The following is a 72,089-nucleotide window of genomic DNA, read 5'->3' as shown; positions in this document are numbered from 1 at the left end:
CAACACATTGGTTAATGTGATTAATTATTTACTCAATTGAGACCTACTATAATTTATTCATCTTATCACCATGGTATTTTATTTCCATAATATAAATATCGATCACATCAATTTAATAAATACAGTCTTATTAGTTGCTAAACTCCCTATTTAATTTCTCGGTCTTCACAAGTAAGACCCATGAACTTTTACAAGCAAAATTAGATTCGATGTTTTTAGACTACTTATTGCAAGTGAAAAATGAAACAGAGCCTGTAACTATTGCTGATAAAATAAAACTTCCAACCACAATGAAAATTTCATTCATAGATGATATGACCTCTTTGAATGCTTTGATAGATATTGTATTCCTAAACATTAATGAATATCCAAACAACTTGGACATTATGATAAATCGAGCTATATATACTAACAGCCAAAAATGATTGTGTTGATGAAATAAATAATTTGCTCACAAATCGATTTCCAGGAGAAATTACCCGATATTGTAGTTTTGACAAAACTATAGATAAATTTGAACAAGGCCTTTTGGAAGATTTCTTAAATAGCTTAACACCCAATGGACTTCCTTGACCCTCATGAATTATTCCTCAAAACCCAGTTGTCCTATCATATTACTTAGAAACATTGATCCTTCCAAAGGATTGTGAAATGGAACAAGATTAGTTTGCCATCGAGTAATTTCCTTTTTATTCTCTTCTTTATATTCATTGTTTCTTCAATATTCTTAAATTTATCTATAAGGTTTCTTTTCCTTATAGTACCCCATTCTCTTTCATATTTATAATGTTTCATATTATTTTTAAAATTGTAACGGGTAATATAACTCATCCATTTTTTTTTTCTCACTACAAAAATTGAAGTAATTTGTGACCAATGTTTAGTGGCCTTTCAGGGTGCCTAAAAGGCCACTAAACATTAGTGACATATGATTAGTGGCCTTTTTAGAAGGCCATAAATCAGTCAGTCAATATTTCTGACTTTGTGGCGTGTCATTGGCTGACACGCCACTAATTATGGTATTTTTTTAAAAAAAAAAACATAAAAATCCTGGAATCCAAAACCTGTAATCCGAAATTTTGTATTGGTTTACTACAATTCTATCAATCCATAATCAGCACAATTGCAACAATTTGAATTTTTATCAACAATCACAACTACAAAAAAAAAAATTATTCCAAAAGTTTCACTAAACATATATATATGACATAGATTCATAATACTCAAACTAAAACTTACAACAAACAAAATATACAATATTATCAATCTTTGTCCGTGCTAAACAAAATATGTCATAAATTCATAACAATCAAAACAAAGGTTTCAATAAAGAAAATATATAATCAATCTTTGTCATAGATTGATAACAAAACCAGAACAAAAAAAGGCAAGTACATATTTGCCAACTAAAATAAACCTAAATGTTACCCAATATCAATCTTCAGCAAGATTTTCATGATCGGGTAACTGCATAGCATTTTTCGTAGGATCTGCGAATGATAAAACAAATATAGTATGTTAGCAAACAATATGATCAAATTATATAAAGTCCTAAGCATTTAACAAAGTGTGAATTTAAACAGACGTAATCATACCACGAAAAAAAAATCCATTAATTATTACCTGATTTGCTATCAACAGATGACACATTCATATGATGTGCAGAATTTTAGTCTGGCACTATGTTATCATGAGAGACTCCAGGCACGGATACTGATTGGCGCCACAATGACTCCATTTGGCTAAAACGGGACATAATCTGAGATTGTGCTGCCAACACCTCATCCATTTGTAACTTGTGTCGTGCCCGCTCATCCTCAAGTACTCTCTCGATCTCAGAAGCTTGTCTTGCCCTCTCAGCCTCGAGTGCTCTCTCCATCTCAGAAGCGTGTCGTGCCCGCTCAACCTCGAGTGTTCTCTCCATCTCAGAAGCAAACATTTCTTGCGGAAAGACGGCTTGCCCTTGATTTTGTGAATGCGGGTGTGATGGTGTATGGTAAGAGCGTATGGACCCTCGCACAGGCCAAATATTTGGCCCTACCAGCCTAACTCTGCTGGCGTACTCCGGCTTGTTGCCAAGCGCCTGGGCATACGCATCGTCATGTCTCCAACGTACCGTTCCTTGTGTTACACTTGACGAATCGGCAGAGTCGGTTGGCATTAGCATCACCATCCTTTCCTGCATGTAGTATTAAATGCTGGTGCGTCAAAATAATGTGCATCGTAAATAAATAATCACACATATAAGTAAAACAATATATGAAAGGTGAATAACATACACATCTCTCTTTTACTATATCATTTGGATAGCTTCCATCATTTTTCGTGTGAGTTTTTATGTACGCTTGTGCTCGCGTAGGAGGAGTGCCATCCTTGACAGTCTGCCAAAAGAATAAAACATTATAACACATGTTTATCTATATAAAATGTTTACATTTATATGTATGGAATAAATTGGTGCACATACTTCTTTGTGTGACAACCTCGCATAGCTTTTGGTCCCCATGCAATGAGGAGTATTTTGCAATGCTCGTAATTGCTTCATATGGTCAGCATACTCCTACACAATTAACATTCTTATTATGTAAACACTAACACAACTAAATGAAATTAATGAAACTACACAAAATAGTAATATAATTCATGACTAATTAACCTGATACTCTTCGTCACACCATTTATTCAACAACGCATCCACGTCCTCGGGGCGGTAGTTGGAGAGTCTTCTTGCTCCTACTCTTGCTCGTACCGTCTCAGAAGTATCACCCCGTTTAATGCCTAATTTAACTTTTGTGTTATGTCTCCAATTCTTGAGCTTTACACCCATATCCCGAAACGTATCTTGTTTTACTTTTTGTAAATCATAACTTTGTGGGATGTAAAAGTCCACCTACACAAGTTGGAAGTTGATAAATAAAAATTAAAAAAAATTAAAAAAAAAAGTTTGACGGTACGTAAAAGTCCACTTACCATCAGGGCTTCCCATATAGCCTCATTTGTACGAGCCGGTACATGCACTCAATCGTCCAGTAAATGCACATAGTTTCTGCTCCTTATTAGCTTCCCGGTTTGCCGTCTAAATTTATTAGCGCTAAATCCTACGGGTTGCCAGCCTGAATTATAATCCATCACGACACTCTTTCCCGCGGGGATCTCCCATGCCTTGTGCGGGTCCGTAATGGTCATAACTTCAAAACAAGTGCTGCCATCCGGATTAGTACCTATAACATTAATAGATATTGATGTTAATTATTTTAAAATGAATATAAAATGCAAAACAATAAATATGTATATATCCTTTAAATTTATAAAAATATGTACTTACTTATCGTCCGGATCTTATTCACGTCCAGCACTTGTGTAGCAAGCTCATCCTCAGGCTGTGCATCATCCAGGCCCTTCGGAGCTTGTGTCTCACTATAGTCTGAAAGATTTATCTCGGTATCATGAGAACCCGACATGTTGTAGTCGAATAGCCGCGCCACGTGACCAGGGGAACACGCCTCTAACTGGCTCACCGTCTGCTGCATATGAGGTAGATAATCAAATGTATTATCTTGGATGTTGTACTGGTATCCTTAGTGATCATCTGCGAATATTGGTCTATACCCTGCCTCTGTGTGCGTAGGGTCACTAGATCTCAATCCTTGGCCCTTATTCCGCTTCATAACACTTGGGATTCTATAACTCATTGTACCCTGCAAAATACATCACGTATTTATACATTATATATCAACCATATGCACCACAGTATTTAAATGAGTCACATATTTAACAATCACCAATCAATGTAGAAATAAATATTTTAAAATTTCAAATAGATTTTTTTTTTTGACACATACACTGGGATCGGATCTAAGTCAGGTCGGATGTGATCGAAGTCATCTCGTAGATCATGGTCATTATTACTGGTCAATAGGAGCGGCTTGCACTCGTGGTAGTTAACACATGTATCATTATGCCCTTCATCACCAACATCGTATACGTTCCTAGGTTTAGTTCTTACAGTGCAAGCCCAACCTGGGTCCTGTTCATCTTCAACGTAAAAAACTTGGTCAACTTGTGTAGTTAGCACGTACGGCTCATCAGTGATCAACTTTGTCGTGTGTACAAGTTTTTTGAGATTGACAAGCACTAGCACATACTCATTCACCTTGTACCCTATGTCCCTCGTGGTGTCCGCCCAATCACATTTGAACAAAACGTACTTGGTCCTATCGTAGTACTCGACCTCAATTATTTCTGTTAACTTCCCGTAGTACATTTCGCCATCAACAGTCGGCACACACATACTGCTATTCTGAGTCCTCTTTCCCGCATCATGTGCTCGAGTGTGAAACAGTTTGCCATTTACAACATATCTATTATATCTTATAGCTGTCTCTTTCGGCCCTCTACAATGCATCACCAATTTGTCACCTATTTCCTTCCTACCTCGATCGACCTACGAGTATATTATGTACAATGTAAAACGCACAAAGTTAGTTTGGTTAGTTTATATGATGTATAAGTTCAACATTTAATAATTAAACATGATGATAATTCGTACATATTCACGGTACCAATCGCAGAATTGTTCATGATGTTGGGCTTCTAACTGATCATTCGTAGTTCGCCCCCTATTATATGATCGCCTAAGTGTATCCATGTGCATCCAACAATTGGAAATTAGTCACATTATTATTCACCCTAAGGCTATAACATAATTGAACATACATATTTATGTAACACAACTTACGCTCAGAGCTGAAGGAACTCGTCAGAGTTCTTCGTAATATATCGATGAATCTGTGTCAATGTGATACGGTCGAGGATGACTCGTGTTCCCGCCCCCTTTGAACCATCGGGATTTCTTTGGATTTTGTTGTGAAATGTTGGTACGTTATCTAGATACCCGAGCAAAATGTCATCAACTCGGTCGCTATATAGCCTTCCGCAATGCAGCCCTCAGGAGCTGCTTTATTGCGTACACTAGATTTAAACCCCCCAAGGCTCCTACATAGGAACATCATTCAAGTAGTGCTAGTTAGCAATTATATTCTAATATCGTAAAAATTAAAATAATTATTAAGCATGCACAAATTTTACCTCTCTGCTGGATCTTTATGTTTGACAAAATAAAATACGAACACTTTACAATTCCTTAAAAGAGATTACTCCAAAGACTAGAGAATGTAAGCTCAAAGGGGTTGTCGCTGAGAAGATAATGACACGCACTGCAATCCACAGTTACAGCCCTAATAAATATCATAGGCTTATCTAAATTAAAAGTTTTGGAAGACATTGTCAATTGTGTGAGCAGTCAAATCACTTGATTACCTTTAGGGAGTAACCAAGTCTTACAAATAATGGTTATAAAAACAAATCAATCATTTTAGAATATTTAATGAAATTGAAGATTTGGATTATTTTTTTTTAAAAAAAAAAAAATTGTTAAAATGGTGTGTTTTTGATCCATTTCGGCCAAGTAATGGACCTTAGAACGTGTTTTAGAGTTGGGTAGTATTTTACGTTTTAGGCCCAAATAAGGGTATCTTGGGTCCAAGCGAACTATTCTTAGTCTTTTTCCCAATAAGAATAAAGCTAGAATTAAAACTAGAAAATTATTTCAAGTTACAGGCTTGATTTCCCTTGTAAAAAGTGTTAAAATTGAGCATCATTTACATGCCACGGTTGTGTTTGGATTTTGTTTAAGCATTTGTTGATTGCCAGTGAAGTAAGTACTATATATAAAGATGATGTTTAGTAGTTTAGAGCATATTTCGGCAAGAATTATTATAATTATTTTTTATTTATTTTTTAAAAATATGTTGGGATTTTTTTAAAATTCAAATTCTACTAAGATTTTATCTAACTTTATATTTTTTATTTTTTTAAAAAATTGTTTCAGGTTTTCTAAACTATTTAAACATAATTTCAAAAAAAAGTTCTCGGTATTCGTAGTTTTAAATATAATACAAAAAAAAATCGCACACCCAAACGAGCCCTTAATTTACTTTCATAAATAACATTATTTAGTTTACAGATAATGCCCTTCAGAGCACCAGTCCACCATTAGTTTCAATAACTACATAGAAATGTTATATACCATATTTTTATTTTACAATTATTTCACAATATTGATGTGACAGTCTTAATCAATCCTTAATTTTTTTTAACAATTATTGATTCAAGGGTTAGTTGGAACTTTCACATTAACATTATGAAATAGTTGTAAAATAAAAATATATTTTTTAGCATTATTCTAAGTACACATATATTCTGAGATATCTCACCACGATGACCAAAAAAATTCAAACACACTCCAGGTCTCCATACGTAATCTTGGAGTCCTTCATGTCTCAACCATACAACATGAGTAATGCTAAAAAAAAGACTCATGTCCTCCTTAAACCCTTTCAAAATTGATGTGACTTTTATATAAACAAAATAAACAGCAAAAGTTGCCATCAGCACCAATTACAAGATCCTTCTGTCTCACATGCAAACGTCTTGTCGTTACACAATTTGAAATCACCCAACAAATGCTCAGGAAAAAAGAAGAAGAAATCACCAACACATTGGTTATATGAGTCAACTATTGAATCCCTGAAAAAAAGAAGAAGAAGAAGATTGAAATCATGAAATCCTTCTTATAATGTGACATTAAGAAACTTGATAATTAATCATGTATTAATTGTACGCTAGCTATTTGTGCATGTGTTGAAGGAAGATGAGATCTGCAGGGAGTAGCTAGGGACTTCTTAATTACCTCATAATTGTGAATTTGAGCTCATAGATGAAATCTTGAGAATTTTTTCATACGATTTTTAAAAGATAATTTCAAACAACTTGAATGAAGGTAGGTGAAAAGATGGCAAAATTCAAAACACTCTGCAACAAGTTAATAAACGGGATCATCAGGGATAGCTTCTTTGAAACAATTGGTAAAGGCAAAATAAATGCAATGGTCCCGTTGAAGTTGTTCCGTCCTTTCTTCAATTTCTTCACATTTTTCAAGTCGGTTTCGAGGCAAATATGTAATGGGCTATGAACAATATTATCACTAGCTTGCACCTCAATGAGAATCAGCATAATTAACTCCATTATCACTATAATAATTTCCATACATTTCCTAATTAACCATCAAGTTTCCCTCACTCTAGAAATCTATTGGTCGGAAAATTAATTAACCAACAACAATTTAATAAATTTTGGTAAAAATACAATTTAGCCTCCCAAACTACCACAATTTCTTCGGATGACCCCTCAAACTATCAAAGCTTGTACTCTGGCCCCCCAAACTACCAAAACCTTTGAAAAATGCCAATTTTGGAGAAATATCCCTATAATACCCTTGCCATGTGTCATTTTTCAATTAAAAAATAATGAAACAAATTCAAAAAAATTCAAAAAAATTCAAAAAAATTCAAAATTAAAAAAATTAAAAACTAATTTTTTATTTTATTTTTAAATATTACGATTGACCAGAGAACATACTGCTTCTTGCCAGCATCGTAGTTGGGCACGATGCATGCACTACAAAAAATTGAGGATTTAGTAACGTGCAAATTTTCGTGGGTTACTAACATTAGTAACGTGCTAACAAGTCGCAGGTTACTAAAAACTTTAGTAACCTGCTAATTTTAACACGTTACTATTTAGTAACGTGCGAAAATCTGCATGTTATTAAATTTGATACGTTACTAAAGTAGTAACCCTAAAATTTAGCACGTTACTAAATTAGTAACGTGCGAAAATTTGCACGTTACTAAATATTATGTCAATATAATTTTTTAAAAAATAATAAAAATTTAAATAATTAGTAGCGTGACTAATTTTGCACGTTACTAAATATTATGTCAATATAATTTTTTTAAAAATAATAAAAATTTAAATAATTAGTAGCCTGACTAATTTTGCACGTTACTAAGTTGGTATGATTTTTTTTAAAAAAATAATTTTAAATTTTAAATAATCAATGACGTGTCAAATTTAACACCTCACTAAATAATAATGATCTATCATGATCTACCATAATTGATCGGGAGATCTATCAATCCTATTGATCTACCATGATTGATCAGATGATTTATCATGATCGATCGGATGATCTATCGATCCTATTAATCAATCATGATCGATTGGATGATCTACCATGATTGATCGGATGATCTATCGGATGATCTACCATGATTGATCATATGATCCATCGATCCTATTGATCTATCATAATAGATCGGATGATCTATCGATCTTATTGATCTATCATAATGGATCGGATGATCTATCGGTCCTATTGATCTATCATGATAGATCGGATGATCTACCATGATTGGTCAGAAGATCTATCGATCCTATTGATCTATCATAATTGATCGGATGATTTATCATGATTGATCGGATGATCTATCATGATTGATCAGATGATTTATCATGAATCATGATTGATCGAATGATCTACCATGATTGATCGGATGATCTATCAATCCTATTGATATATCATGATCGATCGGATGATCTATCGATCCTATTGATCTATCATGATGGATCAGATTATTTATCGATCATGTTAATCTATCATGATCGATCGGATGATCTATCAGATGATCTACCATGATTGATCATATGATCTATCGATCCTGTTGATCTATCATGATCGATCGGATAATCTATCGATCCTATTGATCTATCATGATCGATTGATCCTATTAATCTATCATGATCGATCGAATGATCTATCGATCCTATTGATCTATCATGATCGATCGGATGATCTACCATGATTGGCCGAAAGATCTATCGATCCTAATGATCTATCATGATTGATCGGATGATTTATCATGATCAATCTGATGATTTATCATGATCAATCGGATGATCTATCATGATTTTATCATGAATCATGATCGATCGGATGATCTACCATGATTGATCGGATGACCTATCGATCCTATTGATCTATTATGATCGATCCTATTGATCTATCATGATCGATCGAATGATCTATCGATCCTATTGATCTATCATGATCAATTGGATGATCTACCATGATTGATCGGATGATCTATTGATCTATCATGATTGATCTGATGATTTATCATGATTGATCGGATGATCTATCATGATTGATCAGATGATTTATCATGAATCGTGATAGATCGGATGATCTACCATGATTGATCGAATGATCTATCGATCCTATTGATCTATTATGATCGATCTTATTGATCTATCATGATCGATCGAATGATCTATCGATCCTATTGATCTATCATTATCGATTAGATGATCTACCATGATTGATCGGATGATCTATTGATCTATCATGATTGATCGGATGATTTATCATGATTGATCTATCATGATCGATCGGATGATCTACCATGATTGATCGGATGATCTACCATGATTGATCGGATGATCTATTGATCCTATTGAACTATCATGATCGATTGGATGATTTACCATGATCGATCCGATGATCTATCGATCCTATTGATCTATCATGATCGAATGTTCGATATAAGAGCATTCACAACGATCTAATTAGTCTGATTGATCCTAATAAGTACTAGTCTGATCGATCATGACAGGATCATAGGATTGATAGAATATCTATCATTAATTAATGACGTGTCAAAAGTAAAATGCCACTAGTTCTTTCATTTTTTTTTATTTTTTTATTTTTTGTTTTCTTCCTTCTCTCGTTACAAAAACGAATCCAAATTAAGCATTTTAAAAAAAAAAATTAACTAAAAATTAAACAAATTAGAAAAGCTAAAAAAAACCAATTTTTGGAAAAAGAAACTAAAACAAAAAAAAAATGAAAATTAAAGAATTATCCATTTTTATAAATATATTTACATATATAAAAATAAATAGAAATTAAATTTTTTAATGACATGTTAATTTAGCACGTTACTAAATTAATAACGTGTTAATTTTACTACATCACTAAATAATTAATTACTAATATACTTATTTTAATTAAAATGCATTTAGTAACGTGCCAAATGTGGCACGTTACTAATGCAATGAAAATGTTTGCTATCCGCCCTGGACAGGAGTTTGTCCCGCGCGCGCCACACCCCAAATGTCAAACATTTATTTTTTCTTTTAAAACACCTCTCTCTCTCACTCTCGCACACACCATTTATTTTTTTTTCTTTTAAAACACCTCTCTCTCACTCTCGCACACACCACAAAAAAAAAATAGCAAAGCATTTTCTCTCTTCCACACACAAATCCACAAGGAGAAAGGCAAAGCCCAGACACAGCGAAGCCCCTGGATCTAAGTTTCTGATTCTCCTAAACGTCGTTTTTTAGAGAGCTCGTTTATTCTTTTTGATGGCTGGAAATTTCTGGTACAATCGGTATAGTTTTCTTCCTCCGATTCGCTTTTGTCATAAATCCTTTTTTTTTTTTTGGTATATTTAATGATTTTTTTTCTTTTCTTTTTTGGTTCTGAGTTTTGTTTATTTTTGTTTGATTTAAGTTTTGTGTTTTGGTTGGGTTTGCTGGGTTAGACTTTTGGTTGGTATGGATCTATTGGTCTTTATGAGCTCCTGTTTTTTTTGGGTAATTTTGTTGAGTTTCTGATTATGATTTTGGGTTGGATTTGATGGCTTTGATTTTTAGATTCTTGAATATATTTTTCTCTCGAATTATATATGGGTATTTACGAGGTCTGGAAAATGGTTGGTTTTGGATTATGGTTGGTTTTTGGTTTGTTGTGGGTTTATCAAAACTGGAGGTGGCGTTGAAGAACACGCTCTTTTTTATTCATTTTCATTTCTCCCTATTTTTCTTTACGCTTTTCTTCTTACGTTTTCTCATTTTCTTCTTACAATTTCACCAAGAGGAGCAGAAATCCGGAATAGGAATGGATGGCGGTGGTTTTGTGTCCAGTGTCTTGGGTCTTTGGATGGGTCTCCGGTGGGTTTTTTTTTTTGTTTTTTTTTTTTTTTAATAATTTTAGTAACGTGTGAACACACGTTACTATAATTTCTTTAAAAAAATTTCTGTATTAGATTAGTAACGCGTTTTTTTATTTATATATAATTTTTATTAAATAATTTTAGTAACGTGTAAAAGTGTTGGACGTTATTAAAGTTAGTAACGTGTTAATTTTGATATATTACAAATTTAGTAACGTGCAAAAATTTACATGTTACTAAAATTAGTGACGTGCAACACTTTTGTGCGTTTCTAAATATTTAGTAACGTGCAAAATTTTGTGCATTACTAAATAGTAACGTGGTGACAATTTTCACGTTACTAAAATGATATTACTAACTGAGGGATTAGGAACGTGAGAATCACGCTACTGATTTCACGTTATTATAGTTTACTAACGTGCAAAAGGCTTTTGCACGTTAGTAAACTCAGGTTACTAAAATCAAGAATTTTTGTAGTGATGCCTGCAGCTCGGCGAACTCATCCGCGCCTGTCCGAACACGAACATGACTTATTTCCTATCCTTTATGTCTATGATATTGATCTTTCGAAGGTTATAAATGATTCCGATCTGAATTTTGTTTTGTTACAAACGACGAGCATCTATCATTGTTGTGGAAGACCTCGATCGGTTTCTAACGGAGAAATCAACAACCGTGAGCTTGTTCGTCGATGGACATATCCATTTTCCTCTTTGTGATTTTTTGGCATTCAAAACGTTGACCAATAACTACCTGGGGCTCAAGGATCACAAGTTTTTCTCTCAATTGAATTTTTTTCAGAGTGGGACGAGCTTGAGCCCTGTCAAGATCAGTGAACTAATGATTGAGAATTGGAACTCGTCGAGCCGATCTATAAAATCGGTCATCACGGTATTGCAAACGGACAGTGATCAAAGGGGTGTCGGAAAGATCAGGTCGTGGTTGAGAAATAACGCCACCCCAAACACCCATCTTTTTTTAAAAATAAAAAAATATAAATATAAGAAATAAAATTTTAGTTTATTTTTTTATTTTTTTATTATTTTAATTTTTTTTGAATTTTTTTAATTGAAAAATGATACGTGACAAGGGTATTATGAGGATATTTCGTCAAAATGGGCATTTTTCAAAGATTTTGGTAGTTTGGGAGGTCATCCAAAGAAATGGTGATGGTGATAGTTTGAAGAATTAAATTGTATTTTTTTTCCACACATAGTGATTGAGGGCATATGCTTGCGTCTAAGGGATCTAATGTGATGCATCTATACACCATACAATGAATCTAGGGCGCCTAAGGTAATTATTTAATGTATTACCTAATATAAAACCTTTAGGCCCTTTACCTGAATTACGGGCAAGGCGGCCATAAACCATTCAAACATATTGTGAAATTTCATAAAACATATGATCATGTAGCTAAAGCACATGTCACAATTGGGGAGCCCATAATAATAGGGGTATATACATATGAAGGTGAGTATGGTTCAACATCTCACCTTATGATAAATACATTTAAAATTCGAAACCAAAATATGAATATTAGAATTGCAATTGTAAAGGATGACAAACTGAATCATGTTTCACACACAAATAACACGCATGTGGCTCGAGCGAGTGTGCAACATACTACAACGATGCTTACGTGCGAAGTGCAAAGTACACTTATATATATAGTTCATGATCAGCAGCTCACCCTAGTAAGATTCACATTAATTCCAAGAGAAAATGTTTCACATGCAGCAAGTGAGCCAACAATTTTAAAAGAAATTGGAGAAGATCGAGTAATTATGTACTGTTGAAAATATTATTAAGGTCTTCCGGATTGACATTAGAAATCTGAAAGTTACAAAAATTGTCCACTCTTTTATCTTTCCCTAGCTAGCCCACATGGATAAACATTGAATACAATCAGCCCATGTCAAATGCCAAAAGAAGAGCCAAAACAATTTAAATGGGTCTAAAAAAAAAGAATGGCACAATTTCTGCAGGTCGGAGTGACACAAGAAATGAGTCAAATATCAACACTTGGGAAGATCTGCTGGCGGAGGACCACCCAAGCCATCTTCAAAGTTCAAACCCCGAGTAAATACATAAAAAAATGAGGTGACTTTGAAATTTATCATTGGGGGTATGATTGATGAAATGATGATTTTGATCAAATAATGATTTTAAGAGCCATCTCATTTTTTTGATAGACATTTGATGAACACTTAATGTACATGTAGAATTACTCTCAAACCCCGGCCCAGCCGGTGTGAATCTCCAGGTGGCAATGCATATTGACTACAATGTAATATCCTTATTTCTACTACTGCAACGTAGCCACTAAAACTAAAGACAACAACTAAACAACTAAAAGATACGTCCTCCAAACTTCTTCTTCAACGTAACATATTCTTACAATACTTTTAGCTCGTCAACTACCACATGAACTCCACACTTCTTCACTTCAGCATGTACCCAATGTTCGCAGATCACCTCAATTTCATCTCCACTTTCCATCACCAATTCATTAAATATGAGTCCACTTTCCAGCTCATATTTATGTCTTATGAGTGGCGTCAGATATAGAATGAAATGATCTTCTTCTTTTATTCTTGGAAAAATAGAGGAGTCCAGACCATCAAAAGGGGGTATACGAGATACCGAAAGCAATTTCATGCAGCCTCTAGTTTTATTTCGGATTTCCACGCCAAGAGAGTAACAATAAGTCCAGAAATCAGAGGTTGCATTAAAAGAATAAACAACACAAAGAAGCAACCGAAGGAATTGACCCTTTGAAATTGAAGGTACATGGAAGGATATCGAATACCCAATTCCCTTGTGGCTGAACCAATTTGGAACCTCACTACCAGGGAGGCAAATGAAACGAGACTCATCATCCCCCATGGTTAACGGACACTGTTAAAAAAAAAATGTTCAGAACATAAAAAATGAGAGAGAGAGAGAGAGAGAGAGAGAGAGAGAGAGAGAGAGAGAGAGAGAGAGAGAGAGAGAGAGAGAGAGAGAGAGAGAGAGAGAGAGAGAGAGAGAGAGGGAGAGAGAGAGAGAGAGAGAGAGAGAGAGGAACCTGGAGATGACTCCTAAAATTATATGCTTGATTGTGAATAGAAGAAATTTCCCAATTCTCCAAGCCTTGAATCTCCGTCAATTTGTGGCAATTACGAAGGTAAAAATATAGTCCTCTCTTGTGGTTTGGCGAAACTGATAGTCGTTCCATTGATGTACAATCCCTTGCATCCAACATACCTACACTTGAGAAGAGTCCGGAAATTGATTGAAGAGTCGTACACTCATGTAACTTGAAATTGTACAATTTCGGAAGGCGGCCGATGCAATCAGGTAGGTTACGAAAATTGTTTCTTGATAAATCTAAAGACTGGAGTGAAGACAAACTCTCAAAATCAACAGGAAACATATCTTCAGACAAATTGCGCCCAGAGAGACTTAATTTTGTCAAAGAACGTAATCCAGAAACGGACGGTGGTAGAAAACATACTGGGTTCAAGCTTTTTGGTGACATCAATGATGAGAGAAGTGACAACCAAGATTTTGAGGATTGTTCTTTACGTCCAGATAATGATGCAATCTCAAGATTCTTCAAAAGACCAAAGGAGGATGGTAATTGCTTAATAGCAATTCCATCTGCAAGCAGCTCTGTTAAAGCAATCATACTCCCTACTTTTTCCGGTAACTTGTCAACTTGTAAGCAGCCAGACAAATCAAGAGTTTTGAGAGATCTTAAGTTAGAAATGCTACTTGGAAGATTCATAAGACTCTTGCATCCATTTAGATTCAGGAAAACAAGGTTTTTCAAACATCCAATGGACGCGTGAATCTCAACCAAACTTGTGCAACCTTCAAGTATTAGTGTCTCCAGTTGTGGCATTTCAAAGAAGTTTGGTGATTTGGTGAGATATTTGGAATGGCTAAGATTAAGGATCTTCAACTTGTTGAGTATCTGTGAAAAAAAACAAAATAGAGAATAAATAAAAAAATGAAAAGTTCTTGTTAATTAAACATTTAACATTAATAGAGAGAAAGAGAGAGAGCAAAAAGTTTTGTAAGATTTGTTATACTTTGTTCTTCTTCCAAACTTGTTTGAGATCACTATACTGCATGTCAAGAATAACAAGGTTTTCTAGATGAAAATTTTGTGGTAGAAATTTCAAATGGCACTTATGCCACCAAAGCCATCTTAGCTTTTCAGAGAGATGCTCATAAGATCCTTTGAGATGAACACCATCGATTTGGAGCAATCTCAAACTCTTCATATTGGTAAATGCTTTAGTTTTGATCAAGCATACATCTTCAAATGCTTTTAAGATCAGACCTTCAACTGTTTCAGTTCCCTAGCAAAATAGACAATTGGATTAGCAATGCACATGCTCATTGTCAATCTTTGTAAAGTGATTGGAAGAATGTAATTGTATTATCTGAATGAATGTACTTAATACAAGAATGAAGAGAAATTACATATATATTGACACAGAACTCAAGCTAAACTAAATCCTAACTGTAGACTAAGCTGTGATAACTAGATGACTAAGATAACAGAATAACTAAACTAAATAACAACTCAGCTATACAAAGAGTGGAGAAAAAAAAGAGCTTTATATCCTTGATACTCATCTTGCATAAAACTAGAACAACTTTGACCTTAGAATAGGCGTATATACTCTCATTGTAATTTTCTTTTTCTTTTTCTTCTTTTCTTTTTTTTTTTTTTTAAAAAAAATCTGAATTGATTCAGACATTATTTGAATTATTTGAAACATGCTTGCATACCTTTTAAATATTGTTAAGTATTAGTTCTTAACTTAATTTAGAAAATATTTTGGTTTAAAATCATTCAATTATAACTATGATGTATGATTCGTAGAAAGGCAAAATGCTCATATATATATATATATATATATATATATATAACTTTGTAAACATGTATGTTTCGCAGAAAGACATATGTTATGTGCCTGTGTATGTAAATTTCTTTATATGTATAAATGCATATGCCTCTTACCTTATGTTCGCGTAATACATTTAATGCATCCTCATGAAACCACAATCTACTACGTTTTCCTGGCAAATTCGGTGACTTTCCATGAATAATCTTCCTTCCCATATCTTGAATAAGACTATGCATCCTCAAAATCTTTTTGTCATCAATTGTCACAAGTGACCTCTGAATGAGAATAGGGATGCCAATCTTTGGAAAGAAATTACAACCATCAAGTATTTTCATAACATATTTTTCATCCATGTCGACAAAGAAACATGCAATATCAAGGAATATGTCCTTTGTATACTCGTCCAGTGAATCAAAACTTATTCGAAGTGCATTATGAATCTTGTCATGAGGAGTTCTTTGTAATTTTTTCAATTCACTTTCCCATTCAGCAACGCTTCTATCTTTAAGAAAAGAACCCAAAAGCACAAGAACTAATGGAATACCTCCAGCGTAGCCGATTGCTTTAATCGAAAGCTTTGAGTAATCTTCTTTTGGATTGATCATTTCGAAAGCATGCCAACTGAACAGTCGAAGAGACTCCCAATCATTCAATTCTCCGATGTTATATTTTTTATCTGCTCTCAATGGACTTAACACGTGTTCATCTCTGGTGGTTATAATGATTCTACTACCCAGACCAAGCCATTCCTTTTCAACTAACGATTGTAGTTTTTCAAAGTCATCTACATCATCATCAATAACAAGAACTTTTTTTCCACAAATTCTTTCCTTAATTATACTAATTCCTTTATCAACATTATCAATCTTCAAATTCATTTTCAAGATATCATTAAGAAGTTGTTCTTGTAAATGAACTAAACCAACAGACTTTTCTACGCTTTCGTTAAAGTTTGAAAGAAAACTACTTCCTTCAAATGCAGCACATATTTCATTATAGACAGCTTTTGCTAGGGTTGTTTTTCCAATACCACCCATTCCGTAAATGCCCACAACATGAACATCATTTGTTCCAAGATTTAATAAATCTTTAATATCGTTAACACGAGACATTATTCCGATTGGGTGTTTGGCAACATCCAAGCGAGTTGGGTTCACTTTACACAAAATTTCTCCAAGAATCTGTTTGATGAATTTTGATTCATACCTGAGAACAATAAGATAAGCTCAATGATCTATAGTAATAATAATAATATTAAAAAAAAAAAATTATGACTCTTCAATACCATAAGGATATTATCATCTCAATCATTTAAAACTAATACGTCATGACAATAATTACATTTAATCAATTTTAGTGATAATTATCATTTAAATATATTTCTATGTAATTTCTTCTCCCGTTGACATGCCATGAAGCAATTTATTTATTTATTTATTCTAGCAAAAAAGCCATTAACGGCTTCTCGCAAAGTATGGTTACAATATCATTCCTCTGATTCAAGTGAACAATATTTTATCTAAAAAGCAATCCTAGACTTGATAATTCAACAAAAAAGGTTTGTCTCTAGAAAGCATGAACTTGATATCTAGAGTTGGATTTAAATCACCAGTTATCTGAAACGGATAAGTTGTTATATAGGAAATGATTAATTTATATTCGAACACTCTCCCTTATGTGTGAGTTTAAATTCTCCCTTAATTAGTGACTCAACTCGTGGAATATTTAATTGAAATGATAAATGAATGATAGAGACAACGTTCGAATTCATAACCTTTCAATCTGATACTATATTAAATCACAACTTATCATAAAAGTTTAAACTATTAAGAAATAGTTAATTTAATTATTTAATTTATATTCTAACCGTGGGCACGAAACAGAAAACCTTCAACTTATTCAACTCAAAAACTAATTTTGTTCAATCCATTTAGCTAAATGTTACTTTTTATAAATTTTTGCCTAAAATTTAGAAGCAAATATAAAGACCAAAAAAAGAAAAGAAAAAAGAAATGCATGAAAAAGTACAAGAGTCCATAGCATAATACCCATTTGCAAGACTCTCGAGATTCCAACCAGAACAATTTGCAGCTTTAGTAAGAGCTTCCCTCCACTTCTGCACCATTTCCATATTAGTTTGAAACTGCTCTTCATACATAGCAAAGGCTTCTGCAAAAGTTCCAGTTTGTTTTCGAACATCCGAGGGTTTCACTTGATAAAATATGGGAAGAAGAGTGTGGCCTATGGTATTCTTACACTGCACGATCTCCACAAGCTCATTAAGACACCACTTGGAAGAAGCATAGCCTTGGGAGAAAACTACAATGAAAATCTTTGATCCTCGAATCGCGTTGAGAAGTTCGGTTGAGATGTTCTCACCTCTTGGAAGCTCCTTGTCATCTCGAAATGTGCGAATTCCAAGTCGCACTAAAGCGGAGTAAAGGTGATCAGTGAAGTTCTTACGAGTGTCTTCACCTCTAAAACTCAAGAAAACGTCATAATTGTAAAGAGGTCTGGAAAATGAGGTACTTCTTGTGGATGGGTTTGATTGGACTGCAAAAAGATACAAATCATGTGAGAAACAGTAGGGGTAGAGCCTGTATAATGCATGGGTGCAATCAATATTTTGTTTAAATTTTTTTTTTTCTAAATTGAAAAATGAGAAAGATTTGCTAAATATAATACTAAATGCAAATTAATTTTATAAATCATTCGTTTTGATTCTTTTTCAACTTTATATATATATAATTTTTTTTAAAAAAAGAGCTTTCACATCCACTGTGGCCAAGAACCAAACCAATGGAAATGAAAGATTTCTTTCACTCTCTCAAATGGGTCTCTTTGTTTCTCTCTCTCTCTCTCTCTCTCTCTCTCTCTCCATGAAGGATGAAGAAGACTCCACTACATCTGGATTTCACTAGAGTTCTCTTTTAAATTTTGTGAGGGCATCTAGATCACACCGGTATGCCAAATAAATTACTCATTTAAACTGCCATTATACCTGCTCATGCACAAAAAAAAAAAAAAAAAAAAAAAAAAAAAAAAAAAAAGAACCAAAACGAAACACTTTAGAAAATATTTGACCACTCAATCTTGTCAAGTAACAAGTAATTTATGATTTAATTGTTTAAGTTAAGGCTGTTTATTGGTCATATTTGCAACTACATCTTCATAATGCAATTACTAACCGTATTAATGCGGTTATTGCGATTATTATACTATTCGCATATCAGGTAATAAGCCTTTTGAGCATATTTTACACTTTTGGGCTTTTTTTGGGTCTCTATTAGAGCATGTTATAAATGATTTTGAAAATAATTTGAGCTTAATTTTAGTGTTTTTGCATGATTATACAATAAACCACGCCTCAGTCGGTAACATACCCATGTTTATTGGGGTTATACTTTCAGGCTCAATGAACCCTCCAAAGTAATTAAAGTAGTTAACAGAAAAAAGGAAATGATTGAGAAATAAAGAAAGAGAAATAGAGAATAATCTATCAATCACAGAAGAAACCCAATTTTTTTTTTTCATAAGTGAAGAAACCCAATTATTAACACGACAAATGATTTACTAATCATAATAAGTCTTTCTGATGAGTTTAAAACCCTCTAATGTTCATTCACGTTGGTGTTGTGCATAGTGCATGGTTGTAGCATTACGTTAGACCAGCACACGAAGCAAATAAATCCGATTAAATAAGAGTAGGTCCCAAATAGTTGTTATTCACAAACTAATAATCCAAAACAATTTCTATCTTATTTTGATATTAAACACCAAAATGACGTCTTTTTGGTGATTTTATTAAAAACATATAAGGTATGTATTATATATACCCTAAATTTGTTATCCGCATCCGCATATGTAAATAATGGTTTTTACTAACCGCATCCGCATATGTAGATAGTAAATAGTTGTGATTAATATTCACTCGCATGTATAGCTAGCCTTACTTTAAGTCACATTTTCTAAGCTAATTCAGCCATAACACAGAAATACCTACATATGCATATGCATACACCCAACCATTTCTATTTGATCTGTGGAGCACAGGGAAAACAATACCTTCTTTGTTTAGGTCTTCGACGACTGGAATCTTGGGAGCCTGGTTTTGGTCTTGGTCTTGCACTGGTGATTTGTCCATCATAAATTGAGGTGGATCATCAGAGTTGCTTGTAAGGTCAACAACAATTCCTTTGGAAGGGTTAGGGTCGTTAGGGTTTATACTTCTGATGTTTGGTGGATGAGAAGTCATTTTTATCATATAAGAACTGTGGTAAGGTTGGTAAGGAAGCGGAAGGGATGCTTGGGTGAAAGTGGAGGTTTCATCTGAAACAGCGGTGGAAGCCATGGCAGTTGGAAGTGGATGGTTATGTGTACCATGATACCGTGTTATGAGTACAGACATGTCATCACAGCATCTTTGCACCTACTTGCAAAAGATTAAAAGAACATGTATTCAAATTTAATACAAGGAACGAATGAAAACGCAAAAGAAGCAAAGTGAAATGCTATAACAATAGAGAAATGATACACTTATATCTTTTATACATCTATTGTACATCTTCATATAATCAAGTTTCGGATCCACCATTGAATTTGTGGGACCCAATGTGGGTCTCATAAATCCAAAGGTGGATTTAAAAATTAGATGTACAAGAGATGTGTAGAAGATGTAAAAATATCATTTCTCATAACAATAACATGTATGTGTACCTCTTTCTTAACTAGGCATCCCAGAGCCATGTTGCAGTCATAATAGTACCGTCGAAAAGGATTTCGTGCACCAACCTTGTGCAACACATCGTTCAACTATATATAGCAAAAAATTTGATTAAATTAGAATCATGTGATTGTTGAGCTCATAAAAAATTTAGAGAAAATTGTACTTACAAATATCCTTGATCCTTCATCACTTTTGAAAAAATGTATTTAATTAAACTTTAAAAAATGTCAATTTAGGATATCCATTTTTTTAATTTTTTTTCGATTTCAAACCCCCGTTAGAATTTTTCGTTAAATATTATCAAAATTTTCAAAATACTCCTGTGTTTATTTTTTTAAAAAATAAATTATAAAATTGGGAGAACTTCACTTATAACCCCTAAACTTTCACCATTTTTAAAAGAAGGTACATAAACTTTAAAACGTCTCAACTTAAGGTATTCATTTTTAAGAAAGTTTCAATCTTAGACCCATGTTAGAATTTTTCGTTAAATCTTGTCAAAATTTCTCAAAAAACCCCTCATTTTTTAAGGAAAAAAAAAAAAAAAAAAAAAAAAAAAAAAAAAATTGCTAGGGTTTAGGTATTGATTAAAATTTAACGGAATTTGCAAAAATACCCATGCCTAAATATTTGAAATTTTTTTTATATATTTATATTTTTGTAAATTCCATTAAATTCTTACCAACACCAAAATCCTAACAATTTTTTTTTTCTTTTTTTTTTTTAAAAAAAAAAGAAAGTGGTATTTTGAAAATTTTGACAGAATTTAATAGAAAATTCTAATGGAATGTTGAAATTAAAAAAAAAATTGAAAGATAAATATGCTAAATTGATACTTTTTAAAGAATACATTTTTTTCAAAATAATGAAAAATTAAGAATTATAAGTGAAGATCTAAAAAAAAAAAATTATATACGACAATTACTTCATAAATTAAACACAATAGAAGCAAAGTGAAATACCATAACCATATTTAAATTCAGTTTTGGCATTTTATTGTACCTGTTTACCATCTGGGCTATCTGGAGCCGCTGCTTTGTAGCTATAATAGTATTGGGCATCAATTTTACTTGGACTAAGCTTGCACACCAAAGCCCATTGGCACCCATCGTTCAACTATATATAGCAATTTTTTTTTTTGATTAAATCAGAATCATGTGATTGTTGAGCTCATCAAAAATTTATATATGAGAATTACGTCATAAATTAAACTCACCGAGACTACTTCACATCTGGCTATGACCACCTCAATCCAAGCTTCGCTATTGGCTCGAAAGATACGATCGTATAAATTTGATTTTGGCTCCCGCTTCCACTCGATGTTTTGGCCCATGGGTGGTACAAGGGTAGATAGAGAGGGATGGCGGGGGTAGTTTGGAAAAGAAATCGGGGTAATATTAGGGGAGAAGTGAGAAATGTACGTGAGGATGTCAACCAAATGGGTTTAACGATCAGTTTCTGGGTTTTGATGGCCGAGACTTGGATTACGATTTCTGGGTAACAAAACAAAAATACAGAGATTTTTGTGTTGGGAGAGAGGGAGAGAGAAAGGATGGCGATGGAAATGAATAAAGCAGCAAGCAAGGAGTCTTTTATAAACACATTGAGCATATATATATATATATATATATATATATAATATTGCAGTAATATCGATTGGCTTTGTCTTTCGGTGGTGATGATTGATTGCGTGGCAGCAAAAGTTGCCGTGTGTGTTATGTAGTTTGAGTGACAGCGAAACGTTTTTCTCATAGTCCAAAAGCAAAACATTAGACTATGAGAGCATTGACAGCTGTTTAAGAGAATTTTTACCCAAACTAGATTATCAAAACCTCTTTTTCAGGGGCGGTCCTACGTTGGGGATATGGGGCAGCTCCAAAATTTTCCTCTAAAATTTTTTCTTTCACCAAAAAAAAAAAAAAAAAATTAAAATTTTACTCCCTAATGTTTTAATTTTTTCAGTTTTGTCCTCTTAAATTTTATTTTATTTTTTCGATTTGGCCCCTCCATCTTTTAAAGCCTGGGTCCGCCACTGCTCTTTTTGCTATCTTAGCTAACTAATTTTTAAAACTCTATCTAATTACTTATCTAAAATTTTCTCTACTTTACTAAAATAATTATTTTTAAAATTTGTCTAAAGATATGTTTCCTGTAGATTTTGAGAGTTTGTCTTCACTCCAGTATTTAAATTTATTAATAAACAATTTTCGTAACCTACCTGATTGCATCGGTCACCTTCCGAAATTGTACAATTTCTAGTTACATGAGTGTAAGACTCTTCAATCAATTTCAGGACTCTTCTCAAGTGTAGGTGTGTTGGATGCAAGGGATTGTGCATCAATGGAACGACTCTCAGTTTCGTCAAACCACAAGAGAGGACGACATTTTTTCCTTCGTAATTGCCACAAATTGACGGAGATTCAAGGCTTGGAGAATTGGGAAATTTCTTCTCTTCACAATTAAGCATATAATTTTAGGAGTCATCTCCAGGTTCTCCTCTCTCTCTCTCATTTTATGTTCTGAACATATTTTTTTTTTAACAGTGTCCGTTAACCATGGGCGATGATGAGTCTCGTTTCATTTGCCTCCCTGGTAGTGAGGTTCCAAATTGGTTTAGCCACAAGGGAATTGGGTCTTCAATATCCTTTCATGTACCTTCAATTTCAAAGGGTCAATTCCTTCGGTTGCTTGTTTGTGTTGTTTGTTCTTTTAATGCAACCTCTGATTTCTGGTTTTCTCGTTACTATCTTGGCGTGGAAATCCGAAATAAAACTAGAGGCAACATTAAATTGCTTTGGCCACCTCCTAAAGCCACTTTTAATGTTGACAACGTCTCTATTTTTCGAACAACAAAAGGAGAAGATCATTTCATTCTATATCTGACGCCACTCATAAGACATAAATATGAGTTGGAAAGTGGGCTCATATTTAATGAATTGGTGATGGAAAGTGGAGACGAAATTGAGGTGATCTGCAGAAATTGGCTATATGCTGAAGTGAAGAAGTGGGGAGTTCATGTAGTAGTTGACGAGCCAAAAGTAATGTAAGAATATGTTACGTTGAAGAAGAAGTTTGGAGGACTTATCTTTTAGTTGTTTAGTTGTTGTCTTTTAGTTTTAGTGGCTACGTTGCAGTAGTAGAAAGAGAAATGCTAAAGATCCTCCCCTCATCCTCCCCTTATCACCCTCTTTTCCTTAAAAAAATTGATTTTTATTAAAAAGTTGTCTCTGATGTGACATCAGAGACAACTTTTTAATAAAAATCAATTTTTTTATTATAAAATGGTGATAAGGGGGATGAGGGAAGGATGTGTAGAAGCTCTCAATAAAGAATGAGATATAGATGATTTAAAAAATGAATAATTAAAATAGAAAAATATATTTTTTACCTAAAATTTACTAAACTCATATCAGAGACAACTTTTTAATAAAAATTAATTTTTTTATTATAAAAGGGTGATAAGGGGGGACGAAGGGAGGATGTGTAGAAGCTCTCAATAAAGAATGAGATATAGATGATTTAAAAAATGAATAATTAAAATAGAAAAATATATTTTTTACCTAAAATTTACTAAACTTAATGTGAATGTTGCAAGTATGAGAAGGTGAAATATTCAAAGCAATAAGTCGGACAAAAGTTATTCTTTAACTTGTAGAAGGAAAGAGCAAATTAAAGCTGGAGAGCTTCTATATTTCATTCTTTATTTTAACTATCAAAATTTTACTATTTATTTTAAATATTTTTTATTTTTGCACTTTCACTATTTCCAAAGGGGAAAGAGAATCATATTAATTTTTTTTATTAGTTTGTTTATGCATTTGTTGAGATGTGGTGCTCAGCAAAGCAGCTAACCTTTTTTTTTTTTTTTTTTAACACTAAACTGCCTTGTAGGATGAGGCGACTTTTTTTTTTTTTTTTTTGGCTATTTTTTGCTACATGACTAGTCAAAATAACTTTGCACTAGCCGAATGAAAATGCTCTTATAAAGGCAACTTTTTTACACAGTAAAATTAGGGCTGACAATTTTGACACGACCCGACAATCCGATAAAAAATTAGCGGATTTGGGTCATAAACTGGTCGACCTATTTATTTCGATCTGGCGGGTCATATGTCACAGGTCACCCGTGAATGACCCGCTAGAAACGGTTATTTTTTTTATTTTTATTTTTATTTTTTATTTTTATTTATTTTTTTAAGGAAATAGGATTAGGTAGGAGTTTAGGACCGGACATAAGAGGAAGAAAAAAAAAAAAACTGGGTTTAAATGACACGGCTTTTATCTGCTGTATTTACTTGTTTCGAGGGTTGTTATTGTTTTTAATTTAATTGGCCACCGTTGATCTTTATCATCATCATCATGATCATCTCACCACTGTTGTTTCTCATTGAATTTTATCCTGTAATTTTCAATTTTGGTTGTGTTATTCTGCTTCGGATGAATGATTTCAGTTCTTTAATTTCAATTTAAAAATGCCTTCTTTTTTTTAAAAAAAAAACGGGTCGACCCGTTTTGCCGATCTTAAAAAATAGAGGTGAGGTTTCATCTTTCGAAGAGCGCAGCATATCAGAATCTCCTCTTTGATTTTGAAGCGCCGATTAAAGTATATATTTTTTCTATTGGGTTTTGTATGTGATATAATAATCAATAATAAGCAATTTTGTTTTCTCGTTTGTGTTTTGCAAGAGAGTTGGGAGCCCATACGGTAATTGTTTTTGTGGTTTAGGTGACTAGTTTGTCAAAAATTATTTGTTATTATGTCGTTTGTTAGGTTTAGATTGTATCAAAATATGAGTATAAAACTATATAGGTCAAATCAAAGTCGACTCATTTAATTAAACGAGTCAAACTCTTAAACCCTAATCCTTTAATTTTACGTTGAGTTCACAATTCGTGTTAAAAATTGTGAATTATATTATACATCCTTCAAAGTCTAAGTCTTTTAAATTTTTTATTCGTAAAATATATATATATATTTTAAAAAAAAAAGACTTCAAAATTTTCAAAGTCCAAGTCTTTTTTGATGTGATGTGGTAACACTTATTCGGTGATCATTTGGCTCTTTTAGCTTTGGTCATTGCTGCAGCTGGCATTCTAAAGTTTAGAAGGACCAACCAATAAACTTTTGTCGGTGGGCGAAGTTGTCTTTTCTTGTTGTCCTTTTATAGCAGCACGGTCAACACCTACATTCTACAATGAAGATCTAAGTTTATTTTAATTTGTTTCTCAATTCTTTTTTTTTTTTTTTTAATAAGTGGTGATGAGAACGAGGAAACGATCCCAATCTCCACAATGTCTTCTTCCACAGATCAAACCCCAACCCTTAATCTCAATACCCAACCCGTCTCATCTACTGACACACCCCTCATTGCTCTCAATATGACAATATCACTGCACAAATCAATGATAAATTAACACCCTCCACTTTTCCTCAACGGCGTGCACAATTCGAAGCCCTTCTCATAGGCTACGATTTGCTAGATTATGTCAACGGTTTCTCCTATGTTTCTCCCTGTTGGTACCTCCACTGTTGCCTTATCCTCAATCCCATCTTAGCCTCCATTACTTCTGCAAAAACCTCTTATGAGGCTTGGAAAAAACTCAACACCCTATATGCTAGTCGGTCCGGAACACGGGCTATGCAACTCAAGGAGGAACTTACCTTGATCCAGCGTGGAAATCAGTTGATTTTCGACTACTTGCACGCTGTGAAGGCCTTGGCCGATAAAATCACCATTATCGACCTCCCAATTTTAGATGATGATCTAACCCTTTATGCTTTGAATGGATTAGGGATCGATTTTTGGGAGATTATTGTGCCAATCCGAATATACGTAGTCTAAGGCTTCATTTGTTTCGACGTAAAATGTTTTTTGTCAAAAAATAATTTCCCTAAAAACATTTTCTGAAATTTGGCGTATATGAAAAATTACAATATATATATATATATATATATATATATATATATATATATATTCATTCAATCATATTAACCTATAAAAATCAAATTTTATTTACAGCATAAAAAAACTACAAAAAATTAAACCTACAAATTTGAGTTTAGGAAAATTCTGATGGTGGTGAGCCGGGACACCACCAGGACCCTGTTGAGACCTGCCATAAACACACAAAACATGTCCCGACGAAGTCTTGGTGGGTCTTGAATGGGTCTCGGTGAATTCCCCGCAACCATCGGTGTCCTGACCTAGTCCCAACGAAGTCCCGGTGGTGGCTCGGTGAAGTCTCGATGGGTCCCGGTGTCGTCTCGGTGATGGCTCGGTGAAGTCCTAGTGGTATCCCAACCAGGTCCCAACAAAGTCCCGACTGACTCCCAGCAGGGTTCCAGGGGTGTCCCGACCGGGTCCCAGCCGGGTATTGGCGACATCTCAACCGGGTTCCGACGGTGGCCCGTTAAAGTCCTGGTAGTGTCCCAGCCGAGTCCTTACGAATTCTCGGTGGGTCCCATTGGCGTCCCAACTGGGTCTTAGTGGTGTCCTGGCCAAAGCTCGGGGAGTCCTGGCGAAGTCTTAGCGATGTCTCGGTCGGGTCCCGACGTTGTCCAAGCAGGTTCCGGCAAAGGCCTAATGGGGGAGTATGGCGGTAATCCGGTTATTTGAGAATAAAAAGTTCAGACTCGGAAATTGATTTACGAAATTTAAAAGTAGAAATCATTTTTTGTTACTGAATAAGTTTTTTTGGTCAAACTAGAAATATTTTCGGTTTGACTATTATTGTCGGTCGCACAAAAGACAAAAAATACGAAAAATATTTTTCAAAAAATACTTTATGCCGAAACAAACGGAGCCTAAGTTTCAAATATGGTTATTTGGCCTGCATACCGTGTACATGATGTAAAGGGGTTGAAAATTGAAGCATTAGAAGATCAATTTTGAAGATATATGCCTTGTTTGGAAAAATCTTTGTATTTATTTTTTAAAAGTTAAAATAATAATAAAAATTGATTAATGTGATATAAAGTAAAAGAAGAAATTTCGAATTTTTTATAAGGAAAAATGAAAAAAAGTTATTAAAAAGTAATTGATGTAATACAGAAAATGAAAAAAAAAAAAGTTATTAAAATATAATTAATGTGATATATAAAAAAAAATTAAAATATTAAAATTGACTTTTTTAAGGAGACGTGAGGGGGTTTCAAATAGGGCCATATTGTTTATTCTACTCTGTGTGCATTTCACCAAGTAAAAGAAGAAAGTGACAGGAAATGTCTTCCCACTTGCAACAAATGCTGGTGACTCTTCCCAGTGGCAACAAATTCAACAATCAATGGAAGACTGAAGACGGGGAATAGAATAATAATCTCTAGTTTAAATGAAATTGAAATTATTTGTTTTATGATTATGATTTAAAATTAATATATTTAATAATATACATGATTTTACATTATGTAAATTTATAAAAGACATGTTAACATTGACTTCATATACATCATTAGATACACCAACTTTAAATGCTGACCTTTTATTTGAATGGATAGTATTAATTTCAATAAATAAAATAGAGAGGATCATATTCTAAGAAGATGTACAGTTGAAAGCTAAGGAAGAGAGAGAGAGAGATAATGTGGACATAATTTCTTGGAAAAGTATTCGAGTTCACCAAGTCTTATTATTATGAATGCTAATTTGACTTCATATACATCGTTAGTTATATCAATTTTAAATTTTGACATTTTCATTTGAAATGAATAGTATCAAATGAAATAGAGAAGATCCTGTTCCAAGAAAACGTATAGATGAAGGCTAAGGATGAGAGAGAGAGAGAGAATGGGACATAATTTCATGGAAAAGTATTCAAGTTCACCAAGTCTTATTATTATGAATGCTAAGTCGACTTTTTTAAAGTCACAATCAAACAAGCACTAATAATTAGTGAAGACCAGGAAATGTCTTCCCACTTGCAACAAATGCTGGTGACTCTTCCCAGTGGCAACAAATTGAACAATCAATGGAATACTGAAGACCAAGAATAGAATAATCTCTATTTTAAATGAAATTGATATTATTTATTTTATGATTATGATTTAAATGAAATGGAGAAGATCTTATTCCAAGAAAACGTACAGTTGAAGGCTAAGGGTGAGAGAGAGAGAGAGAAAATGGGACATAATTTCATGGAAAAGTATTCAAGTTCACCCAGTCTTATTATTATGAATGCTAAGTCGACTTTTTTAAAGTCACAATCAAAAAACAAAATAAATCCAAAAATAAAAAGAAGAAATATGATGAGTAGAAAACGAGAGAGAATCTGATTTTGCAACCTATTTTGTGCAGAAAATTGCAGCAACTTATTTCGTTTCATAAGAATTGATTTGCTTTAGTTTTGTTACCTGCCCTTGTGTGTTATGATTAATGGAATATCCATCCAATGATGAGAACTTTAACAAACTTAGAATGATGCAAGAGAAGAGAATTGAAAAACCGATATTAGTGTGGACTTATTTATGCATGCGTCTTTCAGGGTTTTTTTTTAGCTTCATTTTTAGTAGGAAAATGTTTATATACCTTATTCAAACTACTACCTAATTGACAATGTTTCTCTCAAATTTTCAATTGGGATAATGTTTTCCCAAACTATCAAAACATTGTCAATGTACCCTAAAGGACAGTAAGAAGATAAAAATGACCTTACAATCTTTTCAACATAATAAAAATACCCCTATAATTTATTTTCTTTTTTTTTTAAAAAAAAAAAAAAAACTAAAAATTTTTTTACTTGAAAAAAAAATGTACTTTTTAATTTTTTTTTTAAATTAATTTTTTTTTTTTAAGAAAAACGAAATTTTTTAATTTCTTGAAAATAAATTTTATTATTATTATTATTATTATTAATTTTTAAATTTGGCCACCCTTGGTTTTTATGAATTTTCTTTTCTTTTAAAAAAAAATTAGTTTTTTTTTTTGAATTATTAAGGGTATTTTCGTCATTGGGAAACATTGATAATTTTTGGTAGTTCAAGGGGGCATTGTTCAAACTGAAAGTTTGGGAGGAACATTGTCAATTGAGTGGTAGTTTGAGGAGCATGTGAACTTTACCTTTTTACTAAGGATTGTGTTTTTCCTTTTCCATTAGGATTATGTTTTTCTTTTGCTATTAGGATTTTTTTTAACTTTTTATTTTCCTTGTTAAATTAGGAGCATATTTTAGCCTATATAAGGGATAGGTACTCAATAGAACAATTCAGTTTTGAAGTATTAATTAAATATCAATATTTCAGTGTTATTTTTCTGTTTTCTTATTTGTGCAAGTAGGGTATTTCTCTTCCTTTTTTGTTATTTTTTCTTTTCTTAACTTTTCTTTTTAGTCTTCAATTCATAATTTCTTAGAACAATCTTAATTCTGTCCGGCATTAAAGAAACTATCGTCAATAATAATATCATAATACTAAAAAAAAAACAAAAAAAAAACCATGGAATTAAAATATTTTCGAAATTAAATTTCCCTCCAAGCCCAAGTTTAACCATTTCATTCCAAAACTCGCTTAGCCCAATATCTTCGGCCCATTAAATTACTCTTTCCGCGTACGCCATGTGTCGCGCCCTTGCTGTGCCACACTGCTTCCTTCAGAAGATTCTGCACAGCTTCAATCCACCGTTGATCGATCTTTGTGCCCTCATCTCAGCTATTCATTCAAAGGATCTGGTATTGATTTCCCTCAACTACCAGTGCCATTTGTCATCTCCTCATTCCTTACTCAATTTCCCATATTGAGCATGGTCTTCAGCGGTTTGATCTCCCAAACTAACATTAACCATTCATCTATTATCTTCAACATTCAAATCTTCCATCAACTCTGAACACATGTCAATCATGCAAATACTCTTTTGAATTTCACGAAGAAACCTCACCCTCCTATATAGAGATGTATAATCGGTTGCAGTTCTGAAATTAGGGTATCCTGTTATTTTTATTTGAATAATCGTAACCGCACTCACAACTGGTAGAACCATCCACTAGTTTTCCAGTTATTCAGATATGAATATTTTTGTAAATCCCATTAAGCCTTGATCAACGCTTAAATCCTTTCAATTTTATTTTTTTTCCTAAAAAATGAGGAGTATTTAAGAAAATTTGACACTCCTCTGTTAGAATTTAACAAAAAATTCTAACGAATAGTTGAAATTAAAAAATAAAAAAATATATTAAATTGACAATTTTTAAAGTTTAAGGATATGATAGCAAAAATAATATAAGATTATGAGCAAGAAGTAAAATTTTCTCTTAATTTATTGATTCAATTTTGCAGCTAGCACGCATGAGAGCATCAAAACAAAAATATATAGTAACCTCATTCATTTTAAAAAAAGAAAACGAATCAAATCAAAGATAAATACACGTACACTTCTGAGAAAGATGAAAACGAAGACGAAGACGAAGACGAAAACCGCCTTAGTTAGCATCAAGTGAAAGGATGAGAGTGTTAAAGTGTTTCATATCACTAAGATTTTCTTCACTTGAGCACTTTATAAATTATGGTGTCCACTCCTCTCTCAAGACATCTTTTGAGAGTGTTAATAGGCCCATAACCTTTTCACATGGTATTAGAGCTACAGATTTTTTGCGAAGATGGGTCTTTTCTTCCTATTGTCGTCTACATGCTTGGTCATTAGTTGTTACATGTAAGAGAGCGTGTTAAAGTGTTCCACATCTTTAAGAATTTTTTTATTTGAACACTTTATAAATCATAGTGTCTCATTCTCTTTCAAAGCATATTTTAATAGTGTCAATTTGCCCATAAACATTTTACGGAGAGAATGACAAAAAGAATGTATAACGTACATCTCTTTCAATATTTGCCGTCGGCTTAGAGAAGCACTCCAAATACAGCGTAGGGCAAGCACGAATATTTATTCATTTAAATATTAACAACACACTCTACCTTATTCAGAGCCTAAGACATGAACGTTAATCCTTATTAATGCTAATTAAGGCTTGGCTTTGCTAATTGGATGAATGCGATCTCCAGGTGGGGGGCCTACTGCCCATTGTATATAAGGCATTGGAGCTGCTGGATCAAAATTCTTGTCAAAATAAACCCCTTTCCCTGTTTGTGGATGCGTACGACTTCGAATTGCTTCCGGCATTGGTTGGCTATTCATGGCTTTCTTCCAGAATCGTCCAAGCTCTTCTCTTGTAATCACATCTCTCCCAGCAAACTGCATGCCCAAAACTCACAAGTTAATTATATTAATTTCACATAATATAATCTCAATTCCACTTTTAATTTACTTGAGTCCTTATAGATTTAAAGGTTTGGGAAAAAGAAGAAGCAGAAATATAGAATATTATTGAAGGGTGCAAGAAATGCTTACGAGAACAAGAAGTGATAAGAGGGTAAGGGAAGCAAAGACAGTAGTTCTCATATTTTTTTTTTTTTTTCCTTCTCTCTCTAGGCCCAAGGTTTCTCCTTAATTGCTAAGTGGCAGGTGTATCACCTCTTACTATATATAGGACATAAATTTTCTATAAATTGGTTCGTAAAAAATTTCATACAATCTACATATAAGAATTACATATTTTTTTATTAATGCTATTAAAAAAGTATGTGAGAAGCACAACTATTAAAAAAATATATGATTTTCATATGACAAGGGGACACATGTCATTTTTATATATGGGTTGTATAAAATTTGTTACAAACCGGTTTGTAAGAAATTTCTGTCCATATATATATATATATATAACCCCATCAAATTTCTATTCAATTGTCAATGTCCTCCGAAACTACCATTTGTATCAATGTGGGTCCTACAAATTCAATGACTAATTTTTTAAAAAAAGACTTGCAAAAGATATACAAGAGATATAAAAGAATCAATTCTCTTTCCTATATGTGCGTCCTACATATCTAATGATTGATTTAAAAAAAAAAAAAATTATTAAAGTTGGATAGGAGTTGGAGGAATAATGCTATATGGAAGACTGTAGTTCTCCCAAATGTCACGTGGTTTTTAAAATCATCAAGTGGCTTCTTTTTTTTAAGTATTCATGTTTAGCTGTAGTTAATTTCTTTTCAACCCAACTCAAACTTTTTTCAACCCAATTAAAAAAAAAATGTACATATAAAAAAATAAGAAATAAAAACGAAAAAATTCAATAAAAAAACTCTAGGAGTTGTTGAACTGCACACATGTGGTGGCCAGACCACCCTTAGGTGTTTGGGGGTGGTTCACCCACCTCCATTAGTTTTGGAGGTGGTCAAGTGGTTTTCGGAGGTGGTTCAGCCACCACCATTTTTCTGTTTTTCATAAGAAAAAAAAAAAAACTCTATAATTACATGGGCTGTCCCATGGCCCTATCTCATGCCAAAAACAAAAAAAGAAAAAGAAAAATGGGTTGCACCAAAAAATTCTAAAAAATATCTACTCCTTAGCCGAAAAATAATACATAGGCTCTTTATGTTCAAACCTAAGTTAGTCCCCCTAAACTCTAAAAAATAATTATACCCTGACTCAGTCTAAAAAATTATCATATAAAAAAAGCTTCTCATAATTTAATTATTGACATAAAAAGTTTATGGATTTTTTTAGTCCAAATTCTAAAACTCTTATACTAGCCGCAAAACTTATATATATATATATATATAAATAGAAAATAATAAAAAAAAATCTATATAATATTGGCCCGGCCTTCTAAACAAAGAACTTATATAGAATGAAATTTTAAAATATGATTTACACTTTTTTCGCCTATTCATTACTATTCTTTTAAGCTTCCTTCCATTTTTAGCAGTTCGGCTCTTTCCTTTCTTTTCCGTTCTCTCCTCAATCTTCATGCCCCACATTTCTTCATTTTCTTTGCAAGCAAAGAATGCAAAAACCTAAGAGATACATATTAGAGATGACTAAAGATTGGAGAAGATTTATTATTCAATAAATCATCTTAATCTTTTTGTTCTAATTTTATTCTTCTTCTTCCTCCTCTTCTTTTTCTTGTTGTACTTCTTCTCTTAGCTAAAACTACTTTAGTTATTAGCATGTGACTATTAGGCACCACATAAGCCACGCTTACATTGACAGACCACATAAAACTTGCTAAATTTTTAAGTTGTTTATCAATCGATTGATGCCATATCCATAGTCACCGATAGATCGGTCCAAATAGTGACTGATTGATGTCAAACGAGCATGTGAAAAATAATGTGTCCAAAAATTGAAAAAACTTCAAGCTCTCATTATAAAATCTCCAGAAACCCTAAGAGACCCATTCCTTCGTCCATCCAGCGGCCAAGAGAGAAAGAGTGAAAGAGAGAAAGATCAGCCATTTTTATGGTCCCTTGATACCCAAGGAGGAGGCATTCCACCATCAAGAGATAAAATCGAAATTCTAGTTTCTATTCCATGCTTATTAAGTTTACATTTTGATTAAATGTAGTTAAGCATGCTAAAAATGTAGAACAAATTAGGAAATGCATTGTTTATTAAAAAAGATAGTGACTCTTTTAACCACACAAAATTTCAGGACTAGATAATATGTGATTTAAATAGCTTTAGATCAATGTTATACCACACATACACAACACACAACCTATTTCGTGGTTATGCTTCGCTTATTTTGACGTAAAATGATTTCCGTCGTAAAATACTTTCGACAAAATCATTTTCAAGGAAAAATGATTTTTTCCAAAAATATTCTTCGACATTTGGTGTGTACAGAAAAATCCCAACCACGAAAAATGAAATTCGGTGACAACCGCTAGAATTCGACAACATCCGGTCGCCGTCACCGGATTTTGGCAAGCCATATTCTGGCTGTACTGGCCGGAATCCGGCCAGCACCGACCGGAATCAGGCCTAATACGGCTGAACTCAAGCTGTACTGCCCAGCATCTAGCTAGATCTGGCTGGACTTCGGATTTACTGCTAGAATTCGGCCAGTTTGGCCAGATCCCGGCCAAATCTGGATCGAATCCTGTATGTTTTGGCCACATTCGGCCGGAATCAAGCGAATGTCGTTGGACGTTGCCAGATTCCGTCACCGACCAAATTTCGAAAACTGACCATTGCCGGATTTCGACAATCTGATACCAAAATCGGGGACCTTCAGCTGTAGATTCGAGCTACCAAGAAACTTGAATGCCCGGCAGTGGTGGATTCCCACAAACGTGCGTGTAAGAATGAAGATTTTAAATCTAGAAAACGATTAACGGTTTTAAAAACTGTAAATTGTTTTTCAAAAATTAAACTGTACTACCCAGCATCTGGCTAGATCTGGCTGGACTTCGGATTTACTGCTAGAATTCGGCCAGTTTGGCCAGATCCCGGCCAAATCTGGATCGAATCCTGTATGTTTGGCCACATTCGGCCGGAATCAAGCGAATGTCGTTGGACGTTGCCAGATTCCGTCACCGACCAGATTTCGAAAACTGACCATTGCCGGATTTCGACAATCTGATACCAAAATCGGGGACCTTCAACTATAGATTCGAGCTACCAAGAAACTTGAATGCCCGGCAGTGGTGGATTCCCACAAACGTGCGTGTAAGAATGAAGATTTTAAATCTAGAAAACGATTAACGGTTTTAAAAACTGTAAATTGTTTTTCAAAAATTAAACTGTACTGCCCAGCATCTGGCTAGATCTGGCTGGACTTCGGATTTACTGCTAGAATTCGGCCAGTTTGGCCAGATCCCGGCCAAATCTGGATCGAATCCTGTATGTTTGGCCACATTCGGCCGGAATCAAGCGAATGTCGTTGGACGTTGCCAGATTCCGTCACCGACCAGATTTCGAAAACTGACCATTGCCGGATTTCGACAATCTGATACCAAAATCGGGGACCTTCAGCTGTAGATTCGAGCTACCAAGAAACTTGAATGCCCGGCAGTGGTGGATTCCCACAAACGTGCGTGTAAGAATGAAGATTTTAAATCTAGAAAACGATTAACGGTTTTAAAAACTGTAAATTGTTTTTCAAAAATTAAAGAAGCTTTTATGGTCAAGCTAAAAATGATTTTCATTGACCATTATTTTTACCCCCACCAAACACCGAAAATTACCGAAATCATTTTTCAGAAAATATTTTACGCTGAAACAAATGGAGCATGGAGCATTAGTGTTGTTTACGAACCTAAATGGGTAGAAAATGTGACAACATTAATAGTTTTGTATTAAAGTAGGGATTTTTAAGGTCTAAATATGTTAAAGTCAGTGCTTTTAGGACCTTAGGGCACAGTAGGAATGACTGAATTTTGGTTAAGTTGGAAACTTAGACTAAAAAATTACCTAAAATAAAATTTTGTTGTTTATTTGAGTCCAACTAGAACTCTAATCCCACATGATGTGCAACTAGAGCTTATCCTCGGGGGAGTCCTATTCCGCCAACAAGACTCCTCTTAGCTGATTTCAAACTGATTTCAAACTGATTTCTTATCCGATATCTTGTGGGAAAAGAGACTATCCCAAAGAATCCGGCATTGTGACCTCGCAACACCTTTTTGGGAGTTACGTGATAGATTCTCCCCATAACTTCCTCCTATAATATATGGACAAGAATGCCACACGTCCTTTCTTCCAATCACCTCATGGTGATCCCGAGGAATCCGGTTCCGGGATCATATGGGTATGGGCATTCCATATGAATTCTTTTCGTGGTCTCAGGATGGCGACGTCCCAAGACTTATGTACCGAGAGATGTCTACCTCTAGGAATCCTTAGTTGAATATTGTTTGATGACGCTTTCCCATTGCGATGCTCCTGAGATGTTATCTACCCGGGCCCCTAGGGACCAGGTTAAATGTATTTGTGATTGATTTTATCTTCATGGGCTTTTGATGGAGTATGATTTCTTTGTGGGCTTTAGTGGGTTGAACAGTGCTAATGGGCCCCATCTTGGGCTTAACTATTGGGAACAATGTCCCCAAAAATCTCCATATAAGAAATGAGCATATTTATCATTAAATATGTGGGACCACATGGAACCAATATATAGTTCCACAGATTCAATAATGAATTTACAAAAAAAATGAGTAAAAGATAGGCAAGAGATTGATGTGTATTCTCTCTCTTACTTAAAACATGTAACGTTCATCACTCCAAATAAATTTTAGATTGTTTAGCCATTTATGTATACAGTTGGACTCTCTTACATTATTACCTAGCAATTCAGGCAAATAAGTAAAACTTTATTGGATAACATTGGTTGTTGAAGTGACAATTCAGCCTCTGTTTGTTTCAACATAAAATGTTTTTCGTTGTAGAATATTTTTAATGAAATCATTTTTCAGAAAAAAAAAAAATGATTTCCTTGAAAATATTTTTTGGCGTTTGACTCTTACAAAAAAATTATCAATGACAAAAAACCACCGGTGACGAGATTTCGGCTACTTTTATTGGATTCTAGCTACTGTTGCCGGAATTTGGTGATGGAGTTTGGAATCCAACCATTGCTGCCGATTGCCGGATTCTGGAGAAACTGGCCAAATTCTTGCCAAACAAACCGGAATCTGGCCATTGCCGCCGGATTCTGGCCGTACTAGCCAAAATCTGGTTTGTCGGAATTCGGCAATGGTGGCCGATCGTCGCCAGATTCTGGCACAAATTGCCAAATTCCAACACCGGCCAGATTCTGGCCTATTTTGCCGAATTCTGGATGCGGTTGCCAAATTTCGGCAATCGGATAACAAAATTCGGGGACCTTTAACGGTAGATTTGGGCTACCAACAAATTCCAATACCTGGCGGTGGTGGATTCCCACAAACGTGTGTGCAAAAATGAAGAGTTTAAATCTAGAAAACGATTTACGATTTTCAAACTATAAAATCGTTTTTCAAAAATTAAAGAGGCTTTTACGGTCAAACTGAAAATGATTTTCATTGACCATCATTTTCAGTTGCACCAAATTAAAAGTAAAAAATATAAAAAATATTTTCCAGAAAATATTTTACACCCAAACAAACTAAGTATCAGTAATCATTTAGAGGTGGCTCGCCAGGGGATGGAAAGGGAAGGATAATGATTTTTTTTACTTATTCTTAAATTATATGTCAATGCAAGTCGTTTCTTGCATTAAATAATTTAAAAAATATTACTTATTAAAAATGTGACATGTTACTAATGAGACTTGAGTATATTTTTATCAAGTTTTTGCGCTTTATGTTGTATAAAAGCTTTGAGCAAAAAACTGTCTTTTAATTTTTTAAAGAATAATTAAGTCTCTTTAAAAGTGAAGAAATATTTTAAGAGAAAATTCTTTTTGACCTTCATGGAAACATACTATCTTTTTAATATGTTGCTTTTTTTAAACTATTCATTACAAAGAATAGTCAAAATTTTAAAATTTTAAAATCTATAATTTCTTTACAATTGTAGGACTCTCTATCCAGAGGGAAATATGAGAAATTAACATCTTGGATTATGAATCATACAAACATCAAGAGACAAAGGTAGCATCTTTTGATGAAAACATTAACAAACTTAAGCCTTAAATTAAAAACTTGAAAGCTCATATATTGAAATGGAGACTAGACAAAGCATGACACAATTTGTCATATTCATCCAAATGGGTTAAGCAAAGCAACAATTTTGCTTGTCCAGTTCAATTATTTACTTGTTAATCACACTTTTCTTCCAACAAAGATATAAAGTTCTTTACCGCGCATGTGAGAGGGGTTCTCAATACGGGCTGCCTTTCCATGTATCGAGTGCGAGTTTTTTTTTTTTGTTGCCATTTGTCCATTGAGGATATATGACGAGATCACAATATCTTAGAATTTTAGGGAAAAAATATATAGATGATGAATTTAAAATAAAATTAAATTGAAAGATAAATATATTAAATTGACACTTTTTAAAGTTTAATAGTATTATAGCAAAAGTGATGAGGGTCCGTTTGGGTTTGCGATTTCAAAAAGTACGATTTCAAAATAGCGATTTTAAAATGTGCGATTTAAAAAAATGATTTTTAAAAATGTGGTTAAGCGTTTGGCAAAATCGCAGTTTGGCCTTCAAAATCGCAGGTTAGCCTTTTAAAATATTGCATTTTCAAAAAAGCACCCCATTACCTGCGATTTGAATAAGCATTTTTTTTGCGTTTTCAAATCGCAATTTTTTAAAAACGCAATTTTCAAACGGTTCATTTTCTGCGATTTGATTTAAAATCGCATTTTTTCTCTACGAAATCGCAATTTCAAATGCATCCTAAGATTATGAGTGACAAGTGAAATTTTCCTTTAATTTATCGATTCAATTTTACAGCACACATGAGAGCATCAAAACATAAATACATAATAACCTCCCTCATTTAAAAAACAAAAAAACAAAAAACCAAACACATCAAAGATAAATACACACTTCTGAGAAAGACGAAAATGAAGACCAAGACGAAGACGAAGACCATCTTGGTTAGCTTCAAGTGGAAGGAAGAGAGAATGTCAGAAAAAGAATGCATGTATAACACATCTCTTTCAGTATTTGCCGTCTCTTATGGAAGCACTCCAAATACAGCGTAGGACGAGCACAAATATTTATTCATTTAAATATTAACGACACACTCTACCTTATTCAGAGCCTAAGACATGAACATTAATCCTTATTAATGCTAATTAAGGCTTGGCTTTGCTAATTGGGCGAATGCGATCTCCAGGTGGGGGTTTTCCTGCCCATTGTATATAATAAATTGGAACTGTAGAATCGAAATTCTTGTCAAAATAAACCATCCCTTTTCCTGTTTGTGGATGCGTACAACCTTGAATTGCTTCCGGCATTGGTTCGCTATCCACATGACTTTTTTCCAGTATCCTCCAAGCTCTCCTTTAGCAACCACATCTCTGCCAGCAAACTTGACGCCGAAAAAGAATAGCGATTATTCTGCAGGTTAATCAATAAGTAGTTTGCAAGGAAGAAAGCAAGAAATTCACCCCAAAACAGAGAGAGAACTCTGAATTCGATAAAATTATCAAATAAACAACTGTCTGAAAAACGCCCACAAGCCGGGTTTATATAGCTGAAAATTAAGTCTTTAGCAGAATTTTACCAAAAATAGTAAAATCCCGAAAACCCTAATAAAACGAAATAGGGAATAAAATAAGCAGTCTGCCAAAAATCTGGTCCAAATCGAGCTCAGAATCACCTCCTAAACAATAAACGAAAAATTATCATAAATGGTAAAAAAATATCTAAAATTAAGGTTTTGAAAAGGAAAACAGCGGAAATTAAGGTTCGACCACCCTCAAAGGCCAAAGAAAAAAATAATTAGGTTTTGGCCCTTGGGCCAAATGGGGGCGGGCGGCCACCCCATGTGGCCCAAAGGGGAGGCTCGGCCACCCCAACAAATTTTTTTTTTTTTTAAAAAAAAATCTTTAAAATAATAATAATAATAATATGGTACAAATGAATTTTTTTATTTTATTTTATTTTTTTGACATGTCCACACAAGAGGGGGAGGAAGGATTCGAATTAGTGACCTCCGCTTCATGAGGCGTGGTCACTAGTCGATTGAACTACCCTTTGGGGACAAAAATATATTGATTGTGTACAAAGTACCATGTGTGATATATTTATAAAACCAATGTATCATTTCTGATACTTATTCAAACCACAGGGAGCACATCCTGAAATGTATAAAACCACATAGGTATATATTGGAAAAAAATTGTGTTTAAGTAACAAACATTTGGTCATTTTTTGGGTTATATTAATTGGTCACTCCTCAAGGAGTTACTCAATCGGCTAGAGACCATGCCTAATGAAGCGGATGTCACTAATTCAAATACATTTCCCCCCTCTTGTGTGGACATGTAAAAAAAAAATAAAATTGGCCACACAGATTATTTTGTGTTTTCAATTATTACACATGATTGATTTTTTTTTTTATTGATTTTTTTTTTTTTTTTGGAAAGATTCAATTCTTGTCAACATGTTATTTTGATACAGGCATACATGTTACTTTTGGTTCAAAACAGGCATACCAGATATACAAATATTGTTTGTTTACAAAGTACCATTTGTGATATAATTACAAAACCAATATATCATTTCTGGTACTTATTAAAACCACAAGGGGCACATCGTGAAATATATAAAACCATAGGGGTATATATTGGAAAAAAAAACTTGTGGTTTTTAATTTTAAAGCTTTAAATAGCCATCCCTTGGGCCACATGGGGCTGGCCGTCCATCCTCATTTTGGCCAAAAGGGTGGCTAAGCCACTCCCAAAGCCATTTTCGGGGGTGGCAGAACCACCCCCATAGCCCTTGGGGTTGGCTGAACCCCCAAGCCAAATGGGGGTGATTTCAGCCACCCCCACTTTGGCCCTTGGGGGTGGCTGAACCACCCTCAAGGGCAATGGGGGTGGTTCGGTCACCCCCAAAAATGGCCTTCGGGGTGGCTAGCCTTAAGCAATGGCTTAAGTTGCCTACCTATTGAGCCGCTTTCCTAACATATTATATTATGGTCTCATTAAAGTACTTACTAAAATGTCAATTTCCTTAACGCTAAGATTGAGCATTTTCAAAAAAACCATCATCTTGCCTGCAATTTAAAAATTCAGATTTTCTGCATTTTTAAATTGTATTTTTCTTTTAATAATGCAATTCCAAATAATTAATTTCTCTCTCTCTCTCTATATATGTGTGTGTGTATTGCAATATATATGCATTGCTTTTTGTTTTTGCTATCAATATACAGAAACCCATAGGCAAAATTATAATTTCATAGGTATCATGGACATAAGATTTACTTCAACGAGTAATCTGAATCCAAATTTTATAGAGATAAGCTGAATAAAAAAGGAAAATAAACTAGTAATTAATAGTTATCTTCTATTTCTTTATGTGCTACTGGGAAGAATGGTCCAAACACATAAAGAAAGAAAGAAAGAAATAAATAAATAAATAAATAAAAATCTTTCATAAGGGATGAAGTTCTTTTATATGAGCACCTTATTTAAAGATTAGGCACCATATTCTCGACCTGTGAATTAGGGCACGATTCTTGAGTGGTGTAGCCTCATAGTAACTTATATTCTAACCTTTTCCATTATGTACCAACTTTGAAGCTCCCCTCCGCCCGCTAGTCTCATCGAAAAAAAAGGTGCTGCTAGGCTGGGGCAAAACTAAAAGAGAAAACATTTTTAGGGGAAATTACCTGCCGAAGCCAAAGGGTGGTTATGCCCTTGTTGCTATGGGTATTCCAATGTTTGTAACAAGTTTTTTACAAACTAGCGTGCAAGTCTCATGGTACATGTCACATGAATCACTAAGATGTGAATTGTCAAATGACATTTATTACATTTACAAATTAACATAATAGTTCATGTGACACTTGCTACTAAAAGGTGGATTGCTATGTGGTAGTTAGGGACCACATAGCACCTATTTCTATAAAATGTGGACTGTTGCATGAGTTTATAAGGGACTATAGTAAAAATTGTAGTACCTTAAACATTTTCCTTTAATAATCATATGCTTGAGGGGTTAAAAGAAAAAGGGGAAAAAAATAGTATTTCTCTTTACAAAAAGTGCTATATATGTTTTTCGTCTTAATGGAGGTTGATGAGGGGATCTTTAATGTTTTGCTGAATCCGTAGCAAATATAAAATGGAGAGAAATTTTCTAAAAACTAGTTTGTAGGAAATCTTACAACTCACATATAAAAAGGATATGTGTCCTTTAAATATGTGAGAATCACATGTTTTTTTATTAATGCTATTAAAAAAACATATAAGAAGCACATGCTATTTAAATAACATGTGCTTCTCACATGCCAATGGACATATGTCAATCTTATATGTGGGTCGTAAGAAATTTCCTACAAATTAATTTATAGGAAATTTATGTCCATATAAAATTACATTTGTTGTTAACATCAGATACCTTGCAAGATTGCAAGCATACATTTAGGGTCTTAATGGGTCAAAACCCAATTTAGAACAGATAGAGACCTAAAGGCCCAACTTCAGTGACACTAAAAGCAAATCAAAAGTCATTAGTTAAAGGGTAATACTGGGGAGAAGGAAAATTTCCGGATTCCATCCGGAAATTTGGCTGTACAGTGGCATTTTTGTAATTATTTAAAATTACAAGAATGCCACCGTACAGCCAAATTTCCGGATGATATCCGGAATTTTTCATTCTCCGTAGCACTGCTCTTAGTTAAATCCACCACCAATTGACAAAGCTCAAACAATCTGCACCGTACATTAGCCCACCAATCAACGCTCCAAATTCACTCTCCCTCTAACTCTTTGGGGACTAAAACGCTGGTGCCTATTGGTAGGTTTGCATTGCCACCAATTGCGATCCGTGGGACGCTCTTCCAAAGAGCACCATCCGTCGATTATTGCACTCATCAACCATCCATATTCTCTCTTTCAAAAATTTCGATGAAACAAAAAAATTTCAGACATCCCCTCTCCGCCCCTCCCCCAAAACCCCAACTATAAATACCCCAAAACCCCAAATCGTTTCTTATAAAACTCGCATAGATGACAAATCCAATTTTCTTACTCATACTTTCTCGAGAAACAAACACAAATCTTCCAAACTTTTCCCACCATTTTCAAATGGCTCGTATGAAAATTTGTGTGGGGTCTCTTTGTGTTGAAAATTTTAACAGTTCTTTTGTACTGTGTATATGCATTTCAAGATATGCTTTGATCTCTCCTTTTTTCTTCTTCTTCTTCTCTTCTTCTTCTTTTTTTTTTTTTTTTCAATTTTATTCTATTTGTTGGTTCACGCTTCACACTTTCTAGGGCTTTCTAATTTCTTGTTTGAATATATCTGATGGATCTTATTGAAATCCCAAGATTTCCGATTATTTTTCGAATAGGGGGAGGTAAGGTGAAGGATGGACAAGGGCAACGAAATAGGCAAGTCCTTGGAGACATTGGTAATCTTGGCCCTCGTTCATTCTTCACCTTACCTCCCCCAATCCGAAGACTGAGTTGTGATTAGTTCTAATGAAGAGGAAGAGCTTGACCTTGTTAGTGAAAGAAAATCAAGAGAACGGCCCTCGCTTAGGGAAGTTCACGGAAGTACTTTAGTCTCTCTTCAAATCATCAACTCTAAGTTTAGTTTCCTTCCTTCTCTGTAATAATGATTGGAAGTTTTTTCTTTTATGCAGGATGAGAGTCAATGTGAGGATGAGGAGTATTCTCGTAGACCGGTTGATTGAAGTTCACAGAAGATTTGAACTCAAGCCTGAAACCCTCTACTTTACCATAAACATACTTGATCGGTACCTTTCTATGGAAAATGTGCCAAGGAGGGAACTTCATTTGGTGGGCATAGGCTTCATACTTTTGCCAGCACGAATTAAGAAAGTTACTGTCTACAAGTAGCTAGCTGGCATTCTTTTGTGATTACTTATAATTTAGAATTGTCTTGCCTTCCTGCTCACTATATTTTCCATCTTTATTGGAAATTTTAGGTTCATAACCTGGTTTGCATAGCAGACTATGCTTATTTGAGTGATCAAAAACTTATTGTGGTATAAAAAATTTATAGAGGATCTTTGTGGTAAACTATAAATATGAATTACTCGTTGAACTTGTTTTCTGTCTACCAAGTTAATAGAATATGTTAATTTGCCACGTCATATAAATAGTGAGACAATCTCTAAACATCATTTGTATTGTAATCTACTAATAGATTTTGTTAATTTAGCGAATTGTAATTATAGTTTACCAAAAGGAATCTCTATAATCTTTTTGTATTATAAAGAGTGATTCGTAATTTAGGCAAACTTCAGAAACTAAAGGTGTAATTATCCATTTTTCTAACACTAACAATAAATTAGGTCTTTTAGTGATTCTTCACGAGTATGCATGCACGGTGTAATCCACTAATCCTACATCTTAGGGAGTTTTTAGTGCTCCACTATATTAATTGTTAACTTAGACCCTATTTTTTTTTTTTTTTTTTTTTTTATATATATGTAGCAGATTTATTTGGAAATTTACAACAATGCTATATGTCTTTGCCATTGCAATCAAGATTAGGAAGACCTGTGTAAATGTAGAAAGGTTTATGCCCCACCTTAAAAAGATGTCACGAGTGTAAGTAAAATTAATATATCATAGTTGTGTTCAAACATATAAATTTGCTTTTAAGTTGAGTGGTATTCAATACGGATGACTGGCTTGATAAATTTTGAGACTTAAAGGCGATAATTTTAAGTAAGATTTATATGTATTGGTTAAATAATATTTATTTAAGTTTTTACATTATAATGTGTATTCTTTAAAATGCATTCTACTCATTTTATGAGATGCAAAATTACTAATTAAGTTTTTATTTATTTCTATTATTATTGATACTAAATCTCTCACACGTGCAGAAGAAATGAACAACCAAAATACAAAACTGTCAAAAAGAGAATACATGGACTACGAAGTGTTGAAACTCCCACGTGAGAAGAGATCAACAAAATGCTACCACAATTTTCATTGGCTAATATTTAGGGCTTTCTTTCCTTTTCTCTTCCATTGGAGCCTTAAGCAATGGCCTAAGTGGCCTACCTATTAAGCCGCTCTCCTAACATATTATATTATGGTCTCATTAAAATACTTACTAAAATGTCAATCTCCTTAACACTAAGATCCCTCGTGAGTCCTCCATGACCAAGAAGAAATGTTCCATGGTAAACAGTTGCAATAAAAATGCTTTTCTTGTGTCAAACAATAAGCACTATTATATATATATGTGTATTGCAGTTTATATGCCCTGCTTTTTGTTTTTGCTATCAATATACAGAAACCCATAGCCCATAGGCAAAATTATAATTTCATAGGTATCATTGACATAAGATTTAGTTCAACGAGTAATCTGAATCCAAATTCTATATATAGAGATAATTTGAATAAAAAGGGCAAATAAACTAGTAGTTAATAGTTATCTTCTATTTCTTTATGTGCTATTGCATGTGAAGAATGGTCCAAACACAGACAAAAAATTCGTATGATCATGCTTAAATATTTTAAGCATTTTCTTTCATAAGGGATTTTTTTTTTTTTTTTTTTTTTGAAGGGAACTTGTAATTTCATTAATCATTAGACAAAATAAGTTTAGAATGTATAAGTTCGAATAGACATGTCGGGTAAGACTCGAACCAAACATGGTTTTGCTGTTGAGAAACAGCAAACTTAGCAGGAGTGTGAGCCACCTTGTTTCCATCTTGTCTAACATGCCTAATATCCCAAACTCGAAAATCCACTTGAAGTCTTCGAGCATCCTCTAATAAATTGCCATATCTCCCATCACCATCTCTAGGACAACCCAAAGCTGAAACGATCTCAAGAGCGTCCCCCTCCACAATCACAGATTGCAAACCCAAGAAATGTCCAAATTCAACTGCTTGTCTTGCACCATAGGCTTTGGTAATAGCTGGGTTTGAGATATACCGCTGAACAGAGCTCATCGAAGCGCCCACCTTCCCCATAGAATCACAGGCAACAATCCCCACCCCTATCAACTTCTTCGTGCGATCCAAAGCAAAATCCCAATTTATTTTAACAGTATGAAGAGGTAGTGGTGATCACTGAACAAGCGAAGAAAACTAGACCGACAGGGCACACATAAGGTCTGGATCGATAGTTTGCCGATAATCCTCAAAAGTTTCTTTTGCGCTTTTCAATAAATAGGTGGGGGATACAATCACACCTTTGAAAACATATCGATTTCGTCTAAACCAGATGCGTTGTGCAACCATGGCTATCAATTCTAAATCTGCCTTCTCCAGTCTAGAGCTTAGTTCCCCAAATAAGGTCAGAAAATTGCCTTCCATTCGACGTGGAGGTCTCCAAGGCTGGACAACAATGGCAGAGAGAAAGCACAGGTACGAAAGCGCTACCAATCATGTGTATGCATGCCCATATTCCCCTGACCGATTAGATCATAAAAGTTGCAAGAATTTATCTCCATGATACATCTCATGTGTGTTTTGCACCAAAGGATAAAAGCAAAGGCCTTCCCATGCATCCACAATATTCATGCTCTGAGTGAAAATTACAATATTGTCTGAAGGCAGAGCAAAGAAAATATTATATTCAATTCATTTTAGTTACCAACTCGTGGGTTTTCATACAGGCTATTAGCACGAAAAAAACCTAATTAGCCAACATGCCAGAAAAATTGTGTTTTTAGGCCGTTTCTTTACATCTATATTATAAATATGAAAGTACTAGAGTTGTAAGACCAATCAAAGGTAGTTCTTTTCTAAATAACAGTACAATTTAAAAAGAATTTTATCATAAGCTTTTTTATTAAATCCTCATAATAATTATGAAGATATCAAATTAGTTTTTATGTTTGACCGTACTAAAAAAAGTAAGCTAATTATGTCAACGATTCTCGAAGAAGTTAATATAGACACATAATTCCATTAGTATTTTGTCTAGGGTTCTCCACAGACAACTTCTTTGAGGTTCTTTTTATATCACTTGCTCACTTTTGTAATTACGTACCAGCATTGACCTTTTCATAGCAAAAAATATTGAATTCTGCTTAAAAATGTGAAGTTTTGAATTAAAGATTGAATGGTTTGTGATTGTCTACCTTAACTTAGGTAAAAGCTTTGTATTTATAGAATATTCAGTTACAAAGGATAGTGATGTGCTTATCTTGTTCTGTATGATTTGGATTTGATTGAGCTGTTCTGCTGGGATGGGATGATATATATATATAGCATACATATCCTTGACAAAATAGCATTATTTAAAAATAAGAGAAGTCTGCAACTTTGTTTTTCAATGACCAATACCAATTTAAGATGTATATTTTGCTTGCTAGCCGTATCTTCTGTGATGAGTGATAAATTTGTTGGTGGAAGAAGGATTGGTACCATAGAAAGCAAAAAGATAGTTAAGCATAAAGGAACTGTCAAAACTATTGAGGTCATAATGAATATTACATCTTTCTTAATTTTATTTTGATTTTGACTCTAGATATATAATATCCTTCTCTCTACTTTTTCTTTTCGGTGGCTATATATTTTTGGCAAATTTTCAAGCTTACTTTTCCACCATGGTCTACTAAAATCTTTGCAGGGTAATAATGGTGACGTAATAGACTGTGTAGATATCTATCAACAACCTGCTTTCGACCATCCATTACTTAAGAATCATACCATACAGGTTTCTTTATTGTTTCCTAACTCAGTTTATGTTTTACTATGCAGTTCCTTTATTATTGTCTTAGTCATTCGCATGTTTAAACGATTTGTACAATTGAAAACATAGTTAAAATGTATAGCAAAAAAATTATAATTTTAACAGTTTTTGAAAGAAGAAGGTTACAACCAATGGCTTCAAAGGTTACCAAGTTGAAACCCTTCTTCAATAGTTAGTCTCAGCACGTGAAATATTTAATTAAAATTGTGGGTTACTCATAGAGTAAAAGTTTGAACTTAAGACTTGCTTTGATACCATCTTAAATTACAAGTTGTCCCAAGATAATTAATAATAATAATAATAATAATAATAATAATAATAATAATAATAATAATAATCACATTCATAATCATAATATAACAATTATTTAATCAATATGATTAACATAAAACTCGGGAAAGTTGTGATAGGAATGAAGCTAACTACTTAAAAACATAATAATTAATTTCCGTATCCTTTCAAACGCATTGATCATATCTAAATTGATCATTAATATGAAATGCGTTAGAAATTTGGGGTTTGCGCGCCTTTTATTCCGGCAATTGATCGAGGAATAAGACTAACTATATATGGTAATTTGTTTGTGGTTAATCAGATGGAACCCAGTTCCATTCCAAATGTAACAAACGGAGAATTGTATGATGACGAGCTGTTTCAAGGTTTGCTTGAGAATGAGGAATGCCCTGAAGGAACAATCCCAATTAGACATGCACGAGAAGATGAATATTATCCACATCGTGCTATACCCCCAGCTGCCCATCGGAAAAACCTTAATGTTCGTGTTGATTATGATACTACAGGCCATGAGGTATATCATATTATCGAACCACTGTTGTTTTCACATGCATTATCTTGACAATTAAACTAAATAAAATTCATTAAACTAATTTCAAATTAGGTTTCTTTGATTTATTTATCAATTTCTTTTTATCTTTTAATTAACATATGAATTATATTTGAAATTAGTACGCTGGAGTTCGTCTGAGTGAAGGAAACTACCATGGAGCAAGTGCATTTATTAACGTATGGAATCCTACGGTTAATGATGATGAAGTTAGCATTGCTCAAATATGGCTTACCTCGGGTCCTTCAGACCTACTAAACACCATTGAAGCTGGATGGATTGTAAGTTCGACCATATATATATATATATATGGTCATTCCTAGCCTGGAAAGTTCATAATGAAATTCAAAACAAAATTGTAACATATGGATTAATCATTTGGAGGATAGTTTAATTAATTTCTCACCATTAATTTCATGGTTCTAGGTTAGTTGGCAAATCAAGGAACCCAGGTTTTTCATATACTGGACTGTAAGTTGGCTTATTTCCTTCCATGATATAATTTCTTAAATTGGCATTAGGAATCCCCATCAAAGCATTGTTATATATTGCATACATGCTTGTTAGTAGGAAGGATCCTCCTTTGATTAGTATTTAAATAGTAAATAAGTTACTTGTAGTGGTTTATTTCTTCTTGTTGTTTTCCTGAATTGTTAAGCCATTGGTTAGTCTTGGCTTTAGCTTTGTAAGTCTTTCAAAGTAGAGTGTCAATTCGACTCTCTAAATGAGAATCGTCACTCCTAAATAGTATTAGTCGCCTTGAGTCTCACTAATTCATGTTCTTATGGGGCCGGGTCAAGCTATGTGTTCATCGGATTTGAGAGAGCGATTGCGATTTCCAGTGTTCCACTGTATATGCACCTCTTGTGCATTTCCTAACAGGCAGTTGCTACCATAGTCGTCATCCCCTCCTGCCTTTTATATATGCTTAGAAAAAAAAAAAAACGAAGAGATCATTCGAGTTTTGAGTTAATTATCCTTAGCATGCACTTGTCAAATCGCTAATCAAGCTATATATATATATATATATATGTGGTTGTAAGCGTGATGGATACCAAACAACTGGGTGCTACGATCTCAAATGTCCTGGTTTCGTGCAAGTAAATAGTAGATTTGTACTTGGTACTCCCTTACAGCGTATTTCAAGCTACAATGCGGCGCAATTCTCGATAGGGATAAGCATATACGAGGTAAATGCACGTGCCTATTTTTTATTGTTAAATTACTATTTATCGTAAAAGTTTAATATGGTAGGAAGTATTAATTAAATTTAATCACTTAAACAGTACTTTAACACACTCCCTCACATGTAGGCTCAAATTGCTTTTTAATATGTGATGCCCAACATATGAAATATTTAATTGAAATGGGGAATAAATGACAGAGTCATGGTTCAAACTCGAGACTTTTGGCTCTAACACCATATTAAATTACCATTTATACTAAAAGTTTAAGCTGATAGGAAATGGTATTAATCAATTGACATTTTTCCTCTAAATTCATTTCCTAGTTCAGCAAATTCTCTTTTTACATATTGCTCACTAAATTCTCAAACTTATGTGCTTTAGAATAGTGGAAATTGGTGGTTACAAGTGAAAGGTAAGGTACTTGGATACTGGCCTAGCTCCATCTTCACAAATTTAGCAACCAGTGCTAGCAGAATCAGCTGGGGTGGAGAGATTTTTGACTCAAGGGAACAGGCTCATCACACCACAACTCAAATGGGGAGTGGACATTTTCCGAGTGAAGGCTATAGGAAAGCAAGTTATTTTCGCAATATTCAATACATGGATAGCATGGGAAAATTCATTGACCCTGATACAGGACTACTGGAACCATATGCAACAAAAAGTGGGTGCTATGATATACGTGTAGCACTCCATGATGGAAACTTTGGAACCCATTTCTATTTTGGGGGTCCTGGGTATTCAGCAATATGCCCTTAGAAAGGGAAGGGAAAAAAAATAGTAGTATATATTGGTACTAATAAATCACATATTGGAGGGATCAAAATGTCCTGAAAATGATATCACCACAACCTGTGTCGTCCAATTTTTTTTGTTTTCAATAATATCCTCATTAAGTTGAAATTTGGTCATTCCATAAGTTTTTGTGCTTATACTTAAATGTCAAATGAAGTTGATCAAAAGTCAGAAGCACACAGAAAGGACAAAAACAAAATCTGCATGGTATAGCTTTTAAGCCTCTAGCACCAGATACAACAACGTGAAGTTGACCAGATTAAAACATTTTTTTGTTTTTTTTTTTCCTCACATGGCAACCCACTGGTGGATAGACTCGAATTTCAACCTGAAAAAATTCTTGGAACTTCGAAGACCAAAATAACTGACAAAGAAACTTGTTTGGGTTATTATCAGTTGATCAATGGTGATTTCAGCTATTGAGTATGAAAACTGCTATTGATCCATTCAAAAGACCATAGAAACTAGGGCATATAAATCATTACTCAAGAATGACTTCTAAAGTATCCAACATATAAAAGAATTTTAGATCTTCTAGTATAAAATCTAATCAAACACACTTTTAGATGTATACAGAGATTTGGGTACAAAAAGTAGTCAAGGTATATCCTTCACAATGATGTAGACAGAAGACTTTTGGGTGGAGTGCAATGAGCAACATCACCCTTGTCTAGACTTGAGTATTTCTTATATACCACCTTACATTTGCTTTATACAGCAGCTGAGTGGAAGCCAACCAAAAGTTTGGCGCAATCCCTGTCAAAAGACAAAACACCAACTTCAAATTTATTCTTTTTCCTTTTCTAGGTGGAACTCAAATTTGTATTTCAATAAAGAGTAAGCTCTTCGCTCATTTACCACACTCATTTAACACGACTTACGTGGCATGTTTTAAGTTGCTGACATGTGAAACCACTTAAAACACGTTGCATTAGCCAGTGTGAAAAGTAACATTACTCTTCAATGAACACTAAGATAGTATATAGAGGCCGCAAATGTACTGCAATATGGCACACCATGATTAAGTTTTATGTTAATTTGAATGGAATTGAACTTGAAGAATAAGGTCGTACGCATTCATTGTGGAAGTCTGTACAGGAAATGTTAATCCTTATTAATGCTAATTAAGGCTTTGGCTTTGCTAATTGGATGAGTGCGATCTCCAGGTGGGGGGCCTACTGCCCATTGTATATAAGGCATTGGAGCTGCTGGATCAAAATTCTTGTCAAAGTAAACCCTTTTTCCTGTTTGTGAATGCGTACGACCTTGAATTGCTTCCGGCATTGGTCGGCTATTCATGGTTTTCTTCCAGAATCGTCCAAGCTCTTCTCTTGCAATCACATCTCTCCCAGCAAACTGCATGCCCAAAACTCACAAGTTAATTATATTAATTTCACATAATATAATCTCAATTCCACTTTTAATTTACTTGAGTCCTTATAGATTTAAAGGTTTGGGAAAAAGAAGAAGCAGGTCGAAATATAGAATATTATTGAAGGGTGCAAGAAATGCTTACGAGAACAAGAAGTGATAAGAGGGTAAGGGAAGCAAAGACAGTAGTTCTCATATTTTTTCTTTTTTCCTTCTCTCCCTAGGCCCAAGGTTTCTCTTTAATTGCTAAGTGGTGTATCACCTCTTACTATATATAGGACATAAATTTCCTATAAATTGATTTGTAAAAAATTTCATACAATCTACATATAAGAATCACATGTTTTTTTGTTAATGCTATTAAAAAAGCATGTGAGAAGCACTTGCTATTAAAAATACATATATATGATTTTCATATGACAATGAGACACATGTCATTCTTATATATGGGTTGTATAAAATTTCTAACAAACCGGTTTGTAGAAAATTTCTGTCCCTATATATATATATAACCCCATCAAATTTCTATTCAATTGTTAATGTCCTCCGAAACTACCATTTGTATCAATGTGGGTCCTACAAATCTAATGACTAATTTAAAAAAAAGAGTAATGATTCACTACCACCTTTTAATACAACTTTTCACCACCTTGCTTATGTGGCAAGGTGGTCCCCCACCTTATTTTATTTTTAAAACCTAAAAAGTAGTAGGGGACCACCTTGCCACATAAGCAAGGTGGTGAAAAGTTGTATTAAAAGGGGAAAATGTTAGATTTACAACACCAATACAACAATTGTACAACAATCCCTCACATGAGGGTGGGTCCCACATACTGGGGCCCACCCTCATGTGAGGAGTTGTTGTACAGTTGTTGTATTGGTATTGTACAAGAATCAAATCCCATTAAAAGGTGGTAGTGAATCATTACTCTAAAAAAAAAAAGACGTGCAAAAGATGTACAAGAGATGTAAAAGAATCATTTCACTTTTCTATATGTGAGTCATACATATCTAATGGTTGATTTATAAAAAATAAAATAAAAAATATTAGAGTTGAATAAGAGTTGGAAGAATAATGCTATATGGAGGAATGTAGTTCTCCTAAATTTCAGTGATTTCACGTGGATTTTAAAATTATCAAGTGGCTTTTTTTTATTTTTTTTTTATTTTAGAGTATTCATGTTTGGCTGCAGTTAATTTCTTTTCAACCCAACTCAAATTTTTTTCAGCCCAACTCAAACTTTTTTCAACCCATCATAGACATAAGATTTACTTCAACGAGTAATCTAAATCCAAATTTTATAGAGATAAGATGTATAAAAAAGGAAAATAAACTAGTAATTAATAGTTATCTTCTATTTCTTTATGTGCTACTGGGAAGAATGGTCCAAAAAAAAAAAAGGTGATACTAGGCTGGGGCAAAACTATAATTTTAAGGGAGGGCGGGGGCAAAACTAAAAAATAAAATAAAATAAAAATAATAAAATTAGGGGAAACTACCGGCCCAAAGCCAAAGGGTGGTTCTGCCCTTTTGCTATGGGTATTTCAACGTTTGTAACAAGTTTTTTACAAACTAGTGTGGCAAGTTACATGGTACATGTCACATGAACCACTAAAATGTGAATTGTCAATTGACATTTATTACGTTTACAAATTGACATAATAGTTCATGTGACACTTGCTACTAAAATGTGGATTGCTATGTGGTAGCTAGGGTCCACATAGCACCTATTTCTATAAAATGTGGATTGCCGCATGAGTTTATAAGGGGCTATTGTAAAAATTGTAGTACCTTAAGCATTTTCCTTTAATAATCATATGCTTGAGGTGTTAAAAGAAAAAGGAAAAAAAAAAATTAGTATTGCTCTTCACAAAAGTGTTATATATGTTTTCCGTCTAAATGGAGGATGATGAGGGGATCTTCAATGTTTTGCTGCATCCGTAGCAAATATAAAATGAACAAAAATTTCTTACAACTCACATATAAAAAGGATATGTGTTATTTAAATATGTGAGAAGCACATGTTTTTTTATTAATACTATTAAAAAAACATATAAAAAGTACATGTCAATCTCATATGTGGGTCGTAAAAAATTTCCTACAAACTGATTTGTAGGAAATTTATGTCCATATATATAAAATTACATTTGTTTTTATCTTCGAATACCTTGCAAGTTTGCAAGCATACATTTAGGGTCTTAATGGGTCAAAACCGAATTTAGAAAAGATAGAGACCTCAAGGCCCAACTTCAGTGACACTCTAAGCAAACCAAAAGTCAATAGTTAAATCCACCACCAATCGACAAAGCTAAAACAATCTGCATCATACATTAGCCCACCAATCAACGCTCCAAATTCACTCTCCCTCTAACTCTTTAGGGACTAAAACGCTGGTGCCTATTGGTAGGTTTGCATTGCCACCGATTGCGATCCGTGGGACGCTCTTCCAAAGAGCGCCATCCGTCGATTATTGCACTCATCAATGATCCATATTCTCTCTTTCAAAAATTTCGATGAAACAAAAAAATTTCAAACTTCCCTCTCCGTCCCTCTCCCAAAACCCCAACTATAAATACCCCAAAACCCCAAATCGTTTCTTATAACTATGCATTTCAGTATATGCTTTGATCTCTCCTTTTTTTTCTTCTTCTTCTTCTTCCTTTCTTCTTCTTCTTCTTTTTTTTTTTTTTTTTTTCAATTTTATTCTATTTGTTGGTTCACGCTTCACACTTTCTAGGGCTTTCTAATTTCTTGTTTGAATATATCTGATGGATCTTATTGAAATCCCAAGATTTCCGATTATTTTTCGAATAGGGGGAGGTAAGGTGAAGGATGGACAAGGGCAAAGAAATAGGCAAGTCCTTGGAGACATTGGTATTCTTGGCCCTCGTTCATTCTTCACCTTACCTCCCCCAATCCGAAGACTGTAGTTGTGATTAGTTCTGATGAAGAGGAAGAGGTTGACCTTGTTAGTGAAAGAAAATCAAGAGAACGGCCCTCGCTGACGGAAGTTCACAGAAGTACTTTGGTCTCTCTTCAAATCATCAACTCTAAGTTTAGTCTCCTTCTTTCTCTGTAATAATGATTGGAAGTTTTTTCTTTTATGCAGGATGAGAGTCAAGTAAATGATTACATGAAATCACAGCCAGACATCAACGTGAGGATGAGGAGTATTCTCGTAGACTGGTTGATTGAAGTTCACAGAAGATTTGAACTCAAGCCTGAAACCCTCTACTTTACCATAAACATACTTGATCGGTACCTTTCTATGGAAAATGTGCCAAGGAGGGAACTTCATTTGGTGGGCATAGGCCTCATACTTTTGCCAGCACGTATTAAGAAAGTTACTGTCTACAAGTAGCTAGCTAGCATTCTTTTGTGATTACTTATAATTTGGAATTGTCTTGCATAGCAAACTATGCTTATTTGAGTGATCAAATACTTCCTGTAGTATAAAAAATTTATGGAGGATCTTTGTGGTAAATTATAAATATGAATTACTCTTTGAACTTGTTTTCTGTCTACCAAGTTAATAGAATATGTTAGTTTGCCACGTCATATAAATAGTGAGACAATCTCTAAACATCATTTGTATTGTAATCTACTAATAGATTTTGTTAATTTAGCGAATTGTAATTATAGTTTACCAAAAAGAATCTCTATGATCTTTTTGTATTATAAAGAGTGATTCGTAATTTAGGCAAACTTCAGAAACTAAAGGTGTAATTATCCATTTTTCTAACACTAACAATAAATTAGGTCTTTTAGTGATTCTTCACGAGTATGCATGCACGGTGTAATCCACTAATCCTACATCTTAGGGAGTTTTTAGTGCTCCACTATATTAATTGTTAACTTAGACCCTATTTTTTTTTTTTTTTTTTTTTTTTATATATATGTAGCAGATTTATTTGGAAATTTACAACAATGCTATATGTCTTTGCCATTGCAATCAAGATTAGGAAGACCTGTGTAAATGTAGAAAGGTTTATGCCCCACCTTAAAAAGATGTCACGAGTGTAAGTAAAATTAATATATCATAGTTGTGTTCAAACATATAAATTTGCTTTTAAGTTGAGTGGTATTCAATACGGATGACTGGCTTGATAAATTTTGAGACTTAAAGGCGATAATTTTAAGTAAGATTTATATGTATTGGTTAAATAATATTTATTTAAGTTTTTACATTATAATGTGTATTCTTTAAAATGCATTCTACTCATTTTATGAGATGCAAAATTACTAATTAAGTTTTTATTTATTTCTATTATTATTGATACTAAATCTCTCACACGTGCAGAAGAAATGAACAACCAAAATACAAAACTGTCAAAAAGAGAATACATGGACTACGAAGTGTTGAAACTCCCACGTGAGAAGAGATCAACAAAATGCTACCACAATTTTCATTGGCTAATATTTAGGGCTTTCTTTCCTTTTCTCTTCCATTGGAGCCTTAAGCAATGGCCTAAGTGGCCTACCTATTAAGCCGCTCTCCTAACATATTATATTATGGTCTCATTAAAATACTTACTAAAATGTCAATCTCCTTAACACTAAGATCCCTCGTGAGTCCTCCATGACCAAGAAGAAATGTTCCATGGTAAACAGTTGCAATAAAAATGCTTTTCTTGTGTCAAACAATAAGCACTATTATATATATATGTGTATTGCAGTTTATATGCCCTGCTTTTTGTTTTTGCTATCAATATACAGAAACCCATAGCCCATAGGCAAAATTATAATTTCATAGGTATCATTGACATAAGATTTAGTTCAACGAGTAATCTGAATCCAAATTCTATATATAGAGATAATTTGAATAAAAAGGGCAAATAAACTAGTAGTTAATAGTTATCTTCTATTTCTTTATGTGCTATTGCATGTGAAGAATGGTCCAAACACAGACAAAAAATTCGTATGATCATGCTTAAATATTTTAAGCATTTTCTTTCATAAGGGATTTTTTTTTTTTTTTTTTTTTTGAAGGGAACTTGTAATTTCATTAATCATTAGACAAAATAAGTTTAGAATGTATAAGTTCGAATAGACATGTCGGGTAAGACTCGAACCAAACATGGTTTTGCTGTTGAGAAACAGCAAACTTAGCAGGAGTGTGAGCCACCTTGTTTCCATCTTGTCTAACATGCCTAATATCCCAAACTCGAAAATCCACTTGAAGTCTTCGAGCATCCTCTAATAAATTGCCATATCTCCCATCACCATCTCTAGGACAACCCAAAGCTGAAACGATCTCAAGAGCGTCCCCCTCCACAATCACAGATTGCAAACCCAAGAAATGTCCAAATTCAACTGCTTGTCTTGCACCATAGGCTTTGGTAATAGCTGGGTTTGAGATATACCGCTGAACAGAGCTCATCGAAGCGCCCACCTTCCCCATAGAATCACAGGCAACAATCCCCACCCCTATCAACTTCTTCGTGCGATCCAAAGCAAAATCCCAATTTATTTTAACAGTATGAAGAGGTAGTGGTGATCACTGAACAAGCGAAGAAAACTAGACCGACAGGGCACACATAAGGTCTGGATCGATAGTTTGCCGATAATCCTCAAAAGTTTCTTTTGCGCTTTTCAATAAATAGGTGGGGGATACAATCACACCTTTGAAAACATATCGATTTCGTCTAAACCAGATGCGTTGTGCAACCATGGCTATCAATTCTAAATCTGCCTTCTCCAGTCTAGAGCTTAGTTCCCCAAATAAGGTCAGAAAATTGCCTTCCATTCGACGTGGAGGTCTCCAAGGCTGGACAACAATGGCAGAGAGAAAGCACAGGTACGAAAGCGCTACCAATCATGTGTATGCATGCCCATATTCCCCTGACCGATTAGATCATAAAAGTTGCAAGAATTTATCTCCATGATACATCTCATGTGTGTTTTGCACCAAAGGATAAAAGCAAAGGCCTTCCCATGCATCCACAATATTCATGCTCTGAGTGAAAATTACAATATTGTCTGAAGGCAGAGCAAAGAAAATATTATATTCAATTCATTTTAGTTACCAACTCGTGGGTTTTCATACAGGCTATTAGCACGAAAAAAACCTAATTAGCCAACATGCCAGAAAAATTGTGTTTTTAGGCCGTTTCTTTACATCTATATTATAAATATGAAAGTACTAGAGTTGTAAGACCAATCAAAGGTAGTTCTTTTCTAAATAACAGTACAATTTAAAAAGAATTTTATCATAAGCTTTTTTATTAAATCCTCATAATAATTATGAAGATATCAAATTAGTTTTTATGTTTGACCGTACTAAAAAAAGTAAGCTAATTATGTCAACGATTCTCGAAGAAGTTAATATAGACACATAATTCCATTAGTATTTTGTCTAGGGTTCTCCACAGACAACTTCTTTGAGGTTCTTTTTATATCACTTGCTCACTTTTGTAATTACGTACCAGCATTGACCTTTTCATAGCAAAAAATATTGAATTCTGCTTAAAAATGTGAAGTTTTGAATTAAAGATTGAATGGTTTGTGATTGTCTACCTTAACTTAGGTAAAAGCTTTGTATTTATAGAATATTCAGTTACAAAGGATAGTGATGTGCTTATCTTGTTCTGTATGATTTGGATTTGATTGAGCTGTTCTGCTGGGATGGGATGATATATATATATAGCATACATATCCTTGACAAAATAGCATTATTTAAAAATAAGAGAAGTCTGCAACTTTGTTTTTCAATGACCAATACCAATTTAAGATGTATATTTTGCTTGCTAGCCGTATCTTCTGTGATGAGTGATAAATTTGTTGGTGGAAGAAGGATTGGTACCATAGAAAGCAAAAAGATAGTTAAGCATAAAGGAACTGTCAAAACTATTGAGGTCATAATGAATATTACATCTTTCTTAATTTTATTTTGATTTTGACTCTAGATATATAATATCCTTCTCTCTACTTTTTCTTTTCGGTGGCTATATATTTTTGGCAAATTTTCAAGCTTACTTTTCCACCATGGTCTACTAAAATCTTTGCAGGGTAATAATGGTGACGTAATAGACTGTGTAGATATCTATCAACAACCTGCTTTCGACCATCCATTACTTAAGAATCATACCATACAGGTTTCTTTATTGTTTCCTAACTCAGTTTATGTTTTACTATGCAGTTCCTTTATTATTGTCTTAGTCATTCGCATGTTTAAACGATTTGTACAATTGAAAACATAGTTAAAATGTATAGCAAAAAAATTATAATTTTAACAGTTTTTGAAAGAAGAAGGTTACAACCAATGGCTTCAAAGGTTACCAAGTTGAAACCCTTCTTCAATAGTTAGTCTCAGCACGTGAAATATTTAATTAAAATTGTGGGTTACTCATAGAGTAAAAGTTTGAACTTAAGACTTGCTTTGATACCATCTTAAATTACAAGTTGTCCCAAGATAATTAATAATAATAATAATAATAATAATAATAATAATAATAATAATAATAATAATAATCACATTCATAATCATAATATAACAATTATTTAATCAATATGATTAACATAAAACTCGGGAAAGTTGTGATAGGAATGAAGCTAACTACTTAAAAACATAATAATTAATTTCCGTATCCTTTCAAACGCATTGATCATATCTAAATTGATCATTAATATGAAATGCGTTAGAAATTTGGGGTTTGCGCGCCTTTTATTCCGGCAATTGATCGAGGAATAAGACTAACTATATATGGTAATTTGTTTGTGGTTAATCAGATGGAACCCAGTTCCATTCCAAATGTAACAAACGGAGAATTGTATGATGACGAGCTGTTTCAAGGTTTGCTTGAGAATGAGGAATGCCCTGAAGGAACAATCCCAATTAGACATGCACGAGAAGATGAATATTATCCACATCGTGCTATACCCCCAGCTGCCCATCGGAAAAACCTTAATGTTCGTGTTGATTATGATACTACAGGCCATGAGGTATATCATATTATCGAACCACTGTTGTTTTCACATGCATTATCTTGACAATTAAACTAAATAAAATTCATTAAACTAATTTCAAATTAGGTTTCTTTGATTTATTTATCAATTTCTTTTTATCTTTTAATTAACATGTGAATTATATTTGAAATTAGTACGCTGGAGTTCGTCTGAGTGAAGGAAACTACCATGGAGCAAGTGCATTTATTAACGTATGGAATCCTACGGTTAATGATGATGAAGTTAGCATTGCTCAAATATGGCTTACCTCGGGTCCTTCAGACCTACTAAACACCATTGAAGCTGGATGGATTGTAAGTTCGACCATATATATATATATATATGGTCATTCCTAGCCTGGAAAGTTCATAATGAAATTCAAAACAAAATTGTAACATATGGATTAATCATTTGGAGGATAGTTTAATTAATTTCTCACCATTAATTTCATGGTTCTAGGTTAGTTGGCAAATCAAGGAACCCAGGTTTTTCATATACTGGACTGTAAGTTGGCTTATTTCCTTCCATGATATAATTTCTTAAATTGGCATTAGGAATCCCCATCAAAGCATTGTTATATATTGCATACATGCTTGTTAGTAGGAAGGATCCTCCTTTGATTAGTATTTAAATAGTAAATAAGTTACTTGTAGTGGTTTATTTCTTCTTGTTGTTTTCCTGAATTGTTAAGCCATTGGTTAGTCTTGGCTTTAGCTTTGTAAGTCTTTCAAAGTAGAGTGTCAATTCGACTCTCTAAATGAGAATCGTCACTCCTAAATAGTATTAGTCGCCTTGAGTCTCACTAATTCATGTTCTTATGGGGCCGGGTCAAGCTATGTGTTCATCGGATTTGAGAGAGCGATTGCGATTTCCAGTGTTCCACTGTATATGCACCTCTTGTGCATTTCCTAACAGGCAGTTGCTACCATAGTCGTCATCCCCTCCTGCCTTTTATATATGCTTAGAAAAAAAAAAAAACGAAGAGATCATTCGAGTTTTGAGTTAATTATCCTTAGCATGCACTTGTCAAATCGCTAATCAAGCTATATATATATATATATATATGTGGTTGTAAGCGTGATGGATACCAAACAACTGGGTGCTACGATCTCAAATGTCCTGGTTTCGTGCAAGTAAATAGTAGATTTGTACTTGGTACTCCCTTACAGCGTATTTCAAGCTACAATGCGGCGCAATTCTCGATAGGGATAAGCATATACGAGGTAAATGCACGTGCCTATTTTTTATTGTTAAATTACTATTTATCGTAAAAGTTTAATATGGTAGGAAGTATTAATTAAATTTAATCACTTAAACAGTACTTTAACACACTCCCTCACATGTAGGCTCAAATTGCTTTTTAATATGTGATGCCCAACATATGAAATATTTAATTGAAATGGGGAATAAATGACAGAGTCATGGTTCAAACTCGAGACTTTTGGCTCTAACACCATATTAAATTACCATTTATACTAAAAGTTTAAGCTGATAGGAAATGGTATTAATCAATTGACATTTTTCCTCTAAATTCATTTCCTAGTTCAGCAAATTCTCTTTTTACATATTGCTCACTAAATTCTCAAACTTATGTGCTTTAGAATAGTGGAAATTGGTGGTTACAAGTGAAAGGTAAGGTACTTGGATACTGGCCTAGCTCCATCTTCACAAATTTAGCAACCAGTGCTAGCAGAATCAGCTGGGGTGGAGAGATTTTTGACTCAAGGGAACAGGCTCATCACACCACAACTCAAATGGGGAGTGGACATTTTCCGAGTGAAGGCTATAGGAAAGCAAGTTATTTTCGCAATATTCAATACATGGATAGCATGGGAAAATTCATTGACCCTGATACAGGACTACTGGAACCATATGCAACAAAAAGTGGGTGCTATGATATACGTGTAGCACTCCATGATGGAAACTTTGGAACCCATTTCTATTTTGGGGGTCCTGGGTATTCAGCAATATGCCCTTAGAAAGGGAAGGGAAAAAAAATAGTAGTATATATTGGTACTAATAAATCACATATTGGAGGGATCAAAATGTCCTGAAAATGATATCACCACAACCTGTGTCGTCCAATTTTTTTTGTTTTCAATAATATCCTCATTAAGTTGAAATTTGGTCATTCCATAAGTTTTTGTGCTTATACTTAAATGTCAAATGAAGTTGATCAAAAGTCAGAAGCACACAGAAAGGACAAAAACAAAATCTGCATGGTATAGCTTTTAAGCCTCTAGCACCAGATACAACAACGTGAAGTTGACCAGATTAAAACATTTTTTTGTTTTTTTTTTTCCTCACATGGCAACCCACTGGTGGATAGACTCGAATTTCAACCTGAAAAAATTCTTGGAACTTCGAAGACCAAAATAACTGACAAAGAAACTTGTTTGGGTTATTATCAGTTGATCAATGGTGATTTCAGCTATTGAGTATGAAAACTGCTATTGATCCATTCAAAAGACCATAGAAACTAGGGCATATAAATCATTACTCAAGAATGACTTCTAAAGTATCCAACATATAAAAGAATTTTAGATCTTCTAGTATAAAATCTAATCAAACACACTTTTAGATGTATACAGAGATTTGGGTACAAAAAGTAGTCAAGGTATATCCTTCACAATGATGTAGACAGAAGACTTTTGGGTGGAGTGCAATGAGCAACATCACCCTTGTCTAGACTTGAGTATTTCTTATATACCACCTTACATTTGCTTTATACAGCAGCTGAGTGGAAGCCAACCAAAAGTTTGGCGCAATCCCTGTCAAAAGACAAAACACCAACTTCAAATTTATTCTTTTTCCTTTTCTAGGTGGAACTCAAATTTGTATTTCAATAAAGAGTAAGCTCTTCGCTCATTTACCACACTCATTTAACACGACTTACGTGGCATGTTTTAAGTTGCTGACATGTGAAACCACTTAAAACACGTTGCATTAGCCAGTGTGAAAAGTAACATTACTCTTCAATGAACACTAAGATAGTATATAGAGGCCGCAAATGTACTGCAATATGGCACACCATGATTAAGTTTTATGTTAATTTGAATGGAATTGAACTTGAAGAATAAGGTCGTACGCATTCATTGTGGAAGTCTGTACAGGAAATGTTAATCCTTATTAATGCTAATTAAGGCTTTGGCTTTGCTAATTGGATGAGTGCGATCTCCAGGTGGGGGGCCTACTGCCCATTGTATATAAGGCATTGGAGCTGCTGGATCAAAATTCTTGTCAAAGTAAACCCTTTTTCCTGTTTGTGAATGCGTACGACCTTGAATTGCTTCCGGCATTGGTCGGCTATTCATGGTTTTCTTCCAGAATCGTCCAAGCTCTTCTCTTGCAATCACATCTCTCCCAGCAAACTGCATGCCCAAAACTCACAAGTTAATTATATTAATTTCACATAATATAATCTCAATTCCACTTTTAATTTACTTGAGTCCTTATAGATTTAAAGGTTTGGGAAAAAGAAGAAGCAGGTCGAAATATAGAATATTATTGAAGGGTGCAAGAAATGCTTACGAGAACAAGAAGTGATAAGAGGGTAAGGGAAGCAAAGACAGTAGTTCTCATATTTTTTCTTTTTTCCTTCTCTCCCTAGGCCCAAGGTTTCTCTTTAATTGCTAAGTGGTGTATCACCTCTTACTATATATAGGACATAAATTTCCTATAAATTGATTTGTAAAAAATTTCATACAATCTACATATAAGAATCACATGTTTTTTTGTTAATGCTATTAAAAAAGCATGTGAGAAGCACTTGCTATTAAAAATACATATATATGATTTTCATATGACAATGAGACACATGTCATTCTTATATATGGGTTGTATAAAATTTCTAACAAACCGGTTTGTAGAAAATTTCTGTCCCTATATATATATATAACCCCATCAAATTTCTATTCAATTGTTAATGTCCTCCGAAACTACCATTTGTATCAATGTGGGTCCTACAAATCTAATGACTAATTTAAAAAAAAGAGTAATGATTCACTACCACCTTTTAATACAACTTTTCACCACCTTGCTTATGTGGCAAGGTGGTCCCCCACCTTATTTTATTTTTAAAACCTAAAAAGTAGTAGGGGACCACCTTGCCACATAAGCAAGGTGGTGAAAAGTTGTATTAAAAGGGGAAAATGTTAGATTTACAACACCAATACAACAATTGTACAACAATCCCTCACATGAGGGTGGGTCCCACATACTGGGGCCCACCCTCATGTGAGGAGTTGTTGTACAGTTGTTGTATTGGTATTGTACAAGAATCAAATCCCATTAAAAGGTGGTAGTGAATCATTACTCTAAAAAAAAAAAGACGTGCAAAAGATGTACAAGAGATGTAAAAGAATCATTTCACTTTTCTATATGTGAGTCATACATATCTAATGGTTGATTTATAAAAAATAAAATAAAAAATATTAGAGTTGAATAAGAGTTGGAAGAATAATGCTATATGGAGGAATGTAGTTCTCCTAAATTTCAGTGATTTCACGTGGATTTTAAAATTATCAAGTGGCTTTTTTTTATTTTTTTTTTATTTTAGAGTATTCATGTTTGGCTGCAGTTAATTTCTTTTCAACCCAACTCAAATTTTTTTCAGCCCAACTCAAACTTTTTTCAACCCATCATAGACATAAGATTTACTTCAACGAGTAATCTAAATCCAAATTTTATAGAGATAAGATGTATAAAAAAGGAAAATAAACTAGTAATTAATAGTTATCTTCTATTTCTTTATGTGCTACTGGGAAGAATGGTCCAAAAAAAAAAAAGGTGATACTAGGCTGGGGCAAAACTATAATTTTAAGGGAGGGCGGGGGCAAAACTAAAAAATAAAATAAAATAAAAATAATAAAATTAGGGGAAACTACCGGCCCAAAGCCAAAGGGTGGTTCTGCCCTTTTGCTATGGGTATTTCAACGTTTGTAACAAGTTTTTTACAAACTAGTGTGGCAAGTTACATGGTACATGTCACATGAACCACTAAAATGTGAATTGTCAATTGACATTTATTACGTTTACAAATTGACATAATAGTTCATGTGACACTTGCTACTAAAATGTGGATTGCTATGTGGTAGCTAGGGTCCACATAGCACCTATTTCTATAAAATGTGGATTGCCGCATGAGTTTATAAGGGGCTATTGTAAAAATTGTAGTACCTTAAGCATTTTCCTTTAATAATCATATGCTTGAGGTGTTAAAAGAAAAAGGAAAAAAAAAAATTAGTATTGCTCTTCACAAAAGTGTTATATATGTTTTCCGTCTAAATGGAGGATGATGAGGGGATCTTCAATGTTTTGCTGCATCCGTAGCAAATATAAAATGAACAAAAATTTCTTACAACTCACATATAAAAAGGATATGTGTTATTTAAATATGTGAGAAGCACATGTTTTTTTATTAATACTATTAAAAAAACATATAAAAAGTACATGTCAATCTCATATGTGGGTCGTAAAAAATTTCCTACAAACTGATTTGTAGGAAATTTATGTCCATATATATAAAATTACATTTGTTTTTATCTTCGAATACCTTGCAAGTTTGCAAGCATACATTTAGGGTCTTAATGGGTCAAAACCGAATTTAGAAAAGATAGAGACCTCAAGGCCCAACTTCAGTGACACTCTAAGCAAACCAAAAGTCAATAGTTAAATCCACCACCAATCGACAAAGCTAAAACAATCTGCATCATACATTAGCCCACCAATCAACGCTCCAAATTCACTCTCCCTCTAACTCTTTAGGGACTAAAACGCTGGTGCCTATTGGTAGGTTTGCATTGCCACCGATTGCGATCCGTGGGACGCTCTTCCAAAGAGCGCCATCCGTCGATTATTGCACTCATCAATGATCCATATTCTCTCTTTCAAAAATTTCGATGAAACAAAAAAATTTCAAACTTCCCTCTCCGTCCCTCTCCCAAAACCCCAACTATAAATACCCCAAAACCCCAAATCGTTTCTTATAACTATGCATTTCAGTATATGCTTTGATCTCTCCTTTTTTTTCTTCTTCTTCTTCTTCCTTTCTTCTTCTTCTTCTTTTTTTTTTTTTTTTTTTCAATTTTATTCTATTTGTTGGTTCACGCTTCACACTTTCTAGGGCTTTCTAATTTCTTGTTTGAATATATCTGATGGATCTTATTGAAATCCCAAGATTTCCGATTATTTTTCGAATAGGGGGAGGTAAGGTGAAGGATGGACAAGGGCAAAGAAATAGGCAAGTCCTTGGAGACATTGGTATTCTTGGCCCTCGTTCATTCTTCACCTTACCTCCCCCAATCCGAAGACTGTAGTTGTGATTAGTTCTGATGAAGAGGAAGAGGTTGACCTTGTTAGTGAAAGAAAATCAAGAGAACGGCCCTCGCTGACGGAAGTTCACAGAAGTACTTTGGTCTCTCTTCAAATCATCAACTCTAAGTTTAGTCTCCTTCTTTCTCTGTAATAATGATTGGAAGTTTTTTCTTTTATGCAGGATGAGAGTCAAGTAAATGATTACATGAAATCACAGCCAGACATCAACGTGAGGATGAGGAGTATTCTCGTAGACTGGTTGATTGAAGTTCACAGAAGATTTGAACTCAAGCCTGAAACCCTCTACTTTACCATAAACATACTTGATCGGTACCTTTCTATGGAAAATGTGCCAAGGAGGGAACTTCATTTGGTGGGCATAGGCCTCATACTTTTGCCAGCACGTATTAAGAAAGTTACTGTCTACAAGTAGCTAGCTAGCATTCTTTTGTGATTACTTATAATTTGGAATTGTCTTGCATAGCAAACTATGCTTATTTGAGTGATCAAATACTTCCTGTAGTATAAAAAATTTATGGAGGATCTTTGTGGTAAATTATAAATATGAATTACTCTTTGAACTTGTTTTCTGTCTACCAAGTTAATAGAATATGTTAGTTTGCCACGTCATATAAATAGTGAGACAATCTCTAAACATCATTTGTATTGTAATCTACTAATAGATTTTGTTAATTTAGCGAATTGTAATTATAGTTTACCAAAAAGAATCTCTATGATCTTTTTGTATTATAAAGAGTGATTCGTAATTTAGGCAAACTTCAGAAACTAAAGGTGTAATTATCCATTTTTCTAACACTAACAATAAATTAGGTCTTTTAGTGATTCTTCACGAGTATGCATGCACGGTGTAATCCACTAATCCTACATCTTAGGGAGTTTTTAGTGCTCCACTATATTAATTGTTAACTTAGACCCTATTTTTTTTTTTTTTTTTTTTTTTTATATATATGTAGCAGATTTATTTGGAAATTTACAACAATGCTATATGTCTTTGCCATTGCAATCAAGATTAGGAAGACCTGTGTAAATGTAGAAAGGTTTATGCCCCACCTTAAAAAGATGTCACGAGTGTAAGTAAAATTAATATATCATAGTTGTGTTCAAACATATAAATTTGCTTTTAAGTTGAGTGGTATTCAATACGGATGACTGGCTTGATAAATTTTGAGACTTAAAGGCGATAATTTTAAGTAAGATTTATATGTATTGGTTAAATAATATTTATTTAAGTTTTTACATTATAATGTGTATTCTTTAAAATGCATTCTACTCATTTTATGAGATGCAAAATTACTAATTAAGTTTTTATTTATTTCTATTATTATTGATACTAAATCTCTCACACGTGCAGAAGAAATGAACAACCAAAATACAAAACTGTCAAAAAGAGAATACATGGACTACGAAGTGTTGAAACTCCCACGTGAGAAGAGATCAACAAAATGCTACCACAATTTTCATTGGCTAATATTTAGGGCTTTCTTTCCTTTTCTCTTCCATTGGAGCCTTAAGCAATGGCCTAAGTGGCCTACCTATTAAGCCGCTCTCCTAACATATTATATTATGGTCTCATTAAAATACTTACTAAAATGTCAATCTCCTTAACACTAAGATCCCTCGTGAGTCCTCCATGACCAAGAAGAAATGTTCCATGGTAAACAGTTGCAATAAAAATGCTTTTCTTGTGTCAAACAATAAGCACTATTATATATATATGTGTATTGCAGTTTATATGCCCTGCTTTTTGTTTTTGCTATCAATATACAGAAACCCATAGCCCATAGGCAAAATTATAATTTCATAGGTATCATTGACATAAGATTTAGTTCAACGAGTAATCTGAATCCAAATTCTATATATAGAGATAATTTGAATAAAAAGGGCAAATAAACTAGTAGTTAATAGTTATCTTCTATTTCTTTATGTGCTATTGCATGTGAAGAATGGTCCAAACACAGACAAAAAATTCGTATGATCATGCTTAAATATTTTAAGCATTTTCTTTCATAAGGGATTTTTTTTTTTTTTTTTTTTTTGAAGGGAACTTGTAATTTCATTAATCATTAGACAAAATAAGTTTAGAATGTATAAGTTCGAATAGACATGTCGGGTAAGACTCGAACCAAACATGGTTTTGCTGTTGAGAAACAGCAAACTTAGCAGGAGTGTGAGCCACCTTGTTTCCATCTTGTCTAACATGCCTAATATCCCAAACTCGAAAATCCACTTGAAGTCTTCGAGCATCCTCTAATAAATTGCCATATCTCCCATCACCATCTCTAGGACAACCCAAAGCTGAAACGATCTCAAGAGCGTCCCCCTCCACAATCACAGATTGCAAACCCAAGAAATGTCCAAATTCAACTGCTTGTCTTGCACCATAGGCTTTGGTAATAGCTGGGTTTGAGATATACCGCTGAACAGAGCTCATCGAAGCGCCCACCTTCCCCATAGAATCACAGGCAACAATCCCCACCCCTATCAACTTCTTCGTGCGATCCAAAGCAAAATCCCAATTTATTTTAACAGTATGAAGAGGTAGTGGTGATCACTGAACAAGCGAAGAAAACTAGACCGACAGGGCACACATAAGGTCTGGATCGATAGTTTGCCGATAATCCTCAAAAGTTTCTTTTGCGCTTTTCAATAAATAGGTGGGGGATACAATCACACCTTTGAAAACATATCGATTTCGTCTAAACCAGATGCGTTGTGCAACCATGGCTATCAATTCTAAATCTGCCTTCTCCAGTCTAGAGCTTAGTTCCCCAAATAAGGTCAGAAAATTGCCTTCCATTCGACGTGGAGGTCTCCAAGGCTGGACAACAATGGCAGAGAGAAAGCACAGGTACGAAAGCGCTACCAATCATGTGTATGCATGCCCATATTCCCCTGACCGATTAGATCATAAAAGTTGCAAGAATTTATCTCCATGATACATCTCATGTGTGTTTTGCACCAAAGGATAAAAGCAAAGGCCTTCCCATGCATCCACAATATTCATGCTCTGAGTGAAAATTACAATATTGTCTGAAGGCAGAGCAAAGAAAATATTATATTCAATTCATTTTAGTTACCAACTCGTGGGTTTTCATACAGGCTATTAGCACGAAAAAAACCTAATTAGCCAACATGCCAGAAAAATTGTGTTTTTAGGCCGTTTCTTTACATCTATATTATAAATATGAAAGTACTAGAGTTGTAAGACCAATCAAAGGTAGTTCTTTTCTAAATAACAGTACAATTTAAAAAGAATTTTATCATAAGCTTTTTTATTAAATCCTCATAATAATTATGAAGATATCAAATTAGTTTTTATGTTTGACCGTACTAAAAAAAGTAAGCTAATTATGTCAACGATTCTCGAAGAAGTTAATATAGACACATAATTCCATTAGTATTTTGTCTAGGGTTCTCCACAGACAACTTCTTTGAGGTTCTTTTTATATCACTTGCTCACTTTTGTAATTACGTACCAGCATTGACCTTTTCATAGCAAAAAATATTGAATTCTGCTTAAAAATGTGAAGTTTTGAATTAAAGATTGAATGGTTTGTGATTGTCTACCTTAACTTAGGTAAAAGCTTTGTATTTATAGAATATTCAGTTACAAAGGATAGTGATGTGCTTATCTTGTTCTGTATGATTTGGATTTGATTGAGCTGTTCTGCTGGGATGGGATGATATATATATATAGCATACATATCCTTGACAAAATAGCATTATTTAAAAATAAGAGAAGTCTGCAACTTTGTTTTTCAATGACCAATACCAATTTAAGATGTATATTTTGCTTGCTAGCCGTATCTTCTGTGATGAGTGATAAATTTGTTGGTGGAAGAAGGATTGGTACCATAGAAAGCAAAAAGATAGTTAAGCATAAAGGAACTGTCAAAACTATTGAGGTCATAATGAATATTACATCTTTCTTAATTTTATTTTGATTTTGACTCTAGATATATAATATCCTTCTCTCTACTTTTTCTTTTCGGTGGCTATATATTTTTGGCAAATTTTCAAGCTTACTTTTCCACCATGGTCTACTAAAATCTTTGCAGGGTAATAATGGTGACGTAATAGACTGTGTAGATATCTATCAACAACCTGCTTTCGACCATCCATTACTTAAGAATCATACCATACAGGTTTCTTTATTGTTTCCTAACTCAGTTTATGTTTTACTATGCAGTTCCTTTATTATTGTCTTAGTCATTCGCATGTTTAAACGATTTGTACAATTGAAAACATAGTTAAAATGTATAGCAAAAAAATTATAATTTTAACAGTTTTTGAAAGAAGAAGGTTACAACCAATGGCTTCAAAGGTTACCAAGTTGAAACCCTTCTTCAATAGTTAGTCTCAGCACGTGAAATATTTAATTAAAATTGTGGGTTACTCATAGAGTAAAAGTTTGAACTTAAGACTTGCTTTGATACCATTTTAAATTACAAGTTGTCCCAAGATAATTAATAATAATAATAATAATAATAATAATAATAATAATAATCACATTCATAATCATAATATAACAATTATTTAATCAATATGATTAACATAAAACTCGGGAAAGTTGTGATAGGAATGAAGCTAACTACTTAAAAACATAATAATTAATTTCCGTATCCTTTCAAACGCATTGATCGAGGAATAAGACTGACTATATATGGTAATTTGTTTGTGGTTAATCAGATGGAACCCAGTTCCATTCCAAATGTAACAAACGGAGAATTGTATGATGACGAGCTGTTTCAAGGTTTGCTTGAGAATGAGGAATGCCCTGAAGGAACAATCCCAATTAGACATGCACGAGAAGATGAATATTATCCACATCGTGCTATACCCCCAGCTGCCCATCGGAAAAACCTTAATGTTCGTGTTGATTATGATACTACAGGCCATGAGGTATATCATATTATCGAACCACTGTTGTTTTCACATGCATTATCTTGACAATTAAACTAAATAAAATTCATTAAACTAATTTCAAATTAGGTTTCTTTGATTTATTTATCAATTTCTTTTTATCTTTTAATTAACATATGAATTATATTTGAAATTAGTACGCTGGAGTTCGTCTGAGTGAAGGAAACTACCATGGAGCAAGTGCATTTATTAACGTATGGAATCCTACGGTTAATGATGATGAAGTTAGCATTGCTCAAATATGGCTTACCTCGGGTCCTTCAGACCTACTAAACACCATTGAAGCTGGATGGATTGTAAGTTCGACCATATATATATATATATATGGTCATTCCTAGCCTGGAAAGTTCATAATGAAATTCAAAACAAAATTGTAACATATGGATTAATCATTTGGAGGATAGTTTAATTAATTTCTCACCATTAATTTCATGGTTCTAGGTTAGTTGGCAAATCAAGGAACCCAGGTTTTTCATATACTGGACTGTAAGTTGGCTTATTTCCTTCCATGATATAATTTCTTAAATTGGCATTAGGAATCCCCATCAAAGCATTGTTATATATTGCATACATGCTTGTTAGTAGGAAGGATCCTCCTTTGATTAGTATTTAAATAGTAAATAAGTTACTTGTAGTGGTTTATTTCTTCTTGTTGTTTTCCTGAATTGTTAAGCCATTGGTTAGTCTTGGCTTTAGCTTTGTAAGTCTTTCAAAGTAGAGTGTCAATTCGACTCTCTAAATGAGAATCGTCACTCCTAAATAGTATTAGTCGCCTTGAGTCTCACTAATTCATGTTCTTATGGGGCCGGGTCAAGCTATGTCTTCATCGGATTTGAGAGAGCGGTTGCGATTTCCAGTGTTCCACTGTATATGCACCTCTTGTGCATTTCCTAACAGGCAGTTGCTACCATAGTCGTCATCCCCTCCTGCCTTTTATATATGCTTAGAAAAAAAGGCAGTTGCTACCATAGTCATCATTCGAGTTTTGAGTTAATTATCCTTAGCATGCACT

The 72,089-nt window shown here is 33.8% G+C and overlaps 4 protein-coding genes and 1 long non-coding RNA gene across 6 annotated transcripts; 4 read left to right on the top strand and 1 right to left on the bottom strand.

Annotated features, from left to right (window-relative positions):
- Positions 1–13,082: 13,082 nt before the first annotated feature.
- On the bottom strand, positions 13,083–22,121 carry LOC133868074 (disease resistance protein RUN1-like). Of its 2 annotated transcripts, XM_062304882.1 has the most exons (9): positions 21,769–22,121; positions 21,555–21,668; positions 20,543–20,638; positions 19,892–20,255; positions 17,875–18,379; positions 15,940–17,032; positions 14,999–15,271; positions 13,990–14,880; positions 13,083–13,820 (listed from the first exon to the last, which is right to left on the bottom strand). In XM_062304882.1, the coding sequence occupies exons 1-9, from the start codon at positions 21,883–21,885 to the stop codon at positions 13,317–13,319; spliced, it is 3,957 nt and encodes a 1,318-aa protein (XP_062160866.1). In that variant the 5' UTR covers positions 21,886–22,121; the 3' UTR covers positions 13,083–13,316. The 2 variants fall into 2 exon arrangements, with proteins under 2 accessions (XP_062160866.1, XP_062160867.1); XM_062304883.1 differs by lacking the exon at positions 14,999–15,271.
- Positions 22,122–22,773: 652 nt separating this feature from the next.
- LOC133869921 (uncharacterized) lies at positions 22,774–23,643 on the top strand. The gene is made up of 2 exons (XR_009900580.1): positions 22,774–23,042; positions 23,096–23,643. It is a non-coding gene; the product is annotated as an uncharacterized LOC133869921 (long non-coding RNA).
- Positions 23,644–46,215: 22,572 nt separating this feature from the next.
- On the top strand, positions 46,216–49,043 carry LOC133869094 (protein neprosin-like). The gene is made up of 5 exons (XM_062306064.1): positions 46,216–46,343; positions 47,277–47,400; positions 47,554–47,640; positions 48,272–48,484; positions 48,643–49,043. The coding sequence occupies exons 1-5, from the start codon at positions 46,216–46,218 to the stop codon at positions 48,841–48,843; spliced, it is 753 nt and encodes a 250-aa protein (XP_062162048.1). The 3' UTR covers positions 48,844–49,043.
- Positions 49,044–58,628: 9,585 nt separating this feature from the next.
- On the top strand, positions 58,629–60,374 carry LOC133869878 (protein neprosin-like). Its single transcript, XM_062306973.1, has 4 exons — positions 58,629–58,728; positions 58,882–58,968; positions 59,603–59,815; positions 59,974–60,374. Exons 1-4 carry the CDS (start codon positions 58,639–58,641, stop codon positions 60,172–60,174), a joined length of 591 nt encoding a protein of 196 aa, XP_062162957.1. The 5' UTR covers positions 58,629–58,638; the 3' UTR covers positions 60,175–60,374.
- A 9,585-nt stretch (positions 60,375–69,959) lies between these two features.
- Positions 69,960–71,615, top strand: LOC133869856 (protein neprosin-like). The gene is made up of 4 exons (XM_062306955.1): positions 69,960–70,059; positions 70,213–70,299; positions 70,844–71,056; positions 71,215–71,615. Exons 1-4 carry the CDS (start codon positions 69,970–69,972, stop codon positions 71,413–71,415), a joined length of 591 nt encoding a protein of 196 aa, XP_062162939.1. The 5' UTR covers positions 69,960–69,969; the 3' UTR covers positions 71,416–71,615.
- The last annotated feature ends 474 nt before the right edge of the window (positions 71,616–72,089 follow it).

Source organism: Alnus glutinosa, chromosome 5 (genome assembly GCF_958979055.1).
Source record: "Alnus glutinosa chromosome 5, dhAlnGlut1.1, whole genome shotgun sequence".
NCBI lineage: Eukaryota > Viridiplantae > Streptophyta > Magnoliopsida > Fagales > Betulaceae > Alnus > Alnus glutinosa.
The sequence above is the reverse complement of the archived record's forward strand: the minus strand, read 5'-3'. Positions and strand labels throughout refer to the sequence as shown.

Excerpts from the sequence above, each read along its gene's own strand:
- LOC133868074 (XM_062304882.1), bottom strand. The coding sequence starts at position 21,885 with ATGGGCCAAAACATCGAGTGGAAGCGGGAGCCAAAATCAAATTTATAC. Across the intron at positions 21,669-21,768 it reads CCAGATGTGAAGTAGTCTCG|TTGAACGATGGGTGCCAATG; the intron begins GTGAGTTTAATT and ends TGCTATATATAG. Across the intron at positions 15,272-15,939 it reads ATGTATTACGCGAACATAAG|GGAACTGAAACAGTTGAAGG; the intron begins GTAAGAGGCATA and ends CTATTTTGCTAG.
- LOC133869094 (XM_062306064.1), top strand. The coding sequence starts at position 46,216 with ATGGCTATCAATTCTAAATCTGCCTTCTCCAGTCTAGAGCTTAGTTCC. Across the intron at positions 47,401-47,553 it reads GAACTGTCAAAACTATTGAG|GGTAATAATGGTGACGTAAT; the intron begins GTCATAATGAAT and ends AAATCTTTGCAG. Across the intron at positions 48,485-48,642 it reads ATGATACTACAGGCCATGAG|TACGCTGGAGTTCGTCTGAG; the intron begins GTATATCATATT and ends ATTTGAAATTAG.
- LOC133869878 (XM_062306973.1), top strand. The coding sequence starts at position 58,639 with ATGAGTGATAAATTTGTTGGTGGAAGAAGGATTGGTACCATAGAAAGC. Across the intron at positions 58,729-58,881 it reads GAACTGTCAAAACTATTGAG|GGTAATAATGGTGACGTAAT; the intron begins GTCATAATGAAT and ends AAATCTTTGCAG. Across the intron at positions 58,969-59,602 it reads TTAAGAATCATACCATACAG|ATGGAACCCAGTTCCATTCC; the intron begins GTTTCTTTATTG and ends GTGGTTAATCAG.
- LOC133869856 (XM_062306955.1), top strand. The coding sequence starts at position 69,970 with ATGAGTGATAAATTTGTTGGTGGAAGAAGGATTGGTACCATAGAAAGC. Across the intron at positions 70,060-70,212 it reads GAACTGTCAAAACTATTGAG|GGTAATAATGGTGACGTAAT; the intron begins GTCATAATGAAT and ends AAATCTTTGCAG. Across the intron at positions 70,300-70,843 it reads TTAAGAATCATACCATACAG|ATGGAACCCAGTTCCATTCC; the intron begins GTTTCTTTATTG and ends GTGGTTAATCAG.